This window comes from Protopterus annectens, chromosome 1.part2 (genome assembly GCF_019279795.1).
Source record: "Protopterus annectens isolate FY-2018-M chromosome 1.part2, PAN1.0, whole genome shotgun sequence".
In the NCBI taxonomy this organism is placed as follows: domain Eukaryota; kingdom Metazoa; phylum Chordata; order Ceratodontiformes; family Protopteridae; genus Protopterus; species Protopterus annectens.
Window position 1 is genome coordinate 793,897,232 of NC_056727.1, and position 72,089 is coordinate 793,969,320.

The following is a 72,089-nucleotide window of genomic DNA, read 5'->3' on the forward strand; positions in this document are numbered from 1 at the left end:
CTGACATCCGAATGATGTGTCTGAAGGGTACTCTACATACCGTGAACCATCCATATGTGGCCGCAGTCCGTATCTATATGTACATGCACATTTGCATAGGGCAAGGGGCATACTGCAACTGCTAGTGAAGGCTGGACATATGTATGTTGTTGAAGGCTGCTATGTGCACATTTGTATGTAGGATGTAGTGTGTGGCATTGCAGACAGCAAGCAGTGCTGGTATATGTCATGTGGTGATTAAACGCTGTGGGACTCAGCTACAGGCAGTGAGGCCTGCTACAGCTATACGGCCTGAGGACAGCAGAATACATTCTGCACAACATTGTGCAATAGTATTACATAACCGTATGTCTCACAACGGTTGCATAATTGACAGCCCTATCCATGACAGGTGGGCAGTATATGTGCCTATATGTGCAGCTATATGTACAGCAATGTATGATTAGATGTATGTGTATATATATATATATATATATATATATATATATATATATATATATATGTATATATATATATATATATATATATATATATATATATATATATATGTGTGTGTGTGTGTGTGTGTGTATATATATATATATATATATATATATATATATATACATAGATATATACATATATAGATATATATAGGTATATAGAATTATAGATATATAGATCTATATATAGATATATACATATATAGATAGATATAGATATATTTAGATATATATATATATAGATATATATGGATATATATGGATAAATATAGATATATATGGATATATATGGATATACATAGATATATATAGATATATATGGATATATATGGATATATATAGATATGTATAGATATGTATGTATATATATATATATAAATATATATATATATATATATATATATATAGAGAGAGAGAGAGAGAGACACGGGGTCATATGTACTGCAATAGGTGCCTGTTGACCAAGGCATGGACTGAACACCAGTGTTGATACTGTAGTGCCATACCCCATTCCAAAACACTTTACACAGTAACTACCACATAGGTGTTAGCCTGCCTAACACTGAAGGTGTCAGAAGGGAACATGAGACACAGGTGGACAGTAGGCTCCCCTTTGATAATCACAGTGCCACACTAGTCTTGTAATCTCTCTACGTGGTACGTGTCATCACAAAAGTTGTGTCATCCAGGGAAATATAGGTCAGTGTACCCCTCTACTCCTCACAATGCCCCATGTGGTATGTACCTCACATGACAACTACAGCAAGTGGAAAGGCCACAGTCATACCTAACAAAGAGTGATACTGCCCTCAAACACATGCCCTATGCAGACGGACTCACAAAACCACAGCTAGAGTGCGTTGCATACTGCCTACCCAGAGATTACCACTGCCGGACATACAGAGGTATGTCACACCCATAGCAGTTGGCCAACCACCATGACAACACCTCACAATCCCTCCGGGCTACATGACCTTGTTCCCTAATCCTTGTCACCGCACTAAATAGCACATGCTGGAGGTACAGGTTTCTATACACAAATATGCCATACTCTGGACTAAACCATCCAGCATTAACAAACAAGGCTCTACATTAGTAGATGTCATACATACCCCTGATGAATGTTATGGAGATAGGTAATATGCCCTGGGAGTAACCTCTGTGTATCCATTTGATGGGAGCAAGTGAAATCACATCACATGTGTGTCAAAGGGCAGGGGAGCATATGGCTAGGCTGCTCTAGGCCCAGGGCCAATAGTGTATTATATAACTATGACACAATGCTCACACACATGTACTCAATGCAATACTTGCTATGTGAGGTGGAATGAGTGTTACACTGACTGTGTGCAACGTCTGTAAAGGTGTGATAGCTTAGTGTGAGGTTGTGTCTGTCATGGTAGCTTGTGTCCTAGGTGTGAGGCCAGAGAAAGCTGTGTCAGTTATTGGGATGCAGACATAGTAGGATGGCATATGTTGTGACGTAGTTCCTTGTGTACGACTGTGGTGTCCCAATGTAGGCTGAAGCAATACATGTATGCTCAGTAAGTGGTACTGCTGGTGAATCCAGCTCACATATGAACTGTTGTACTACCTGAAGCTGTAATCCTAAACACCACAGTATGGTGTATGTTCACATTCCTTGGTAACACTGTCTTGTGTGTTTCCTGTAGTCTGCACAGATTACATACCTCAGGCATAGGTATCTGTAAGTAGGGGCACACAGTACTGTAAGGTACACAGGTAATGCTCATCTGTGTTGGCATACATTTGCGTGTTGTATGCATGTCTAATGTGTGTGTGTAATGATGCCTGTACCATGCCCACAATCACGTGTGTTACAGGGTATGTGTGTGTACCTAGCAACATGTATACTCTGTTACAGCAGTATGCCAGCTATATTAACAACCGTGCACATATGTTCGGTAGGGCTATGGCATCAAAGACTATGGTGGATTACTGTTAATACTGTAAATGTACATTACATTCACTGCATTGGATGACATATTTCTTCATGCATTAGCTTGATATATACCCCCAGTGCGAGGTTGTGCATTGTATCTCAAACAGTGTGCCGAGTACTGGTATATACTGGTTTGTTGTATGGAGTGTGGCAGGCACTGTCAGACAGTTGTGGGCTGAACACTGATATGTGGTATTGAACGTGTGTATCCTCTGATAGACAGACAGATGCTATGTATGGCACTTGTTAGATATTAAATATGCTGAAAGAAAAAGCTTGCTTAAATGCAGAAACAGAGTTTAGTAATATGTGATCAGCAACCATACTAAATGACTGTGGCTTAAAAAAATAAGGAACTTGCTTATAAGTGTATTACACACACATCAAGAAAGCTGAACTTCTTACAGACATGACAAGAATGTAATCTGCTTTCACTGGACAACAGGACATGCTTTTCTAAGAAAGTTTAAAAATGTGCTTTTCTAATCCACAAGGCGTTTCCTTGAAGACAGTTTACTTATCAGCATTTGGACAAGAACAGATGTGTTAGCATTTGCGTCATCAAGCCAGTATCTTTCCAAAACCAAGAGGGTGTGTGTTTAACTAAAATATGTATAAACAGTCTGTATTAAATCTAGTTATGTTAGAGGTATGGTAGGGACACAAGTCCTGAGGTAAATGTTATATCTCTCACATCATCTGTACTATATGAGAAGTAAAGTTGGAACAGTACTTTTAAGCTGCAACGTTTGTCCAGTTTGGTTTATTATAAAAAGTTATTGGTTACTGCTCTCTAAAGTTGATGCTGCAAAGTATATTCTCTCATCAGTGTATATTCTGCAAGTTTCTGTATGCGACAGACTGTGAATACAAATATAACTAGACTTTGAATTTTAGCAGAATCCAGCCAGCAAGACTGAGTGTCTTAAGAAGACTTCAAATCCCACAGCAAGAGCAAGCAGTAAGAAGCAGTAAGCAGAGAGATCTAAATATTTTTTCAATAGCGACCCAGCTGAGTGACTAGCACCATATAATTTTTCAATGGCAAGCTAGCCTGCATTTGAACCTAAAATCTGCGTTTGAACCTAATACCTGCATCTGAACCTATACTCTGCATTCAAACACAGGGGGAGTGATGGTAAGCCCTGCAGAGGGTTACTTCAGTTAAACTGCAGTAACTAACATTTGTACGTATGTGTCAATTCTGAACAGAAGTATTCCAGTTTCTGCAGCTTGCAGTAGTAAAGTTTTTTAGACGTCTACATCCGGAGTGAGACAGACGTTCCAGTCACAGTGCCATAATTTCGCTAAAGAAAAGGGGGATATCCACTAGCCCAACAGTCCACTGCCTGTTGTGCTTTCCCAGCTTCTCAAGTGACTTTGAAAAATTTCTAGCCATCAGCAACAATAGCCTGATCACCTGTTTTCTTGCTAACTGGTAAGACTTTTTTCTGTGTCACATATTTAGTGTGGATGATGTTAAACAGTTTGTATATTCTTACATAGTTTGTATATTTCTTAGACAGTTTGTATATTTTTAGACAGTTTGGATGTTTAATTAGACAGTATGGATATTTTCATGCATAATTCAAGCAAATGTAAAAAATTGCAATGTTGGTATACACAGCATATTAGTAAATGTAAAACCTTAGTAGGGCAGGTTGATAGTAAGGCATTATGCAAATGTATTACAATATTTGACTGGTATCTCAAAGAAAACCATGTGAAATATAACAAATGGTTATTGTGTGCTTCAACAAAAACTGCACTTTGTGTATTATGTCATAAAACAATAGACTGTGAAGACAGATCTCTTCATGATAAAGAACTAACTAAGGCTAAAGTGTTTTTATTATATTCAGATGTTAAACAGTTATGTCCTGTCACTGAGTCAAATCAGTTACTGATAGAACCACTAGTACATTTTGTTACAAAAAAATGTAGCAAAAGTCTAAAAAAGAGACACAATGAGTTCAGGAAGTTTAGACAAGTTATACAAACATTTTTTCAGAAGTGCATAAGAGTTTCAGATTCAGCAGAACAGGTTCCTGAGACATATCAGGCAGTCCATGAGGAGACTCTTAAACAGTTACAAGATGAAGAAAATAGATTAGCTGAACTGACAGAGACTAACTTCCTTCATACATTGGGAAAGAGTAGGAAACTACAGCTGATCTGTACAAAAGAGATATATTTTATAATATGTTTGTGTTTTGAAAATGGTTAAGCTTACATGGTAGGATGGTGAAATACAAATCATTCTCAAATGTTTAAAACTTCCATTCAATTAAAGCAAGATATTTATCAGAACTAAAGTAAAGTAAAGCATATGACTGACATTCTCATAGCATAGTCAAAAGGTAAACAAAACTGTTGTAGTGTATAAAATTAAATAAAAATAGATAATAAGAGTAAAAAGTTAAAGTCACAAAACTGACATGATTGTATAAAGATATAGAGATACAAGACAGACATGCATGTATGTTATTTTCATCTAGAGTACTTTTGTTTACAATGCACAAAAGCAAAAGGCAGACAACAGCAAATATAAATAATGTAAGTATAAACATACGTTAATTAAGCTAATATCTATTTATTTTTTTACATTTTTTTTTATAATTGTATAGTAACACCACAACAAACAGTTAAAGTTCTGAATTTTAAAAAGAAATAAAATCACGGATGGTATTAGTCAAACAGTCTTTGTAAAATGAAGTCAGAACAGTTAAATAAATAAATAAAAATACTGAAATCAAAAGTTAAAAAATATGTAAACAAATTGTAAAATAATGTTTAGTTTGCATGGTTATGCAAATCACAAATATAATATGAAGTGTTTTATAACAGCATTTTACTAACAGATGATTAAAGGAAAAATGCCAAAAGAATTAACTGTAGTTTACATAGTATGAAATGTGAGCTCAGACCTTCCTAGACTGGATGAATAGTTACAGGAAATGTTGAGCAGATAAGATAAGAAACAAGACTGCCAAACAAGTGGCTTGAGTTTTTCTAAAATGTTCACATGCAACACTATTTGGTAATTATAATAAAACATCACAATTGTGCATATATGTCACTGATAAAAAATAATAATAATAAAAAAAACCTTAGTTACATCAAGTATAGCCAACAGATGGGTTATAGTATACATACAGTTTAAATAAAGTATACAGGAGGGTACAAATAACTACTACTAGTAGAAATAGACAGCAAAGGCAACAGAAAAGATGATCATATCAGACAAAGGTCTATAGTTTAATAACCTAATAAAGCAAATTTATAACCAAAGTGTTGGGCTGACATATATTATAAAACAGATAAACAATGCTGCAGTACTACAGGGGGAGGGGTACTTTCTCAGTTTTACACTGACTGTATAAGCAGTATTGCACAAGAGTCAGAAATAAAGCTACAGACAAAAATAAACAACAAGGGTCTAAAATAAAGCTACAGAAAAAAATAAACAACAAGGGTCTAAAATAAAGCTACAGAAAAAATACAATACTCTTTTAGGGGGGAAGGAAAAAACAGGTATTAGTGTATTAGACATACTGGTAAACTGGATTAAACCTTACAGAATAAGATATTTTACAAGTTAATAGCTATCATAATGGTTATTATTGTATTGTTTAGTATTAAATTGTATTTACAACCTGTTAAACTGTAAAGTTATACAAGAGATAGTTTAAAAAAAACAAGAGATGGCTTAAAATTGATAACAGCTATACAAGAGAGAGTAAAGATATGTAAAAAAAATAAACAAGATTGGTCACTATTTCAATATGTTTTTGGCAATATTAATGCTATTAAATTTGTAAGATTAGACTAAATTTACTTTATAGTCTTTGTATGTACAAATACAGAAGAATTCAGTACAAATTAAATTAATGTCTAGCAATGAATATGTGTGAAAAACCATGTTTTAAAAAATTGGGTTCAGGATAGCTGCTAGATTGAAATGCATGAATAGCAAACAGTCTGTGTAAATACATACTGTACAGAATACATTGTAATAAGTTTAAAAGTAATTTGTCAAGTTGTAATATCACTGGTTTTACCCCAGTTAGAGGAAAATTACATTAAAATATTGTACTCATATACAGCTAATGGACTAATATGTACATAGCATTCTTTAATGAACAGTCCAGAGACAAACACGATGTTATGGTTAAAATGACATTGAAACTGTATATTTTCAGTAGTGTATAAATGCTTGCAGTAGCACATGGTTCTTGTCTCTAATAGTTAATTCAACAGTTGCAAGTTCTAAGTCATAAATTAAATTCTGTAATTGCAAAAGAATAAATTAATCAAGTTAAACTAAAGCAGACACAGCTCATAACTGATAAAATATTTTCACAGAATGGTCTGCAAAAGAAAAAGTTGTTAAATACATTCAGTTTTGGTAGTGATACTTAATATCATTGTATTAACTATGTAAAATTGCATTTTGATTTGTTGTATCAAAAGACTATATAATGTGATAAAAAAATACATATCAGTATAAAATGTTTTGAGTATGTTTAAAAACAGAGGGAATTGTTAGATATTAAATATGCTGAAAGAAAAAGCTTGCTTAAATGCAGAAACAGAGTTTAGTAATATGTGATCAACAACCATACTAAATGACTGTGGCTTAAAAAAATAAGGAACTTGCTTATAAGTGTATTACACACACATCAAGAAAGCTGAACTTCTTACAGACATGACAAGAATGTAATCTGCTTTCACTGGACAACAGGACATGCTTTTCTAAGAAAGTTTAAAATGTGCTTTTCTAATCCACAAGGCGTTTCCTTGAAGACAGTTTACTTATCAGCATTTGGACAAGAACAGATGTGTTAGCATTTGCGTCATCAAGCCAGTATCTTTCCAAAACCAAGAGGGTGTGTGTTTAACTAAAATATGTATAAAAAGTCTGTATTAAATCTAGTTATGTTAGAGGTATGGTAGGGACACAAGTTCTGAGGTAAATGTTATATCTCTCACATCATCTGTACTATATGAGAAGTAAAGTTGGAACAGTACTTTTAAGCTGCAACGTTTGTCCAGTTTGGTTTATTATAAAAAGTTATTGGTTACTGCTCTCTAAAGTTGATGCTGCAAAGTATATTCTCTCATCAGTGTATATTCTGCAAGTTTCTGTATGCGACAGACTGTGAATGCAAATATAACTAGACTTTGAATTTTAGCAGAATCCAGCCAGCAAGACTGAGTGTCTTAAGAAGACTTCAAATCCATCACACCCAAGCAAGCAGCAAGCAAGCAGTAAGCAGAGATCAAAATATTTTTTCAGCACTTAAGTGATATCTGTACCTCATAATGTTGTGTGCCACATGACTTGCTCACACATATCGTTTAATTGTCTTCCAGGGTTATGGCTCATCAATGCAATCTGGCATATACAGCTGCGGAGGAGCAGGAAATACAGGCCAGCCTGGTGCAGCACTATAACCTGCTTTTTTCCAGGGCCAACCAGCACCAGCATGAGCGTACTGCACTGTGGCAAGATCTTGTTCGCCGGGTAAATGACATAGGCATGCATAACCGGACATATGAGCAGGTACGCCATCACTGCAGTGATTTAATTAGACATGTCCAGCGGCGTGCGTCTGATATCCATAGGCAACATCTTGCCACAGGTGGTGGGTCGCCCATACACCCCCCCCTCACCAGAGTGCAGGAGCTGCTCCAAAGCATGGTGGCTCCTGGCCTACAGCAGCAACAGCATCACACATGTGTCATCATGGAGTCCGGAGCCACCCAGCAGGATGACATGGAGCGTGCAGGTAATATGCCCTAGCTGTATTGTTAGAATATGCTTATGGGAGTTGTGTACTGTGTGTTTAGCAGTTGTGCTGCCTGTCATGTGCAATACTGATATTTGGAATAGTGTCTCCACACCTGTGACTATTGACTGTTGTTCCACTGTAGATTAGCACACTCACGTTAGCAATGCCACAGTTGTGGCCACTGACAAACTGTGTCATATTCTTGTAGGTCCCTCTGGTGTGACAGCAGGGTAGACGATACATGCTGGTGAGTGTGTTAACACTTTAATATTGGTAATGAAATGTGCTTGTCATAGGTGAGGTGTAGGCCATGTACACGTAACACACCTACAAATAATGCATGCTTTCCATGTTTGCTGTGAGACATTAATCATCTCAGTAAAGTCAGTAGCTGCCTCAATCACATACAATTCACAGTGCAGCAGACACAATTGTGGCAACACTGTACTGCACCTTGGATATGCATAGTTGCTACAGCTGTACACAACAGAACACGTTTATCATATGCAGTAGACGAAAACATGCTACATTTGGCATTACCACACACCCGCTGTAAGGTCACACGTCGGTATCCCACATGTCATGCACACACACATGATGTACCTCAGGGGTAGAGGCCTATCATGGGTCTGTGCAACACTCTGCAACACATAACACAGTCATGTTAGACAATGCTCCCTAATGGGCACCTCACACACCCATGTACAAGGTGTCTGTGTAATTGTGAACGTAGCCACGGCACTGCAGTTCAGGTACAGCATGCTAGGTGGTGGTCTTGCACACATTAGTAGCTGTGAGTGACCACAGGATGCATGGTGATGATGGCACAGGGTACTACACTCCATCCAGTTACAGTGACCACAGTACTAGTCATAGCAGTCATTGCTTTGCACCTCAGTGCTGTGTGTGCAAACATATGCACCGACACACAATATGCATAGCATGTTGTGTGTGTGCTTACATATGCCGGTATACACAATATGCACAGCAGTCACCATCCAAACAAAGTGTCACATATATGTCCTGGAATGCTAGTGGGTGTATAGGTCACTTGACACACATTGGGTATGTGTGGTGTTTAATGTTGCAGTCATGTAGTATGCCATGCCATGTGTGGCACCGACATATCTGCAATATGTCCCACACTCACCATAATCACTGTACACTGGCCATATCAAGCACTGGGATACCTTCACGTCAACATGCACCTCACATCCCGTGTGTGTACATAGCATGCATGTGCTATATCCATGCCCACTATTATCTGCTATGGACACAGACACTGTACTCAGACATGGATATCTATGTGTCACACAGATAACACATGCAGCCATGGCATGTATACTTGTGAGTGATGGTGCACAGGGTATTGCAGTGCTGATAATACCTGCACAGCAATGCTGTGTCCATGTACACATTGTGTTCCAGGGTGTAACCAATCACTGAACAACTACACAGTTGCATCAAAGCCATGTATACTGCCATTACATTGGGGCATCTACACTTGCACTGTATGGTCTTGTGCAACACATATTCTGCATGCTGACACGTGTGTGATGACTGTTTACCTTGTGATACTTACACCCACCTTCACCCACTATAGAATATGTGTTGGATTGCTGGTGTGTGCGTGTATGTGCTGTAGTGAGGAGTGTATTAGTGTTCATGTGTACATGTGTTCATGTGTACATGTGTGCATGTGTGCATGAGTGCATGTGTGCATGTGTTCATGCATTCATGTGTGCATGTGTGCATGTGTTCATGTGTTCATGTGTGCATATGTGCATGTGTTCATGTGTGCATGTGTGCATGCATGCATGCGTGCATGTGTGCATGTGTGCATGTGTTGCATGTGTGCATGTGTGCATGTGTTCATGTGTGCATGTGTGCGTGTGTTCATGTGCAGACTGTAAAGTGTGTTTCCTGTCTTCCTCTCACAGGTGCTGAGTTAGGGGTGGCTCAATGCAGCAGGGAACCTGAAGCCACTGCCATGGATAGTGCTGATGATGAGACATGTATTTTGGCACAGGAAGGCTTGACAGGGTCTGTCATTGGCCCGCCAATCGACAGTACACAGCGTTCAACCCCATCTATGCGCACACTCATACTGTCAATACATCCCTCACCACCAATGGCCATAGGCAAGGGACAGCATACAGTTGGCATTGACCAGGACAGTGTGGTACCCATGGCACTTGCATCCCCTCACAGCAGCCATAGCCATATTCCTGGAACGGTACCACATAGGCGGAGGTCCAGGGGTTCTTGGGGGATCAACGCTGGTCATATTGCCCCTGGCAGGCATGCCCGCACAGGTGTTACGATGTCCAGTATGTTCCAGGCTATAATGCAGGCTCAGGCACGTATGGAATGGTACACCAGGCAGGGACTTAGGGCGCAGAGGGCACATTACACCGCTATCAATGACAGCATCCGTTACCTTGCCGGTGTCATCCGGACTTAAACCGAGGTCATTGATAGACGTTGGGGGGAGACATTAGATGCCCTCCACAATATGTCTTCCATGAGCCAGGACAGTGCTGGACGGTTGCGACCTCGACGCGGACGCATGCCAGCAACAGCAACAGATGGCAGTGGTCGCAGACGGCCCCCAGTTCACAGCCGCTCCTGTAGTGGCAGTACTGGTCTGTCCACTGACCATCCTAGTAGACCACATGCACATGGCTCTGGCCAGTCCCAGCAGGAACATGGGTCCAGTCATCCTACCTCTGCCTCTGAGGACAGTACCCAGTCAGGGTTGGTACCCGATACTGTCCATAGCACCCCTGACAGGCACAGGTACTGTGTCCGTGGCCAGAGACAGTGATCTGTACAGCCTAGCAGGTACAGTCTGTGGCTGTCCCACAAACTACTGTATATGGCAGCCACATGGTGGAGCTGTGTGCATGCAGACACACACACATTAACCAAACAACTAGGGCTCACACATACACACACACATTACATCAACATTGGCCCATGCTGTACTGTTGCCCCACACACACACACACACACACACACACACACACACACACACACACACACACACACACACACACAGACATGTTGATTGGATGGGTCAATGTAAGACTCTGGCAAACAACAAAACGCCCTGTGCATATGATGATACCTGTGTCACCTCCTGTCATCTGTAACATTGATGGAGGAACAGGCTAACATGGTGTTGATGCACAGGGTGACACTATAGCAGTGTAGCAATATTAGCAAGTTGTCAACAGGGAAGTGTAATGACATCCTTGTAGGTATATCTCAGCAGACATTATGCATCAAAGCTCGGATTGTCAATGTAGCATTGTTTACACCACTGTTAGGTCTGAGTATGTATAGTCCACCCATGTGCCACTTGGCTGAAGTGTAATGTGTTGCCAGTATGTGTTAGTGAGTGGACAGTATGTGTGTGATGTATGCAGTACAGATTAGCAAGTGTACATCTGTGAACATGGTGGGTGCGCACTGTCTGCATGTACATGCATAGTGGACACATGGGACGTGTGGCATACCCTGTTGTACACATTGTTAACATCTCATAGTATCTTCCAATGGCCAGTATGCATTCTACTACAGTTATGTACTAACATGGGTAGACATGTGTGTATGACATGGGTTGACACTATGCTGTGGGTGATACTGTTAGTATCTGTCAATGATTTGTGGTCTGGTAGTATACACAACCTCAACAGCATGACTATAAGCAAGCATTGGATGATGTCCTGACAAATGACACACAGTCGTAGGGAACTCAGTAACAAATGAATCCTTCCAGTGCTACACTATAACACTAACCAGTGGTAATGACCCCCACCCATTCCTGTGACCACACATGTTTGGCATATAGCCCCTTTAGGTACATGCAAACACACTAGGGATGTGTCCATCCAACTCTGTAAATGCATGCATTGGCCTACAATCCATTCCGTGGATGGGACGCATATCCTACACAAGGGTATCATACAGACAGATACTTGTCATCTGATACATGCTGTATAGCAGTAAGCCGACTATGGCATCGTCATCCACATGTACTATACTTACTATCCCGTCAGTACCACATAGGTGGTAGGCTGCAACCTGTATGTTGGGTACCAATGTGTACATACAGCCTCATGTTATGTCATGTGTCCCTTGGTATCCACATATCCATAGGTAGTATGGAGTCCCAAGGTGTATCACATGAGACATTAGAGGCCCGGATGCATATCCACAAGGCAGTTGTACACCTATAATGACTGTCCATTATTGGCAGTCGTTGTTGTGTATGAACATGTCTGACATATACCCCAGGCATATACCCTCACTCACACTACTCTTAAGTAACTGTCATGGGTGTGTGTGGCACAGATGACCTTGGCCATGGATCACGACAGTGGACGGCCCTGCCACATACATACATATGTGACCTACGATCTGAGAAGCAGCGGCACAACCTGTCAATGGCAACAAATGTATTCATGTAGTATGCAGGCTTCACACCTATGTACTGATTGAGGGAACATGTACACATATATTTTGCCACGCAGATTACTGATGTGTGCAATGCACTTACTGTTGTAATCATAACATGTCATACCATAGTAAAAGCAAAACTCACACCGCATTGACCAACAGTGACACACACACAGTCAGCGTTTGCAGGATTCAAACCCCTACCTAACTATGTTATGATACTAGAGAGAGATGCATTAGCACGGCATGCTATTTGCTTTACTGGGTGGTTTCCCTTCTCCTGCTGTATTTCTAGGATGGTGACATCATCAGTCTTTCCAAAGAGGAATACATCTTCTAGTGTGTTTTCATAGTCTCCAAAGGGCACTCCTTTCAAAGACAATTGCACACATACACACACCCCCCACACATACACACAGTCAGCGTTTGTAGGATTCAAACCCCTATCTAACTATGTTATGATACTAGAGAGAAATGCATTAGCACAGTGAGCTATTTGTTTTTCTGGTTGGTTTTCCTTCTCCTGCTGTATTTCTAGGATGGTGACATCATCGGTCTTTCCAAAGAGGAATGTACATCTTCTAGTGTGTTTTCCCAGTCTCCAAAAAGGGCACTCTTTCAAAGACAATTGTACACATACACACACCCCCCACACACAGTTAGCGTTTGCAGGATTCAGTCCCCTACCTAACTATGTTATGATACTAGAGAGAAATGCATTAGCACAGCATGCTATTTGCTTTATTGGGTGGTTTCCCTTCTCCTGCTGTATTTCTAGGATGGTGACATCATCAGTCTTTCCAAAGAGGAATGTACATCTTCTAGTGTGTTTTCCCAGTCTCCAAAAAGGGCACTTCTTTCAAAGACAATTGCACACATACACACACCCCCCACACACAGTCAGCATTTGCAGGATTCAAACCCCTACCTAACTATGTTATGATACTAGAGAGAGATGCATTAGCATGGCACGCTATCTGCTTTACTGGGTGGCTTCCCTTCTCCTGCTGTATTTCTAGGATGGTAACATCATCAGACTGGACATGGTAATGTGTGTACACTTTGTTTTATGCCATTCCAGGAATGGTCCATGTGGGTCGTCAGGTGTCAACAGCTTGTACAGGAACTCATAATCCTTACCTTGTGTGATCTGTCTGTGGACACGTTGACATTCCTTCATATGTCAACACATATGTATGCACAGCTTGTTGGTTTTGTGGGTACTACATGTGTCTGGGATGTTGATAAAGGGCTATTCTAAGTGTATGTGAGACATGCATAGCTGTATTCAGTGATGTATGTCCTGGGTGTCTGCCTTACAAACAGTCTAGCATGTTTGGGAACCATGATCCACACATGAACATACCACAGTTAGTAAGGTTGTGTGTATGTCAGCTTCCAATAGCTCGGTTTATGACTTCAACCATGATGGGCTCCATGGCCTTGCAGATCAGACTTCATAGGCGTACTGGACTATACTTCCCATGGTGTGTTGTGCACCAACACTTGTGTGGAGTGCCATATGTTGCTGTAACACATTCAATGGTTCCACATCCTGTGTAGGGGGGAGGCTCAGCTGACTGTTCAGGTGCAGGATCTGTTTCTTCTGTAGTTTATACATGACACATATTGGGAATCCATGTAGTCCACTTGATGCCATGCTTTTGGCATTGGGGGTAGCTGTTCATCCATTCTACATGTGATATCTCCTGGTATGATGATATGGACTATCGTCAGTGGGAGGTGGGTATGTATATATGGGCCTGTCTGTCAGGATGTCGGCATTGTCAGTCACGTACAGTTGGCCCTGACTCATGACATATATGTGTGTACATTGCTATATATGACATAGCTGTCGGAGGTGTCATGATTCAGTCTGGACTCCTTCTCAGCTACTCTTTACAGAACACCAATGAACCTGAGCACTAATCCCTGTTATACTCTTTTACACACTTAACACTGTACTGATCCTTTGGGATCTGGCTACAGAGTATGTCATCATGATATCCCGGCATGTCCAGGGGTCGGCTTCATGTGTACTCTCCAGTATAGCTGGTAAATATTGTGATGTAGACACAATCTCACATCTGCCTCATGTACACAGGCAACACTCTCCTCCTCCCAACAAACTCAGATATATGTGTGAGATGCACCTATAGAGACATACAGGGTGCTGAACTCTCTCGACCCATGACTGGCACAGTCTATCAGGTGGTGAAGGTAACCACACACACCACATATCAGTCTCACATATCCTCTGTCAACAGCACTCAAGCCACATTATCACACATACACATACTCGGATGCTATAAATGAACTCTGCCTAAGCAGCAGAGACCTCCACAGCAGGCACACAGACAACTGCTACCCCACTACAATGCCCGCATCTCACATAGTTCACAATGTCAGTGTGCCACACAGTCACTGCCCTTCGGGATACACAACACACCTAATACACTTGTGATAAGTGACACTGACGTACCACTCACCAGCCCATACAAGGGAATAGTCCCTTTGTGCTGTCTGTTGGGTGGCAGGATCTGCCACATAACACTTGCAGTCAGGTCACTCCAAAGCAAGTACGGAACTGGCACCATCATTGTCCCTGCTGGTGCGTAAAACCTCAGACATTACTCCCTGGACCACATGACATGGTACATGGAGGAACACTGTGATCATGTAGCCCAGGCCAGTATGACCCTAACCTTGTCTAGCATCTTACACCCACCAAGTATGATGTCACAGTATACAGACAAACATATCATGTTTAACAGTTGGCTAACTAATTGGTGTCATTCATAGGGGATACAGTGTCTGTCAGCCTGTGGTGACATGCTTGACATGCCACGTAGCTTCACTATGGACAGCTTGCACCTGTCTCCCTTGGACCTTCGAATGCTGGCTACGGCTCTTGCCACCACCATAGTGCATTTCTTGAGCAGGGCTCACAAGACAAACACACCACCATAGACATTACAGGTTAAATGTCACTGAGGGTAATGCTGCTCAACACCAGATGTGTTACCCTCATATTGCAGCCACTCAGGACTCTCCTCAGTATGGAGGATAGCAATATCTGTGCACTATTAGACACCTAGTTCCGGCTCACATATGCACACCAGCACTACCAGGTTATGTTTCATACCATGCTTTCTGACCACAAGACTTGGAACGGACAACACAACTAGGGGGAGTATCCATATACATCACAGATACACACACCTCCGGGTTAGTAGCACTGCACTACGCATCACAGACCATACATATACAACTACCATTGTGCAATTCTGCCTTTCACTTTGTTGCCTGCTACAGACCACCCTCCCATACTCAGGAACCACACTCGGCTTTCCTGGGAACAGTGGAGAATATGAAGGTCTCCACAAACACCATTATATTGGGTGACTTCAGATACACAAATATTGACTGGGGATACTACTCATGCCCCAACACCCTCACCCTACAGTCTCTACAATTTGTAAATTCATATGCTATGGCACAACCAGTCACCACAGCCACAAGGGGGAATACATATTGGACCTGATCATCACCAACATGGAGACTCTATGTTCCACACCAGCGATATACCCCTCATTGGTAAGGTCAGAACATACATATATCTCACTGGACATACATATACACTCCACACACCCATCCTGGGTAATCTTGGTGAACTTCTCATGAGCCAACGTCTCACTTCACCAAAGCAAGGTGGTATCCTTCAGAGACCCTGAGACAGTGGCAAATATGGCTCCGACTGCTGAATCCTTTACATTCACATTCTATGGACACCTAGTGGACTGCATGGATTGTGCTATCCCAAATAACAACAGGACTCACTCCTCCAATGGCAGGGGACCTGTCTGGCAGACTCCAGCCATAAATAAGCTGTACAACATCAGGAGGAAGCTACTACATGATAGAGCACAATCACAGATGGGGAAAGCATCTGTGATCTGTACTAGCAGACAGCTACGATCAGTCATGTACCTATGTAAGGGCTGCTTCTCATGGACAAATGCACCAGACACGTAGGACTATCACAAGGCCTTTTTCAGTTATGTCAGGAACCTGGGTGGACACTCACTGATATGCTGTGAGTTGCTGCATACTGACTAAACTTACCCTGAACCCACTGGCATAGCCAACATCCTGGCAAATAGGTTCAGTGCAGATGTCTCCCCCATCCCCCCTAGGGAGCAACTATCCATCCCAACAGAGTGTAACCTCCCTGACATCACACAGTAACAGGTGAGTGCTGCCCTCCCCAAAGCATACATTACGGCATCAATGGGACCAGATGGTGACCCGGCCTGCATTTTACACAAGCTTCATGACAGACGTAACCCTCACATTACATCACTGTGCAATATCGGAGTTACTACAGGATATGTACCCACGGAATGGCATATGGCGACAGTGGACCCACTCCACAGAGTTGGTGCCACAATGGACCACACACAATATTGCCCTATAAGCCTAACTAGCCTGTTCTGCAAAGCTATGGAGCATATTGTCATGGGACTCTTACACATAGACATCGGGAACCTACAGACACTGTGTCCTACACATTTCAGCATTGTTGTGGGCAGGTCTTGCCTCTTGAGCATGTTTGTATTCTTTAGACAGTTAACAGGTCCATTGACATAGGGACAGTTGTACACGCAGCCTACCTGAACCTTGCAAAAACCTTCCACACAATTACCCACTGGGCCATTATGCATAGGCACACCAGCATTAATATGGACACATATCTCACATGATGGATTTCTACCTGGATCAGGGATAGTGCACACATGGTCAGAATTGCAGGTGCCATGTCTGACTATAGACCAGTTACATGTGGCATCCCACACGGCTCGGTCCTGGGACATCTCTTGTTCAGTATATATTTGTCTGACTTACAGGCTAACACAGGGGGAATATGGCTGACCTTGTTCGCACTTGTCTGCAAACTGGGTACCATGATCAACTCTCCAGCTGCCACATGCATACTCCAACAGGGTCTCACAGTGATGGATGACTGGTGCCTGAGCCATGGCCTACAGCTAAATGCCATTAGTTGCATAGTCATCCCCTTTGGGGATAACAACATGCCCACACATTTACACATAGGTAGTACTCCATTACATACGGTAGGAGTTGTTAGGTGATTGGAGACATGACTTGTTTGTACTGTCGCCTTTGACATTCACGTTTGCAAGGTGGTTGGACAGACCTTCTATATAAGCCACCTTATCCCATATGGTTTCACATCTAGATCGAGTGAGGTCATTGTGCCCCTAAACTCATCACAACCATGCTTGGTTACAATGCCACCTTTGGGGTATACCTTACCCAACACCTGCAGCAACTGTACTGGCCACAGAAGTTCCTCACCAAGCAGATGTAGGAACTCACACGGATGACCTGCACAGTTCAGATGCAGTAACTCCAGCTCTACTCAGTCACTTACCACCTACTCGGATATGATGTGTGCCTGCTCATTACAGTAATACCCAACCCAGAATTACTGGACATGCTCCACCTCAGGATATCCAACTCCCTTGTACCTACACACTCCAGGGACATATACCTCAGCACAGATGTTAATAGGACATGCTGGAGGGACAGATTCTTATCCCAGGGCCTCCACTCACTCTGGATTGTGATCACAGTTACACATAGGCAGAGCCACCCGCTGACCACCTACAGGGGACATATTGATGGCTGTATGGATGATCGTATGTTTACCCCTGGGATATCTTCTGTGCCCCTGCTAGACAGAGGTAGAGTAGCCTAAACATACATGGGCTATCTTGTGTGACCTACTATTCAGTGGCACAATGTTGTAATCTGGCAGGGTTGCAAAAGCCAAACACACTCTGGCTAGGCTTGTACATGCCCTAGGGCAGATAGCCTAGTATCGACTTCTGAACCTATGCTTATGTTCAGGATGCACAATATTTATTGTTGATACTGTTTGCAGGTCTTTATCGTCTTTGCTTTCCCAGTTTCTATGAACAACTTAGGTATCTGCAGAACATGTTTGATCATGACTGGGTTCCACTATATTATATATGTGTCTGTTGTCATGTAACTGTGTGCACAGGGTGGATTGCTGGATAGTGAGAGGTTCCTGAGTTAACACATGCAACTGCCAGATATCTGTGGCCCACTGCTGTACTCAGACATGGCCTAAGTGTGTGAGCATGCCCAGTTCAGGCTTTCCATGTTTTGTTGCCTGACATATGTCTCATTTATTCAAGTGTGTGAGCATGCCCAGTGTGACCTTTCAGTATGTTGTGATCTGAAGTCCACTACATTTGTGGATGTGTGTGAACATGACCAATATTAACATTTATACTGTGTGTGTTGGAAGTCAAGTTGTGTTCTTACTGCAGGACTCACCTTTGTGTCATAACTCAACAGGGATTATGCTGTGCCTGCAGGGTTTCCATGAGATACTTTGCATAGACTTATCAACATTCCTTCATACTGGCTGACCACTGCAATACTGTCATGGTTTAGTGGTTCAGTACTTTACCTATAGTGCACAGTATCCTGGGATCGAGGGCCATCACTGCTTTATATTTTCATACTGAGCAGACCAGACTGCTTAAAAGCCAGTTAAGTAATTATGAGAATGTTGGCTTTTGTTCAGCTATGCCCTACTTAGACCAGGCTTGTCCAACATTGCTGTATATTCACCAACTTTGCTGGACATTGTCCAATATTACTCAACATTCACCACAGTTGTACTAGTTGGTGTGTGCGATTCTGTTTGCATATACTACTGGTGGTAAATGCTGTTTTGCACTGCCTTAAATTGCTTAACACATAGCAATCATGCCTCAGGTGATGCTGCAGGGCTGCCTATGTTGGATGCACATACTACACTCCCTGTACATGTTTGATTGCAGGTAGTGTCAACTGAGGCATACCTTTTACTATATGTACGAGTCAGAGAGAGGTATCATTTCCAGTGTTCCTACTGAGCCAGTGTATGTGCTATGTGTTGCCTCTTTGCCAAGGCCAAAACATACTGGGCATGCCTCCTTCTGCCTACTGGGGCAGGCTCAGCTTGTTCCTCCTCCAAGTAACGCTCTGCCTGTGATGACTTTGGCAATGGTGGGGGGCTGTTTGGCCCAGGCCTATGTTGGTCCTGCTGCAGCTGTTTTCACAGGATCATATTATGTAGCATAGCACATACCATGACAATTTGGGTACATGTAGTTGGTGAGTACTGCAAGGCTCCACCAGATGTGTCCAGGCACCGGAACCGTGACTTGAGCAGCCAAAACACACGCTCGATTACATTTCGTGTTTGTGCGTGTGCCTCATTATGGCATTCCTGTTCAGGTGTGTGTGCATTTCTGATGGGTGTCATCAGCCATGGCTCCAGTGCATAGCCAGTATCCCCCACTAGGTGACCATGTGGGATGTCACCATTGGCAAATGTCTGGTACAGCTGCGTCAGATGCCAGATATGGGAATCATGGTAGCTTCCAGGGCAGCCAGCACACACATTCAGTATTATGCCCTGGGCATCACACATGACCTGGCAGTTGATGGAGGTGAAGCCCTTGCGGTTGAAGTAGACCATACCCCGCTCACCAGCTGGTGCTTGGATGCATATGTGCGTGCAGTCTATTGCACCCACTACCTCAGGGTATTCCGCTATTTGCTGGAAGAGACACATATTGCTGGCCAATACCTCACGGGAATTGGGTAAATATACATGATCACCGACATGTGCTGACATGGCATCCAGGAACTGGTGCAGTACCCTGAATGCTGATGCCTCTGATATCCCCATCATATCACCAGTTGGTCTCTGGAAGGTACCTGTTGCTAATATTCTTAGGCCAACACATACCTTGGTTTCCACTGGGATGGGTTTCCCTCTGTTGGTTCTGTGTGTGAGGCATGGTCTGCACAGCTCAATAATTTGCTGCAGGAGGTCTATGTCCACTCTATAGTGCTCCACTATCTCCAGCTCATGTAGCCCCTGGTAGGTTACCCTGGGCCTGTACACTCTTCTCCGTCTCCTCACTGTGGGTTGTCCAGCAGCATTTCCATTGTCACCACCCTCAGCAAGTTGCATATGTCGCCTTATAACAGCAATGGCAGCCCCTAACATTTCTTTGTCTCAGTAAAGCTTTTTCAGTTTTCACTTCTATTAGTTTACTGCAGTGTCTCTTGTGAGAAACATAATGAACTGTTGTTTGCAGAGTTTTAAGTGCTAGGCTGGGCTGGGCTAGTGTATTGCCTGTGTAATTGCCTGATTCTGATTGTTTTCACCTGCTAGCTCTGCTAGTACTCCCTGGTAGCTTCCTACTATCATTTCTGCTTCCTATTCCCTTTCTGTTTCCTCGGGGGGGGGGACAACGTCGCGCACACAAGCGCAAACACGCTCACAGCAGCTCACACGCGTGCACACATGCTTACACGGACTAAAAGTTGCTTATTCGGGTTACACTACGCGCACACCAGCGCAAACGCACTTTCAACACTTTAAACTGCCTTATACATGCTTACTCCAGCTTACACGCGCGCACTCACGCTTACAAGTGCACACACTGTCTTACTCAGGTTTACAGGCGCGCACACGCGCGCATACACACTCAGCAAGAAACTTTGGTGTTATTCATGGCATACACCTTCCATTTCTTGCATTTGCCTAGCCTACCTGTTGACACACCTCTTTCAATGATGTGTAAATGACAGCTGACACATGCCACTCTGCTCCAATGAGCTTTCCTTCTTTCATACATACCCCACTTGTGATGTCACCTATCTTCTACTCTGTTACTCACCTTATCCTACTCCTACACTCCACTGACTGTGCTCATTTGTTATCTAAACCTGTGATTCACTGTCCTTATCCTCATTTGCATAGGATTGCCTACTAATGCTTGGTTACGTCTCTTAGACTGTGCTTCCCCCCTTAGCAACCTCTACTCGGTGGCCATGTTGTCTTCAGCCTGCCATTCCCTTGCATTGTAAATTAACAATTTAAATAAATTCCACATTTGTGGGTTTAAATGTTTATTTTTCTGGTTTTTAGAGCGCAGCCCATTTGCACGGCGCTGTGCTATGCTTAAGCATCGGAAATCAGAGAAAAACAATTAATTATTTTTATTTTCATATTGCATCAGGAAACATTGCCAATGGCCGTATATTTGGCCATTGGCATGCTTCCTCTACTGGATGCAACCTTTATTTGGAGCTGTCATGGCTCCGTTTTATTATTTGCAGAACGGTACTCAGTTGTCAACTGAGTACATTTCTGCAAATAACACTGCTCTTACTCGGACAGGTTTGGGTTTCATGGATCGCAAATCTACCTCATTTGCATGCCTTTTGGATGCAATTGAGGTAATTTGCATGACCTGGCCCTGTCCGTGTAAGAGCCATTTTAGGAGCTCTCTTGCACGCCCCTGCAGGCTGTTCCTGGATCGCTCGTCGGGCATCATGGCTGCATGGAGTCTTACTCTACTCTAAGACTCCGTGCAAGCCTTCGTAAATCCGGCCCTGTATCTAATTATCTCTTTTTTGTCGGCATCCACCCTTTCTCAATATTCTTATTTGTTTTTTTTGTTTTTTGTTTTTAATTTTTTGTGGTGGGTGGTTGTAATTTATTAAGAATCTGCTATTTGCATAATTTGCTGCTGAAAATTAATGATGAACAGAGAGAGGTGCAGAGATCTCTTTGGCTTGACCTGTTGTACCTCCACAGATGGTAGCAGAGAGGCCCAGCACTTCAGGGTCACAGCCTGTCAGTGTTGACTTGACAACCTCTGCCCTATCTGCTACAGGTGCATGATTTCCCCTTGATGCTGATGCAGTGGTATCCTCCAGGAGCAGTAGTAGTAGAGGTGGCAATTTTGTCACCTAGCTGGACCTAGCAGTGCTGGTGGAAGTTATAATGGAGAGAGGTCTCAGTACATGTATTGTCAGTTTGAAAAGGTCCTGCATCGCATTGAAAAGATGACCCCAAGTCCATTATTGACTCAGGGAGCTGCTACAGGAGATAGTGATGACAGTTCTGAGGATGGGAACTAGATTCTCACTGTCCTGAAGCTGGACATGGGTGTGCCAATGATGTTCCATACCTATTCCCAGTCATGGTGTCCCCCAAACGGTTGTGTCCATCACCATCCCTGTCTGTCTTGTATGGTACTGTAGATCAGTGTATGCTTTCTAACCTACCCTATCTCTCTGACCCTCTCATTTCTAAGCACATTTCACCAACATTCCTCTCTCCCCCCATCATCTTTACACAATTGAGTTGGTCCAACTGACCATACAACATTATTTTGTTGTTGTCACCCATCACTGATGTGGTGACTTTGCAAGGTCATGAAATTGTGTGTACAGTTCTACATAGATATTGTGAAGATGTGGATAGCTATGGTGCTATCCCACAACCCTCATGCAAATTTCTGTAGTATTTCCTCTGTGTCCTACCCTCTATTTGCCATCCCCATATCACCACTGTCCTATTCACCCTTTTTTCACACATTTAATCTGTTTAAAAAATAGATTTACACACAACACACATGTCCAGAAATGGCACATGGAAAAGTCTTCACTTTATGTCCTCTGCATTTGTGCAGAATTTAGCATAGCACAGCAATGCTGGTTGATACTGATGCTGAATGTTAACTTCTTATTGCAAAAGCTGAATATTTCATTTTAATCTGCAGTGATCTGGTTACATTTATGCAAATGTGCTTAAATTCAATACAGACTAAAAGCAGAGTGAAGAAAGTACTCTGGAACAGTTAATTTTATACTTCTTAGGCTACTAGCTGTATTAATGTGGGAGTTCCTATGTGGTATGTGAGAGAGTTACCCTGTTTGTAAGCTGATATGTTTGCATAGTGTCATGGTTTACAGCTGTATGTCAGTTTAGTACTTCATAACATTTCATATTCCTATCATATATTTGACTGTAAATGTCTGTATTTCTCTCCATATAATACATTACCTTAACATAACATTACAATAGTGCAGCAAAACGCCATTTTCAAAAACATTGCAGCCCCAAGAGGGAGACCTATTAAGTCAGCCTTATCCTGGTTAGGTATTCATGTTTGTTGCACTCTTCTACCCTGTATTTGTACCTATAGCAAGCAGTTTATTGTACAGAACATCACAGTTTAACAATAATAAGTAAGACTAAACACCATACAGATGTTCCTATCTGTTCCATAAAACATATTGTCGCTCTTCCTCTCTGCATATGTCTGTAACTTTCTCAGTTCACACCTTCAGCTTCATTAAGTTGTCAGTGTACTTCAATGGTGTTACTTTAATGCTGTGAAGTAATAACTCATGTGTGGCATGTTGAGCTAATGCTCACATGTGTAGTAAGAGTTTTGAATGATTTTTGAATGGTTTTAAGGGTTCTAATCTAGCCATTAGCTAAGTGTTACTGAGTGTTTTTGTTGCACTAACTTTGGTGCATATATCTGGCTACATATTGTTGTTATTCACCATTATCCTTCTTCTGTCACAATCAGTTTTATCCCTGCCTCAATGTCACCCTGCCAATGTATCTTCTCCCTTCTGTATCATTATTCTTCCACTACTACTTTTGTACAATGTCTGGGGTTGGGCAACAAATGCAACTAAGACTAAATGGAAGTGAACATATCTTTGGATTTGATTGGCTTTGTCTATGTTAATCTGTCTCACTTTGTGCTACTGTGCTAAGCTATGTTTATTCAGTTTAATGTAATTTTGAACAAAATGAATAGATGGATGAATGGATAACAGTGGTCAGCAGGGTAATGAAGAGGAATACATGCATTCATATTTGCTGAAATCTGCTGTCAAATAGAACTATCACAATTATGACTTTCTGTGTATTGTGCTAAGATAATACTCAAATATAAATGCTTTTCTTGATGGGCTTTAAATGTTTGAATACATATGGATGAAATAATGTTTCTTTATGTTTTGTATGACTAGTGTGGCTGTAAATTTTGTCTAAATTCTTACTTAGCATGGCATTATTCTGCTGCTACAATAATGTGGCTGCTGCCCATTGTGAAGCCTGTCTTGTACAGATCTTTGTGGGGAAGTCAGCAGAGAGTAACAGAGTACTGCTAATTACCACTGTAAGTTTAGCACTTCAAGATATGATTACACATGCACTAACACTTTGTCAGCAGTGGCGGTAGTGCAAATCAGCTTAGCAGTGCTGCATTCAAAGAGTACAATACAAAAAAAGAGAAAAATCAAAGAAATATAGTTTTCTGTTGTACAACATTTATATGTCTGTAATACTGTAGTCATCAGGTGTACTTGATTTCAGAATGATGTTGATTCACTTAATTCATTTGTTTAAAGTAATACAGCCTAAATTCCTACCAGACATTTACCTGTGGATCACATACTTACCACAAACATTGCATCTACTATGTCTACTCTCTCCATACACACATTAATACTAACCTGCCTTCTTATTTCCCACTGATGTCTAACCCTCCTTACAACTCTCCCTAACATAAACCCTAAAGCCACCATCACATACCTTCCATATATATCCACATATTATAGACTCATTTCACCTGAACTATATTACTCCAAACCAATCCATTATTTCAATCCCTTCATACTCTCAACTTCTCCTTCCCATCACCCCTTTCATACCATCACCTCTAAAAAAAGGCTCCCCATCAACAGCCCTTCTTCCCTATTTCCCATACATCACCTCCGTCACCTCTTCCTCAACATCTCCCTCTCTCTATCAGGCGACATTCACCCTAACCCTGGACTGAACTCAACCAGACATTTAAGCAGCAGCCCCAACAAACCCGTCAAACCCAAATCCATCCAACTAACCACCTTCAATGCGCAAAGCCTCAAAAATAAAATCCCCAACCTGCATGCCTGGCTTGCTCACTACCAACCTGATATTACAGCCATCTGAGAGACATGGCTTAAACCCCCCATCACTGATGAAGAAGTCCTTCCTCCTGGCTACGAAATCCTTCGCAATTATATAACCCAGAAAAAAGGTGGCGGTGTGGCTATTATCTACCCATCCACTCATACTCTAACTCCATACACCAACCCCATCCCTACCTTCTCCAATGCTGAAATAGTAATAGGCTACTTAAGAATTAACAGCTGTAAATCTCTATGCATCTGCTCCATCTATATCCCCCCAGGCAACAATACCAAAACATTAGAAGACATACTATCCTGGTTTAGCTTCAATATAAAACTTGAAACCTATATCCTTGGGGTTGTAAATACTAACTGGGCCTCCCTTAACTCTGACACCCCATCTCATTCTATCAATCTCTACTACTTCACCCAACTCATAAACCTTCCAATCAGAACAAACATAGATGGAACCTCTGGTACCATCATAGACTGGATACTCACTACCCACCCCCACCTTGCCTCACAAGCCAGTCTTCTACCCGATCCTCTCAGTGACTACCTACCTGCCTTCGTTGACCGTATATCCTCCAACCTACCAAAACAACACCAGTCTATCCAAACTTGCAACTTATCATCTTTCAACCCTGAGATATTCTCAGAATGCCTGAAGCACAATGACTGGTCACCCCTAAATACTCTCCCACTTGATGATGCATTAGCCTATTTTAACAATACTTTCCTAACCATCTTAAATCAACAGGCCCCCCCTTAGATCCAAACGAATCAAATAAAATCCCTGCTCCTGGCTATCTCATCAAACTAAAAATATCATGCGTCAACGTGACAGAAAATGGAAACAATACTAAAAACAAAACACCGCCAGCTCCCTCCTAGAATTTAAGCAACTCAGGAACTTAGCCAAAAAAATAATAACCAATGACTGCAAAAGCTACTACAACAAACTTCAATCCATGCACTCATCCAATCCAAAGAAATTTTGGAGCTTCATTTCCTCCGTCCTCCATCCAGGCAATAGAAGCAACCCTACTCTCAACCAATCTATAAGCTGCCACTAATTTCAACTATTTTTTCATAGATTGCATAGCAAAACTATCCTCCTCCTTCCTTGACCACTCCTCCTGCCCCCAACCTCCCTCCAGCGACTCTCCTCCTTCATCCACCTTTACCCTCCAACCCATCCCCACAAACACAATAAAAAACTTCTTCTCAAGCTAAAACCTTGTCGTAATGCACCAGACAATCTACCACCCACCTTCCTCAAACAATCTGCTAAAACCATCGCCTATCCCGTATCTATTCTCATAAACAGATCTATGCAGAAATCATACGTCCCAACCATCTGGTACCAAGCATACATCTTTCCACTTCACAAAGGTGATAAAAACATTGACACAACCAGTTTTAGACCTATAGCCATACTCTCCCCTCTCTCAAAAATACAAGAAAAAAACTATCCATGCACAAATCATGCAACATCTAAACCTGCACAAACTTCTCTCTCACACCCAACACGGCTTCCACCCCAGCCACAGTACCATCATTGCCCTACTTTCCTTTCTAGAGACTATCAACCTAGCACATGATAAAGGCAAATATGTATCAACACTATTTTTAGACCTCTCAAAAGCATTCAACACCATCTTCCACTCCTTACCTTTATCCCAGCTCCCATCCTTACATCCCTCTCCCTCTACCATTGCCTGGTCACCAGCTACCTATCCAACCACCAACAAGCTGTCCAGTGGAAAGAATCTACCTCTCCTTTCCTACACATGCCCACCGGGGTTCCCCAAGGTTCAGTTCTAGGCCATCTGCTCTTTAACATATTTATCAACAACTTCCACCTCTCCATCCCTGAAGCCTCCATCATCCAATATGCAGATGACTCCATCATCTCCTCAGCCTCCTCCCCCTCTGAACTACTAATAAAAACACAAATTGCCTTTATTATTGCTGAATCCTGGATGAAAGCCAATCGCCTTGCCCTAAATGCCACGAAAACTAAACTAATGATCTTTACCCCTACTGGAAATTCCACATTAGACAGAAACCATTTCTGCATTACAAGCCAAAATAAAACTCCTTTAGAAATAATCCCTTCAACCAAACTGCTAGGTATCATTATTGATGAAATCCTAAAGTTTGACTCCCACATATACTCTGCTATCAAGAAAACTCATCAAAAGTTTGGTCTGCTATACAGGCACAATCGCTATCTCAGCCCCTCCACCCGACAAACTCTTGCAACAACCTTCCTCCTCCCATCTTTTATGTACAACACTCCCCTATTTACCAACCTCCAACAAGGCCTGCACTCCAAACTGGAAGTCTGCTACCACAAAATTGCAAATTTGCTACCAACTCCAAAAGTTTATCTCACCGCTGCCACTCACTGCTCACCTTCAAATGGCTAGAGCTCCCTAACTACCTTAGATATCTGCAACTAACCACTACTCACAAGCCCATCTTCAAACCATCAAACTGTCCATCCCTAATCAAAGCTCTTACACCCTACACTCCCTCCCACTCCCTAAGATCCGAGAACCAAAATCTGCTTCAAGTACATAAATCCTCTTATCCCCCAGGCCAGCTGCTACTATCCTGCACAATAGCCAAACTCTGGAACTCTCTCCCCCCTCATCTATGTAATTTACCTAATCATAATAACTTCAAAACTCAGCTCTTCTCACATTTATCCTCCAAATGGGAATGTCCCTCTCATGTTCCTACCTAAACTACCTCCTTCATTTTTGTTCCTACTCTCCTCTTTTTCCTGTTCTACTAACATTACCTAATACATTGGAATGAATATTGTTCTATTAATAGTAATGTAATGTAACCCTACATATATGTAAATGCAATTCAATGTAAATTTAATGCAATGCAATGTAACTATTCTTGTGGAGCTTTTCTCCCCAGGCCTCCACTGAAAATGTGCCGACTTGGCCCAGTGAACTATCCTGGTCAACAAATGCAAATAAAATAAATAAATAAAATAAATATGTCTGCTATACAGTGTTTAAATTTGCACTGTGTTACCAGCTTGGTTACTGTATTCTTACATAATCCATCACTGTCATTCTACAGTGCAATCCCCTATGTATGACTTGCATGTTTGTCTTGCCAATGAACATAGTGCAACTATTAAACAACATAAGTGTGCAATCATCCGAACATGATAGGTTGATAATCCTTTGGTGTGCAACAGTCAATATGTATGTCATCCCATTATGTAGAACATGTCAGTATCCCTCACAGTAAGACAATGGACAGTTAGGACAGTATTTACATTTTGTTATAAAAGTATGTCATTACATATGACAATAATAGTTATGTTACATTGTCCTGTGCATACATATGCATTTTGTTCCACAACTTGTGATGCAGAGTAACATCTCTTCCAAACATTGCTTTTTTACAAATATTCCAGTGTCTGGTTTCACAGAGGTATTGTCTAACTTCTCCTGTGGCACTTGCAACTAATACAGAGCTCTTTAAAATGTATAACCTAAATAGGTAGGAAGTTCATTGTCCAACATGAAAAACGTTTGTGAGAGACTGTGTGTAACACATGGTGGTGTATCCACTTCTACTGAGAATAATACATTTAACTGTTCTCACAACTCCAATATTACAATTTTTGTAGTAACATCCTGTATGACACATACTAATGAGGTCACCCTGACAAAAGTGCACTGTCTAACCTTAAGGGTTAGACTTCTTCTGTGGAACTTGTGACTAGTGCATTTCTTTCTAGATTGCGTAACCTAAATAGGTAGGAGGTTTGATACCCACCGTGAAAGACTTGTGTGTGTGTATTTCAGTGTGGTTGTGTGTGAGACTCTGCATAGCCATTGGTGATGTATCCAGTTCTGAGAATAATATGGTTAATTGTTCTCACAACTCTCTTATTCCAGTTTTTATAGTAGCATCCTGTATGAGACACACTGATAAGGTCATCATGAGAAAGGTTCACTGTCTCCCCTTAACAATCATACTTCTCATGTAGCTCTTGCAATGATTACATTGCTTGCTAGATTAGGCAACCTAGACAGGTAGCAGGTCAATACCCAACATAGAAGACGTTTGTGTCTCTGGGTGTGCATGCATAACAGTTGGTGTTGTATGCACTTCACCTGAGAATAATTCACTTAAATGTATTCACATCTATGTTATCCCTATTTTTGCAGAAACATCCTGTATGAAATACACTGTTGAGGTCTGCCTGACAAAAGTGCACTCTTTCCCTTTAAGAGTCAGACTTCTCTTGTGGCACTTGCAACTGGTACAGTGCTATCTAGACTGTGTAACTAGATAGGTAGCCAGTTCAATGACCAGCAAGGAAGACATGAGTGTGTGTTTTTGTAATGTTTTTTGCTGCCTCTACTTCCACTGAAAAAATGCCTTTAAATGTGCACACTGCTCCCTTATACCAATTTGTACAGTAACATCCTGTATGAGACTCACTGATCAGGTCATCCTGTCAAAGCTACACTCTCTCTGCTTGTGTTTAGTACAATAGTTTACAGATTGTATAACTAAATACACAGGAGATTCGATACCCACCATGGAAAATGTGTGTGTGTGTGTGTGTGTGTGTGTGTGTGTGTGTGTGTGTGTGTGTGTGTGTGTGTGTGTGTGTGTGTGTGTGTGTGTGTGTGTGTGTGTGTGTGTGCGTGTGTGTGTGTATGTGTAAAATGATTGCTGCTGTCTCCATGTCCCCTAAAGAAAATGCATTTAAATGTGCAGACACCTTTCTTATATCAATTTGTACAGAAACATCCTGTATGAAACACACTGCTCAGGTTATCCTAACAAAAGATCACTTTCTACTCTTAAGAGTCAGACTTTTCCTTTAGTGCTTGTATCTTATGCAGTGTTTTCTAGACTGTGCAACTAGATAGGAAATGGTTTTATTATTCACCATGGAAGCTTTGTATGTGTGTAATGCCTGTTACTGCCTCAACGTCCCCTGAATAGGATGCATTTAAATTTGCACACAGTTCCCTTATACAATTTTTTATGGAAACATCCTGTATAAAACACACCAGTCAGATCACCTGGACAAAAGAGTCAGATATCTCCTATGATGTTTGTGACTAGACGGTGATTTCTAGACTACGTAATCTAGATAAGTAGGAGGTTTGATACTCATCATGGAAAACTTGTATGTGTGTTTGTGTAATGCTTGTCGCTATCTCCCTTCCCCTGAAGACAATGCACTTATACCATTCTTTTTACAGAAACATCCTGTATGAAGCGCACACATCATGTCATTCTGACAAAAGTGCACTCTCTCCCCTTGAGGGTCAAATCTCTCCTGTGGCACTTCCAACTAGTGCTTTACTCCCTTGATTGTATACCTAGAAATGTAGTAAGTTTGATGCGCAACATGGAAGACCAGTGTGCATGTGTGTGTGTGTGTGTGTGTGTGTGTGTGTGTGTGTGTGTGTGTGTGTGTGTGTGTGTGTGTGTGTGTGTGTGTGTGTGCATACGTGTGTGTACTGGTGCTTACAGTTAAGTGATCATTTGCTCAATCAGCCTCTACTCTGGATAAATGTTTGTAAATGACATTTGACTACACCATCCCTGAAGCCCACACTAATCCCTAATTCAAGCTTTCACATCCACAACTTCTTTGCAAAACAAGGAGGTAGCTATGTATATTATTTGCATTGTATTGATTACTATTTTATATGTATTCCGTAAAGAAAAAAATGATTTATTAGGCAATACTTTGTCCACAAATTTGTAAATTAATGCTTCAAATAACAGTGTCATGGGCTAGAAAATATCCATTTAATATTTTTATAGGGAAAGTGATGCAAACATTTAAGTGAGGTGGGGGAGAACATTTCTGTTCTTCAAATGACACATGTTTTGTCTGGCATCAATAAGAACACACGATTACATTATATTATCTGCCTACACCTCTGGTTCAACACACTCATGAGGTCATTGTTTTGCAAATGAATTGAAGCTATGCAAATGACAGGCTTCCCCTGTGGTGGTTGCATATCTTACACTATTCTTTATAATATATAACTAGATAGGTAGGATGTTCAAATACAGTAGTGCTTAACTTCTATAAGTGTGACTGCTAATGGAGTCATGACTGTTTTACACACATTTGTAGTGGTAACTTTTACAACCCCTGATTAGTTGTAAAAAATAATATTACCAGATACATCTCAATGGCAATACACTGTTGATTCATAGATTCATAGATTAGCACTAAGCTAACTGCCCTTGCGAGCCATTTTAAGCCTAGCCAATTATCCCTTGTGAGACTCAAAAACTGCACCTTGTGTTTGTAAGGCAAACACCTTAGCCATTATGCTACCCTCCCAACCCCACAATGCTACTGTATGTCTCAATTGTAGTCATTATTTTCCTGTGATTCTGGCTGGTGATAATGTGCTGTAAAGATGGTGTAAATGGATAGGTAGGTGGTTTGATTCCATTACTGCTTCAGTACTGACAGTGATTACTGTCATATACCACTGACCACCTCACAACCACCTTTATGTATCCTTGTAGTTATGAAATTGCAGTGGTGACAATAGCAGATCCTATAATCATCAGAGAAAATAAATATTTGTACACACAATGATTTCATACTGATAACATACCTGCAGTATGTCTAATTTGGAGTGAGAATCCTTCTGTGTTGCATGCTTTGATAGTGTGCTTTGTACATTGTGTAACTACATATGTAGGATGATTGAGTCCAGCTGTGAGTGTGTCTTTCGTCCTCATACTGTGTATACTTTTCTGCAAATACATATAGGATGTGTAGCTATGCAGTGTTATTGTGCACTTCAAACATTTTTAGAATAAACATCCCGCTAATAAACAGTGGTGATGTCATCCAATTAACTGTACACTGTCTCAGTTGTACCTCAACCTGGTCATGTGGTGCTTGTGAGTCAGGCAATAATGTTTAGCTTGGGATCTTGTAGAGTTATTATTACTGTTCAGACTATGTTGTGTTAGTGTTACTATGACTGTGCATGTCACTAATACTGCTGTCAAGCACATTTGCCTTATACACAACTAAATGTTGATTTCTGTTACTAAATGATAGGACAATTTGTCACATAGCAATGCTTTTCTTCAGAGAAATGATGACACTTGCAGGAATTGTTATTCTCTGGCATGCGGAAATGAGACAACATGCTGTCTGTTGATGATGTACTACAGTAATCACAGGCACACATATTTCTTGCAGGAAGTACATGATGTCATACATTCACATAGCCACATATGTCACAATTGTAGTGCCATTTCTACCCTGGTGCATTCATCTTGGGAAATATCATGTATTCTCTGTTGTCAAATGGTCATGTGTTCAACATTCACATTCAGCGCCTGTTAACATTATTGTGCCTTGCACTGTAGTGCATGAATGATGTACCACAGTTATAATGTGCCTATTTACAGTGCAAAAGTCTTCCACTATCCCTTTCATGTCATAGATTGTTCACCAGACATAAACATGATGTAATAAGTTAGCACAGGTGGATTGTCATAGTAGTTGAAAAACTTCCACTGTGGTGTTTGTGTTTCATCCAGAGGTCATTAGTCAGTAGGTTCACAAGGTTTGCTGTTTAATTCCTGAAAGAGGCAGCATTATACTGTATGAATGTAGTGATGTTAAAGAAACACCATTGTATGCAGTTATTCATATACATTTTTATGTTGGGTAATGATATCTCATCACATGTTGTGAGTGCATGGCAGTGAAATGGTTATTTGGGGCATGTTGTGCTGTGAGTGCTCCTGTGGCATATGCACTGAGTACTGGCTTTTATAGTATACTTACAAAGATACACTGTGGCTCAGTTCTGGGACAGTATGTGTGCCCTACATGGTGGAAACAGCTTCTTTGTCAAAGAAGCTTGCATATTGTGATGTTAAATGTTGTGTGGACCATAACATGTGTAGCTCCTTTCCAGCAATGTGAATAAATCTGAGTATTCATATTATATTCATACCTCTTGTGTTAATGCACACATTCAGTTCTGTTATTTGTGCAACCTCAGTTGCAACCTGATGTGGCATATGCAGTCTGTAAAGAACCTTGTATAACAGGCAAGCATTTGAATCTGTTTACATCTGTCTGTCAGACAAGAGTGGCTTACACATAATCAAAGGGCCATCTTCATACCTCTCAAGTGTACCTCATTACGTGGAACGTACCTCATTTGGGGTCTTAAGAAGTTCATGCTCCTCGAAGTTCCTCAAAGTTCCACATTGAAAGCGTCTGTCACACATTCAGTGTTAGTAATATTTTTAAGTGAAATCCATGGTAAATAGAAATTAATCATATTAATTCATTAAAGGATCTTCCTTATAAGTAAAACCAGCATATTTTAACCATCCTATGACCTTCCTAGTTGAAGTTGTTAGCAAGCCATTAGTATGTGTTCCACATTTTGCCCATTTGTTCCACATTATGAAGGCGAGTGTTCCTGATTTTGGAGATGGAAGGTTAAGAGCTATGGCCACCTTTTTCAGGTATTTTCCTACCAGGGAGATCATCAATACACTTTATATGGTATGAAATTGCTATATGCCCTATAAAGGTGCTCTTCTTTACATGACCGATATGTGTATGACTGTGCTGATCATGATTGTTACGCATTTCTCTGATATCTGTTCTGGCAAATGTTTTTTAGGTCATTCCTTGCATTACCTATTCACAAGATAATTATGCTTTGTGTTGCAAATCTTCCTCCAGACATTTTTAGCACTGAAGTTTTTTCATCACACTATATAGCTTAATGGCAGATGAGTGATTCCATAAATGTTTCTTACTATATGGAATGCAGTGAGACCCTCAGGAAATGTGATTGGTCCCCTGTTACAACACTATTGTATTGTTGCTGTTGAATTGCTGCTCTGTTACTGTTTCCTGTAATTACATGTGAGCATGCCCAGTATTACTATATCAGACCATTTTGGAAATCAACAATGGTAAAACTGGGCTCCTGACATGTCATCTGCTCTCTCTTGTCATTTGTCACTTATGTATGTTGTTTCTTATTTGGCATGTAGAATATACATAACCATACAACACTCGCTTGTCTATTATATGCTCGTAGGTGATGAACACCTTTGCTACTTGAGCCACTGTCATTTCTTTGCAAAAACATTTCCATTTCTGATTTATCTGAGAGTACAACTGTAAGGTCATTTTATTTTTGTGTATAGATGGTGAGATAGATAATAAAGTGATGCTGTCAGCTTGCAGACATAAAATCTCTGTGTATACATCTTATATGCAATAACTGTATTCTGTGCATTCATCCCTTAAAGTATCTTCTGCCTTTGCTATTATCTCAAATCAGTATTTAATTAACATGTACGGTATATCACAGTTTCACTCCCCTTTGTTACACTGCAGCATTATGTCCCTATCACATCTTTTATTATCATGCCCATTTTATTTATTTTTGTAACTGTGGGATTGTCATTGACATTAATTGTCATTACATCAATATTACAGAATTTATGTCAGAAACGCTTTTTATACACTTTTGTCACAATTGCATGTGGGATATGAGTACACTTTAAGCACTTCCTCTCTTTAATATTACTTATTCATTATTAACAAAATGTAATGTAACAGTTCACCATTTCACTTTTCCTTGTTTTGTATTGTTTTCCTGTACTTGCCTGTAATATGTCTGGATTACAACATGTGATTGTATGTGAGCATTGCCTATATAGAAGACATTTTGTTTACATTGTGTGGTCATGACTGCAAGTATCTTTCCATAGCCATGAACACTATTGCTGGCCACAAAAAGGTGATTGCAAAAAGTTTAGGCACGGTGAGCAGCATACATATTCGATTAGTGCTACTGCTCATCACAGTAACATGCTTCCATCGTGTAGGTATAGTGTGGCACCTACACAACTGTTAATGTCTTTACACTTTAAGCTACTTTTACCATTTTACCCAAACTGCAGAGGATAACATTGCTTTATGAATTTGAATTCAGATTCAGATTTAAGTATGTATTTCTCATGTACTGGACAATTAAACGTAGCTAAAACATTTAATATATGACTGACTAAGCACATTGCACACAATGACTAAACAAATGATAACCAGCTAAGAGCCAGTCACACTTTTTCCATGAACACCAAATAATCTGGGTAACTGTTAAGTCTATATTAAAGGTAAACATCAAGAAGTGGGCATTAATGTGCTTCAGAACAAAAACAAGGTACTCAGAACTTTTGTTTGTGTGTGTGTGTGTGTGTGTGTGTGTGTGTGTGTGTGTGTGTGTGTGTGTGTGTGTGTGTGTGTGTGTGTGTGTGTGTGTGTGTGTGTGTGTGTGTGTGTGTGTGTGAGTGTGTGTGTGTGCGTTTGTGTTTGTGTGTGTATGTGTGTCTATCCAGCTATAAATATATCTATCCACCTATAAATGGAGATAGAAAGATAGAGATATATGACTGCTGTTCAAGATATTGTTGGACAACAGTGGTGGCAAGATCTTCCTGGACCTACTTCAGTTCCATCACATTTATTCTAACTCTAAGGGTAGCAGCTACAAGTCATGGAAATTGAAATCCACAGCCTCAGGAACCTCTCACAAATGCATGTTTTAACATAAGAGGTGAGATTTGTCATATCTGTTAGATTTTATAAACTATATGTCAGTGACTCTGTGGTGGACAGGTTGTCATTTTGCCAAGCATGGCGCTCATGCAGTATACGTGTGGAGATATTCAGAAATAACAGTACATTGACTCTGTAGTTCAAATCCATCAAGCTGTACAATATTGCAGATGAGTTCATCTGTCAGTTACTTTGAAACTGCAGAGAAATAATGCACATAATGATCATTTGGATGAAGTAAAGTCAGCCAAAGATGTATATCATCTTTTCTGAGCTGGCCTTGACAATAGAAGATAACAAGGAATAGTTGTGCTTTACTTCAATAAAAACATTTTACATGGTAATGGAAATGTAATATTGTAAACTTGTACTGGTCCCTTTCAAAAAATGTTATGGTACTCAGAACCCTTTCAGAGATTTTAGCATCATTCATAACTTGTGAATCTGTCAACAAGGAGAGGTTAAAGTTACTGCTCTTGTCATAACAAATCAAATTCGCTTTCCTATAAATTCAACAGTTGCACAGTGGAATGACTGCAATGATGACTTCCCCCCATATTCAATTACTTCTTACAGGAAGGTATTGAAATGTCTTATAATGACAGTGCTAATCATCATCCTTTTATGAATAATGTAGTGTGATGAACATCTATCATACTGCCCTTAGGGGTTGATTAACGTGAACATTATTTTACACTCCAAGAATATCATATTACTATGATTATAACAGGTTTGTTTTCAGTTTGCTAGACTTTAAAATATCATATGTAGTAATATTCAGTACTAACATAAGCATGTCTGTATAAAAAGCATCTAGCTAACTGATATATCTTGATGACTCACATAAAAGATTGCAGGTCAACTTATTTTTAATGTGACAAGGAATAGTGACTGTGATCTGGACTTTAAGAATTTGTTTCCTTTAATTAAAACTTTTTCTGATATGTGTTTATTTTATTTGAATGTTTTGTTTGCTATATGTTTAAATAGTATGCAGTTGTATTGGTCTGTAATAATTTGATTTTTATGTTACCTCATTTACCAAAATTACCATAAATTGTGGTGCTTTTAATGTTTATACTGTGTTAATAATAATGGACAAGAGGTACGTGTGTGTGTGTGTGTGTGTGTGTGTGTGTGTGTGTGTGTGTGTGTGTGTGTGTGTGTGCTTCAGTATTTTTGCAGTACAGCAGAGCTTCAATCTATCTTTCTCAAAAGCCCTTTAAAACATTATAACAGTTTATGGGATAAGTTTCTTAATCTCTGAATTACTGGGTGATGGGCTATTCAGAAACAAATAGTACACTGCATTAAACAAAATAGTGAGGTGAGTGTTGATGAGCAGGGAAGGGTTGATTCAGAGGCCCACTTAGGGTGGCCGCACAAGCAGAAAAATAACATGATAAGCATGACATGCAAATGACTCCATAATGATATGTAAATGAGTGTTGGAGAACCATCACATATTTAACTGACAAATTCAAACATGGTAGCATGATTCAGAATCATATAAAAGTAGTGCAATGAGCCATGGTAATCAGGAATTCATAATACTATCATATCTCAGTGTACAACTGCATCACTCATGCTAGGATAACATATACTTTAGCTGGTCAGCATGTGTTAGTGGCCACCTTGTGAGATAGTATATGAGATGATGCATGTCACTGCCCTTAATGTCTCAGAAGACTCCATCAGTGGCTGACAAACTATCAACCCAATGACTAGGACAAAGTCAACTTCTACAGTGTGGACAAAGATATCATACAAGAGCTAGTAGACATGTGCTGCCCCCACATTGCAGCAAGTGGGATGTGTGGACTGCCTGTGCAAGTGGACTCAAAGCTTTATGTAGTTTTAGCCATCCTTCCTACAGAGACCTCTCAGTATCGGGGACATTTTAGGAGTTTTGCAAGTGTTGGCCTTACAAATCCTACACCATTTCCTTGATGTATTGCTGCAGCATGTGGAGAAGTGTATTTGGCTTATGTGAACAACAGAGGAGAGAACCACCACCCTGTAGGCAATCTATAACATATCTTATTCTCCAAAGGTCCTGGGGACCACTGACTGCACCCTCATTGCTGTCAAAGCCGCAGCCACTCAACATGCTGTCCAGTGTAGCAATCAGCAGACCTTCTACCACATCAACTGCCGGCTGGTATGCAATGCACAGGGTATTAAATAAAATGTGTGTATTTGCCATCCAGGCAGTTCTCATGATTCTCACATTTGACACACATGTGACCAATATCAGTACTTTCTGAAAGTGACTTTTCACAAGGCCAATTGCCACCCATAGAGGCCACAATTGTCTGGTTCCATGACTTTAGATAGTACTTGTGTGTTGCAGGTGATGCTGAATATTCCTTATATCCATGTGATGACCTCTCTCTGCAGCCCCCGACTTTGCTGGAGATGAAATACAGCACTGCACTGTCTCAGATGCCTAATATTATTGAACGTGTTCAGACTGCTGTTGGCCCTTTTTTGCTGCCTGCACACATATGGTGGTGCATTGGTGTATACTTCTGAGACCTGCAGCAACACATTTGTAGTCTGTGCCATGCTGCATATCATGGTGCTCCATACACTGCTACAACAAGGGGAGCCTGCATCACTGCCTGACATACCTGTGCCAGCAGCAGAGGAGGAGCTGGGTGAGGAGTCATCCGAGGGTTGGCTGTAGTGAGCATTCCTGTGAGTCAAGGATGGGGGCAATATATAGTGGCACTGGAGAAGAGTCTGTTTCTGGTTCACAGTGATTGGCAGTGACAACTCAAACACAAAATTAAAACTGATGTATGCAGTAACACACCCAGGCTATGCAGTAAAGTATGTTGACTGTCCACACTGTGCATGAGATATTGACATACCTATATAAGCTAGAGTGTGAGCAAGACACAGTAATCATCATTTATAAAGGAGGGGATGGTGAAGTGACAAGGGAAAGCCCACTGGTATAGACTGTATATGTGGCATAGGTGGTGTGGTAATTTGTAGTATACAGTCACCATGCATATGAGTAGGAGGTTGGGGAGTAAAGGATCACTTCTTCTAGTGATATGGTGGAGCTTCCATGGGCACAATCTTGAGTAAGTATGTACATTGTGGCCCTACAATGTCAGGACGGGAGGCATTTTGTCCAGGAAGCAGCCTGGCAGTGTGTGTGTGTGTGTGTGTGTGTGTGTGTGTGTGTGTGTGTGTGTGTGTGTGTGTGTGTGTGTGTGTGTGTGTGTGTGTGTTTGTGTGCAAGTGTACGTGTGTGCGTGTGTGTTTTTGTGTGTGTATGTGTGTGTGCGTGTTTGTGTGTGTGTGTGTGCATGTGTGCGAGTGTACGTGTGTGTGTGTGTGTGTGTGTGTGTGTGTGTGTGTGTGAGCATGTCTGTGTGAATATTACTGCTGTGGCCCCCTCTGTGGTCATCTGGCAACATGATGCATCCCATCCATGACCATGTGAGTAATCATGGGTAAATGTTACTTGAGATAAGGCTACAGGCAAGCATGTTAACATTAAAGTGTGGGAAACTTGAGTGGCTTGTCCTATGGGATGTGACAACAGTGGAACAGGAAGAACATCAGCCATGTCTATGAAAGCATTCATGGCTGGGGTGGAGGCAGCCATAGACAAAGTGGATGAAGCAGCCACCTCTGGAATGGTGTGCACCATCTGACTCAGACTGATGTGAGATCTTGCTGTATACAAATATCCTCCAGCATGATCATAGTGAGTGGTCACTGTCTGCAGCAACAGATGATAACTAGGCCATTACTGCTGTCAACAGACATGTTGCACCAATAACTTTATGTTATATCACTTTGCATGTGTTCTAGAATGTCCCATAGTCACTGCAATGATTGTAGGTCCTTACATAGGCCACATGACATACTACATATCTCTGATATGGGCTGATTAGTGGATGATTCTGTTTGGATCTCTGACCTGCAATTTGTTGGTTGATACCAGCAGAAATATTCAGGTCATTGATCAGTCTTGAGTCATGGTGGTGATGCTGTGGGGCACACCTCAGGGGGAGTTTGGCCCTCTGATGTTGTCTGTTCTGGTTAACCTTCATCTTTCATTCTGGACCATAGGCACATCAGCTATGCGAGATGTGATTATGCCATCCACTGTGAATGGTGCCATCATCACCAGCCTCCAAGGATGTGTTAACATCATGCCTGTGCCTCCCCATTGTGCTGAATTCTTTGCTATTTAAATGGACAAATGCATTCAAATGACACATATCTGTGGCAATGCTGGTACAAAATTATAACTCCTGCCAACATGTTGCACAGATTGCTACATGCAAATCCTATATATATCCTAAGGTCATTTGCATACTTTGTGGTGCAGATTATCTCTGATATAGCACCGATGATCCTCATATCATAAAATTCAGATATGCTTGTCCGAGTAAACCAAAAAGAGATGCAAGTGAATGTCCTGCAGGAATGACATGTACCACTACTCATATAGGGCATCCCCTACAGACACCTGCTCAATCATTACCACTCCAACTCCCATATCAGTCTGATATCAGGTATGAGGGCTCTGTCACTTCTCCACTGAGGGATACCATGGTTTTCACCATCTGTGTGCAGTGCATTTCTTCTGGTAGTCCAGCCCTATTGGTTAACCTGTTCATGACAATTTCCTATACCTTGGTATTGACATGCAGTGACATATCAGTAACCCTGTCACATATCTGTGGCATCATCCTTTTATGCCCACCCACTGCATTGATGTCCCACAACAGTCCCTGCTACACCTGTCCTGGAAGGCCTTTTTTGCTTTGTCCTTCTCAAGGAGACCCTTGCCATTTGCATAGGGGCTCTAGTAACACATCTGTCACCTATATGGTGAATTTCTCCAGACAGTGTTATTTGTTTGGACCCATGCCAGGATATGTACACTTACATATGTAACCTGTGAGTTACACTTTGTGGATCAGTATGTATATGCATGATAGTCTATGGCAACACGCTCTCACCTCTGAACTAACTGCAGCTTTCATGTAGTGGCCATAGCACTGTGTGCTGTTATACAGTAAATGGTCTAACACTGTGCCAAATAATGGCTTCTGTAGGCACATGAGCTATTCTTGCTGTCCCTCCAACTTTTGCCAGTAGCAAAGTTTGTGTCTGGTGTACTGCAGCATCACTATCCCTTGTAACCTGTCATGCTAAATGTGTGCATATGGGACAATGTACAGATGCTTACACTGAATGACTGTGATAGACCCTGCTTGTGTTCCCTGTGCCATGTCTTGATGACCCGCCCAAAGAACTGAAACCGCTTGTATATATTCGCATTGCATTGGTTAGATTAACCTCCCTCATGGGACCGTAACCTGTACTGCCAGTTCTCTGTGCTCTGTCTGTGTGAACACTCCCAGAACTGTAAACAGCTATGTGTGTTAGTTATGTTTTGCCAGGGTGAGCCTCTCATCGTGTTAGTCCCCTGTCAGAGCCTGTGCAATGTCACCACACACATTGCACAGCTGTGTGGCAGAATCTGCTGCTAACATGCTCTCTTAAATATTGACTGCAGTTCTAAGGCCCTTTAACAGTTATTCTACCTGCATTCAGTTTTCCTATATGGCAGTACACTCTGGTATTCGCTTCATTCTGGCTCTCTGCTTTGCCTGTTCTGACATAGTTGTCAGTAAGATTCTGGCCAGTTTTTTACCTCATTAAATTAGGGTTGTTAGCATTGACATTATGGTAATGAGTTTATTTAGACTGATCATCTTTGAAGAGCATCAATAACCTGACATGTTATCACCTCATTTCCATACTACAGGATCTAGTCTTCCTTTTACATAGGCTGGGAAGTCAAATGGTTTGTGCATACATGGGAATCCTTGACATGCTAATTACAACTTGCATCACGGCCCTAACCATGGTCATCACACAACCCTAAAGCTCGTAATACTTGTGCATGGGTTTTGAAGTCTCACAGAGTATGTGCACCAGTAAAGCCTGACAGTGCTAATGTCTCCCTTCATCTTGCTATTGACCACATGTGTTGTGCTACTGTTGATAAGAACTGCTTTACCCAGCTGCCTCTGATTATGTGTCATGTAGTGCACTTGATGTGCAGCTCTACACCTTGACTACTATTTAACTCCTGGACTTAACCTGATGAGTTGACATGGCTTCAGCAGGATTTGAATTCATCAGGGTTCCTGCATGGAGCAGCACTAGCAGGAACTAGAAGATCTTTTCACACCTGATGCACATGTGTCATAGGGAATGCATGCTGGGAAATAAAGAAAACATTCTGTATAAAGGTGGTGCCTGGCATAAGCTTGCCAATGAGGTTAGTGATGCTGCTGGCATCAACTGCTGTGGTGAGCAGTGCTGGCACAAGTGAAGTGACATGAGGAGGCACAACATGCACGTTCTCTCCCAGGGAGATGAAGAAGAAGTTTTGGAGAGACACAGTTGCTATATTATTGTAAGCAGTCTGCTTTTTCAATGTCATTGTATAGTACATCTGACATCAGTTACCTAATTGCCTATTGCTGTCAGGTATATGTTATGCTCATTATGTCAGCAGATCAAGGAAAACAGGATAGCCTGCCAGATCATAAAGGCTAGGCTGTCCATGCAGTAGGGTAAATGGACTGTCTTGCTGGCTTCACTGTATTACTGTTATGAAACTGTGTACCACAACAATGAGTAGTTGTACATCTGATTTTTTTCCTTATATATCCATTTCTTACTTGTCCATTGGAGTTGTAGATGGTTTTACTCCAATTACTATACTACTGTTATAAATGGTTCTTCTTCTTCTTCTTTCGGCTATTCCTGGTTAGGGGTTGCCACAGCAGATCACCGTCCGCTCATGATTGGTAGTGGAGTTTTACGGTGTTGAGTTGCCAGCCCAACCTTCCACAGAAGGCACACACATGCATGTACTCACACCTAGGGTCAATTTAGTGTGTCCAGTCCACCTACTGTTATAAATGGTAAGCATTTGAAATATCAGGACCTGCTAGCAGAGTTCCAAAACACAGAGACTGAATGGCCAAAAAAAAAAAAAAAAAACTTAGACATACCAAGTCTGTGATGGCCATTTCCTGGAATATTCCCTTTTTCTAAGGTATGGTGATCTCATAGTTGTTATATATAAGTTTGGGGGTCTGCAGCAGGGGAAGAGTTTAAAGGAAAAAAGCGATTGTTGAGATTTGTTGTTTTCCTGGATTTTCGATCTTTTGTTTTTTTGGGCTATTGGTACTCAGCATTACAAGTGAAATATTTTAATAAGGAACCATTCTAAGCTGTACTACTTATACCTGAAATGGGGTACTCGTATGTTCAGCATCCCATTGCCATTGTAATATGCTGCTTTGTTGGCTTGTTTCTCTCAGTTTCATGTCCTGCGTTAACAAACTGTATCACGTATGACTGATCATTTGTATTTGTGTCCTGTTTTTTCTTCTCATTTTCCATGGCTGTTTTATTATGTTGTTATTTTGTATTTTCTTCTCTTACTTTCATTTACTGCAAGATTGGCCTTGGAGTAGGAAGAGGTAGAGCAGCAGTCATCACACTCTGCATTAGCCACTGTGTTACCTGCTTAGTCCTTAGCAGTCCTCAGCCCTACACCTCTGTATGATGAGGGAGATCATCTTGTGGAGGACAACTGAGACAGCTTCTGGATAACCCCCACTGCTATTTCTTCAATTGGTGTGTAGGCTGTTTATCAAGAAGTGCTTTGGATAGGCCCTCCTGCGTCACCTGGTGTGAGGTTCAGTGGCTGTTGAGAACCAAGGTTGATTAGAGGCTAGATGCCAGCATTGTCACCCTGTAACATCTTCTCACATGGTTGGTAGAGCCACGTTGCCTTTGTCAACCTGCAACACCTTTTCACATGGCTGGTAGAGTCATGTTGCCAGCCAGTCCACACCACTGGGGATTATAACTGGAGTTCACCCATGATGTTTTCCACAAGAGGTGATTTTCTGGGTGGGATCCCATCTTGGATGGCTTTGTAGGCCTTCCTCACCTCACCCTATCCCCTATCATTGTATTCACCTTCCTTGTCTGCCACCCCATCCACTGCTTGTAATGCAGTCTTCATCTTCACAGTTTCCCACCCTCTCCATCAATCTGTGTTTAAAATTTGTTGTCCCCTTTGTGTAGTCTTGTCTGCAGTATATGTTTATTTTTCAGCCCCTGCTACCATCCTAATACCTTGTATCTTACCTTCTCCTTTTTTTAGTATACCTTCGCCCCTCAATCCTTCATCAAAAAAAGTGAGGAACCGACCCCACAAAACTATATAAACCCTTCTTCCCCCACCACTCTACCTTTCCGATTGTCTTTCTACACATTCTTCTGCTTGCTTTTCTCCATTTATGACTGTTGTATCAGCCCATTTCCTCACATTTATATAATAACATCAGTTGGCATGTTGATGAGGATCTCCTTTATTGACTTTCAGCTGTGCCTGTATAGTAGGTACAGGACAGTGTGATGTGCATTTGAATTTAGATAGTGTTGGGCATGCAACCATTATGCTGATGTCCCTGGGCCACATGATCAGTCCTGTCTTCATAACTGCAACAATTCATTATGCAGCAGGGTCCTTGGCATGATCATGTTATGTCATTATGTATGCATGCATATCTAAGCCCCATCGAACCACATCATGCTATCTTCAAAGCGCTATTTAACACAAAGCGATACATGGCATATGCCTTTCTGAATACCACCCATGTGTTTTATTTCTCTGATTGTCTTAGTTTTCTTTTCACTAGGTTACATTTTCTATCTTCTGCATGATGTTTGATTTTTGTACTTAAAAGGTGAAAATAATATGACTTTAATGCAATGAAGGTTTCATTTCCAACAATGTGTCATTTCCAACAATGTGTGTTGCACTTTTTACAAGGATGTAGTAAACCCTCTAAACTACTGCTGTGTTTGACTTCAGGAGCAGAAATATAGGGATTATTACAGGTAAGTAGATACATTTAGAAACAATGTGGTTACACTTCATTATAGCAGAAGGCAGGTGATTTTTGGACTATGGAAAATACATAGCTAGATATTTAATTGTCATTTTTTTTAATTTTCTGTTTCTTGTTTAGAGGTTTATTTTGTGCAAGGAATGTGATTATACAGTGCAAATGCCGATAAAAATAACTGCTGTGGTTGTGATGCCTGTTCTAGAACAGTTTTAGGCAAGTGAGCTGTTTATTTCCTTTTGCAACCATTGCTTGCTGTACATTGGTATGGAAGGAAATGTTGCCATAGAATACACAAATATAATATTCTGTTTAGTTCAACTAAGAGAATTAGTTCTATCATTATGTGAAGAGTAGAAGAAATAACCTATTATACAACAAAAAGCTTTTAGTCCCGTTGAAATGCATTGAATTCCATTTGGGGTAAAATACATTATATATCTCATCAATTAGTTCAAAACCTGTAAGGAAACAGAGATCATTGTGGTTAGCAAACCATTTAAAAATTGTGGGTGCAATTTTTTGTCACCCTCATTTGGTGAAACGTATATTCTTTAGAATCCCATGTACAGCTTTGTAATTAACTTTTCTATACCTAGAGTCTTAATTGTTTAATTATGAAGAGATGAAAGAAGATAGTCATCTGATAAAAACAGCAATGCACTAGGATGATGTTCAAAACACTCTGAGGAAAGTTTTGTATTAAAAAACATTTTAAGTGTTAGCAGAGTGTGGTAAGCACGAAAACACATTTTTATTTTTTTTGGTTTTTAATCTTTCATGTAAAAAGTTTCCAGTTAAAGAAAGGCCTTGTTTCCCATGTTAACAGCTATGTCTGGCATACATGATTATTTCTGTTACAATGTGACTGTGAGTGTATTGATTAGATTCTGCAAACATGCTAATGTGTAAAAGAATGTAAGACAGACCAAATGTTGACAAATAAAGACATAGCACATCTTTTGATATGCATAAAATACTTTATTTTAATCACTGTTTTGATACCAAAAGTAAACAGAAGACATGACATTATCAATAAGAGAAACAGACACATGATGTGGTTTATCACTTTATTGGGATTTACATTATGCTGTCTAGAAGTTTTATTGAAGAATTGAAACAGTTTCCCAAAGATGAGTATGTTTAATAACAGCCAGTGAAGCAATATCTCTGCTTAAGTACTGAATTTTATTTATGAGCAAGGACTGCAATGCATAAAATCAAAAGTGCACAGTGTGGCTCATATTTTGATGTGCATTCCTGTAACCGTTAACAGAAAGAAATAGATGTGTGAGCACTTTGAACAACACCAAGGCTGTTTCCATAAAATAATATTGCAGGACTGAGTGAATGGCTTGATTATACTGTCCACTGGGGTCTCACAGCAAAGGACATGCTATTACTCAGAAATAATTGACATATCTCCCATCATAATTACATATTCAGTAAATCTGCTGAATATCTTTTGATATATGATGTTATTAAAACTTCTTGAATTTGCCTCTTTTCAGAATTGAAAGCATAAATACATTTACATAAAATATTTTTTAAAGTATGTTTCTACCTTTGGCTGGAAATGTTCCCTAGGTCCATATTATTGTTTTTTCCCTAACCCATGGGCACATTGCCATACATTTAAAATACACATTGGGCTAATATTCTTTTTGTAACTTGCTTAGAATTTTGTGAGTGGATGTTTTGCATATTCAGTGACATCTTTATAATAACTGCTGTTTTACTAACAAAGCTATTTTACAGGATGCAAATGTACTTGCACTATGCATTTTATGCCTATGTGTGGTTGATCAGCCAAGGTTAGCTTTTGCATGCATGAAGTCTAAAGCTTGATAATTATAAGGTTACTGTTTGTAATAGCCTTTTACCACAATCATTGCAGCCACAGAGTTAGAATAATGTGCTGTGGTGAGGCAAGCTGACATGGAGCTTTCTGCCTGAGAAAGCATTGCTTGTACTATTTTATTTTTCCTGTTGTTATTCAGTCTTCCAGGAAATCAGCTTCCATTTTTACTATGCACGAGTTATTGTTTTGCCCATCAGCTATATGTGTGAAAACATTTTACATGTTTAATTCAGAGCATCATTTTATAACTTATATGAAATAAAGCATCCTGAAAAAAAATAATTTTGCTGGGAAACAATCTCTCATGGTTGCTCTTGGGATTCTGTCAGACAGGAATTTTCCAGCTTTTTCTGCCAGATTGTTCTTCACATTGAAATGGTCTCTATTCTTCATCTCTTCTGGACACAATACTCCCTATAGCAATGACAAGCTTTTCTCTGCCTAGCCCTCACACTTTTGTATTATCTCCAAATACACATCCAACAAAGCTAAACAAAACACATATTGCATTTAAAGAAAACCACTCTGTACTTATACATTTGTGCATCACAAACATGATGTATACCTTTATGTGCTCATTTTTTGTCACAAACATTATTTCCAACATTACCTGGATTTATCTATATCCCTTATATTATTCTAAATGGTAAAACCATCACATTATGCTACAGAGACCTCCCACCTTAAAACCTTTAATTTTGTGCTGAGTAGATTAAGTATCAACCCTCAATATGTCATCCACATGCAGTGAATTGACCAAGGTTATTATTTTACATGGAACCTAAAAGGCTGATATGGGAGGATCTACTGACAAAGTTTAATGTTACTGTCTTAATGCCTGTGAATCAACATGAGGCTGTAATGATCAGATACCAAAGAAATGGTGTTTAAGTGAAAAGAGTGTCCATTTTATTGTTAAACACTTCATCTTAGTTGTGGAGTAAATATATCAGCTTGCACTAAAGATGGTTTACTAAAGTCTGGGGATGGCAGTATCAGGAATAAGGATAGCCTCTCTCTTTTAGGTTTTTAAAGCATTATCTGCATCTTTAACCTGTTTTATTTTTTGTGTCCTTTTCCCTTTTGTGATCTCAGTTAAGGGGCTGGCTATGGTTGGAAATTGAGTCACAAACCTTTTTTTTATCCAGCCAACCCTCAGAACATGATTACTTGTAACTGTATCTTAATACTTGGGATAGGCGATCTTCTCCATTTAGGTCAGACCATTCCTTGGCCAATAAAATATCTCAAGTATCTCATTTCAGTCATATTTGGTTTGGGCTTAGATGAATTAACAGTTAACTTAGCTTCTCCTAATGCAGCCAGGACAGTCTATATCTTAGCTAAACGGGAATCACATTTATCAGAGTGAATTACAACAACATTAAAATGACCAGCAGCATATTAACTATGGGTATTAAAACTTGACCCATGGGTCACCGACATTTTGCAGGGGCACAATGCAATCCAAAAGGCAATAATAATACACAGGTGGAAAAGGCTGCTTTCTCTTTAGCTTCAGCCATTAAGGAAATTTGCTGATACTGTTTAATCAAATCTAGTTCAGACAATAATATTGGGCAGGATTCAGTACACCCTACACAGGTCAATGAAACTGTGTGTGGATTGATTTGTATTCAGTAAGCAGCTCTACGTGATGTGTACAGCTGCACAAACATGGTAAACATTGTGGTATACCAATTACTGCATATGCAACTGTATTGTATGCTAATCAACCAATCCAAGATGGGAGAGATATTCAACAAACTGTAAAGCAATCATGTACACTTAGTGTAGCCTTTTGCCTTATATTCCCAAACCTATTGGAATGCAACCACAGAAACTAAACAGCAAAGAAGGAATGTTAGGGGCTGCTGTTGCTCTTCTGCATGTGAATTTGCAACAGGCTCAAGTCTATGCTGCTGTTGCTGCAAGACCTTGGGCAAGGAGAATTGTATTTAGACCTTGTTTAACTTTTCATGGTCTGCATGAGGTGGAAATAGTAGAGTGCTACAGGGTGGATAGAGACATACTCCAGGAATTCTACAACCTCTATTTTTCTAACCTGAGTGCAAGGGCAAACTGAGGGGAGCCAATACCTGTGGATACCAAGGTATATGTAGCACTTAGAGTTTTAGCTAGAGGAACCTTTCAGTGACCTATGGGGGACATGCTGTGGGTGTCACAGGCATCAGCATCCACAAGCCTATACCAGTTCCTGAATGCTATGCTACATCATGCCAGTGACTATATATATCCCCGATACCCTGAGTACAGAAATAGAACTATGTAGGAGTTCTACCCTGTAGCACACTTTCCTGAAGTCTTGGGTGCCATACATTGCATGCACATTGTGATCAAAGCACCACCCAGGGAACAGGGAAGGATTTATATTAACAGAATGGGTTCTACTCCATTAGCTGCCAGGTCATGTGTAATACTAGGGGAATTATTGTGAATCATACCCCTCAACCATACCGAATCACTCTGTTATTTCCAGGTTTTGAGGTCCAAATAATGGGATGCCACGATTCCCGAGTGGCACCCCTTAATTTCCGAATTTCACAGCCTTTTTTTTATTTTTCTTCCGTGTTTTTTTAAGGACTGACGTCATCATGCATTGGTGTGGGCAGTGACATCAGCTTTGTGAGCAGCCTTCCAGCCTGTTAGAATTCAGCCGAGGCTGATGAATCCTTCCTGTTTTACTTCTGTGTATATACTGTTTATATATATATATATATATATATATATATATATATATATATATATATATATATATATATATATATCTTCCATTCCCTTCCCACACAGCTCTGTTTGGCAAGTTCAACATTTCTCTCACTATTTAAGAAGTTTGTTCTTTTATTCTGTAGTACTTAAGTGTTTCGCCATTTTCAAACACCTATCCCCAACCCCATGATCATACCCATTTCCTGGGGAAGATTTCCCGTCCCCTCTTTCATTTGTTGTTTAAAAATAACTTGTCTTTTGGTTGCATACATTTATTCGCCCATTTCGCAACACCTCATTATATGTCATTTATTTATTTATTTGAAAATTAAGAGACCGTGACCTCTAGGTAATCTATTGTAATCCAGTGAGCTGTGCTCCCCTGTTTTGGGGTACCTAATGGATAGTGGAGCTAACATTCATTCATTCATTGTTCCCTGCATTCATTCATTAATGCAATGCGTGATGCATCCAGTATTCATGAGTACAAGACACTGTAATCTGCGATTTGTTTTTAGGTTGGTCTAATTTCCAGGAAATGGAATGAGGCATAATGCAAAAGTAAATTAAATTGGTGGAAAAGGCATCAGAACATATAAGTTAAAAGTATGAAAGATAAATAAAGGTGGAAGCTATTAGTTGACTGAGGATGGAGGTGGAGGCATGGAGCATGTGTAGAGAGAAATACTGCAGCAACAAATGCAGCAAACACCATGTAGCACATACTACACAATCATAAACCAACCAAGATCTACTCCAGCAAAACATTCTAAATCCAATTCTCCAAAATACATTCAATGGTGATGTTTCTGATGTTGGAATGGATGGACAATTCCTTATGCCTTTCCTTTTTTTTTTTAACATAAGTATGCACATCGGCACATGTATTTATTTTTTTCATTCATTTTTCAATTTGTTAACCAGCCAAAAACCAGGTAGACCAGCTGGTCCAAAGATCGTTTTCAATCAAGACCTGTCCTGAGCTCACTAAGAGGTTCAATAAATAGTAAAAGCAGACAACAGTATATTTTTCAACAGGATCCAATCTATAGTCAAACAGAAGACAACATAAATGCAAACTTAGAAGATGTGGTGTTGTAAACCAGATATACCACTAGATATTTTGCAGACTTATTTAGGTGTGCATGCCTGTCGTGCCAGCCTGAGTGAGTGAGAGATGAGTCCGAAGAGTTTGTTTACATTTACACTAGCAGTGCACCTGCTGGTCTCATCCTCACTCAAGTATCTAGCACACCTGTCTGTGGTAGGGAATAAAGAGAGAGAGGGGCGGGACAGAGTCAGATGCAGAACAGTTTGAAAAACCGAGGGAATGGGAAGTGGAAAAACAGACTCAGAGCTGTGTGGCTGTCAGAGAGATAGTAGCAGCAGGCAGGTTTTTTTTAAATTTAAAATAAGTGTCTGTGTGACCCTGATTCACCTGAAGTTCCTTTTGAACCAACCTGGACCCCCCCCCCCCCCGGCACGGCAGCAGTCAGAGAGGCTCAGAGGCAGAGCAGCAAAACAAAAACACAACACAATGGACATGGAGCTGTGCGGCGGTGATCAATCATAAAAAAATTTATTTCTTCTACTGCTGCTTCTTCCCCCGGCTCTTCCACCACCAGCAGGTAAAAAAAAAAAAAAAAAAAAAAAAGAGTAAAATAATAATATAAAAAGCTGAAAAAGAGGATACTGCAACAATTATTGGCACAAGAAGGTTCTTTTTTACAAAATGTTTCTTTTATTTTCATCTACAAATGCAGCCAAAATTACAGTTCTGTTACTGTATGTTATTAACATGCCGCATTCTAGGCTGCTAACATGTAATTACATTCTACATTTTCCAGTGATAAAAATGCTCATATCTTGAATCCAGTGGTTAAGGTACTGAAGTATTATTTTTTCCTAATGCTGAGGCAATATTTATGAAAATATCATGACTTTTTTGTGATGTTCATTATGCAGTTTCTGCAGTTAGTGTGTATTTGTGGCACTTCAAGGCCATAGCAGTTACTAGCCTTTGATTTGGTTTGTGGTATATACCATTCATAAAACTAACAAATGCATATCAATTGTTATGGCTCTCAGACTTTAACTATTATTGCAGTCATTTTATTAAGTGTTTGTTGCCTGGTAAAGGCCCACTGAGCTAAACATTGTTTACAGAGAAGGCTAGGGGTGGAGCTCCAAATTAAAAATAAATTACACTAGATAATAATTCACCACAATCTTTGAAACAGAAGATAAAAATATGTACAGGTTTGTAAAATATAACTAATATGTCAATTGGGCATTAGAAGGGGAACAGACTGTAAAATGCAAAGGAATTAACAGAGGCATAGCATTGTTGAGTAAATAAAGCTCATAATGCAATTATGTACATAATGTACAGTGAGGAGGCAGAAGCTAGAAGCAGAAGCCTTTGCTATATTGTAGATATTACTACATTCATTCAGTGTAACAAGCACCTATCATATTTTTCTAACATACTTTTTAACACGTCAACATGAGCATGTAACGGTCTACACTCAGACACCTTATTGACTGGAAACTTGGTTAGTATGTTGTAAAAATATAACCATTCAGAATCATATAATCTGTAACACAGGACAGTAAGAATCTGTTTGCTATGATCAATTAATGGATGCTGATATCCAAATTAGGCTTTGGAGAAGAGATAGATACCACGACATATGTACAATGTGCAGAAGGTAGAAAGAGAGAGGTAGTAAGTGTAGACTGTAAAAAGAAAAGAGCATCAAATAATGCAGAAACTGACTGCATTAAAAGCAGAATAGATGGCAGGTGAGGAAAGGCTACAACACACCAAACAGCCAGTACTTTTCTTCTCCTTTAATGTAAAATGATCTGGTACCTCGGCAATTTGCCTTCAAGGATCACAGTTAATTGCTACACAATGGCAGCTTTTATAGTAAATATTCAAACAATCAATTATTCAATTTACTAATAAATTTCACAAAAGGAGAAACATTTATACTTTTTAAAGTGACCTTATTGATTATAATAAATATCCATAAATATGTACATATTTTTATATGTTTTTATATTATAAATTATTCATAACAATAAATTTGTGTACAAAATGAATACAAAACTCATAAATTATTTCAAAAAATATTAATAAAATAAATTAATTAAACTCCATCAAATGCCCAATTCTAAATTCAAACCAAAAGGTTTCAAAGTGTTGAACTTCAGAATCATCCTAGTTTCCAGCTCTAGTAGCTTCTCAGAAACATTATCACCACTACTAGTGAAGGGCTTCCCCAAAACTCCATATTTTAAACTATCAATTTTCCCCTCATGAGTTTCAAAAAAATGTTTAGCTACAGGACTAAGTAAATTTAAGTTTCGAATGTCCCTTAAATGTTCCAAAATCCTAACTCTGACCATTCTCTTCGTTTGTCCAATATACCAAACACTATTACAGCTACAAGTGAGTGCATACACAACCCCAATAGATTTACAATTAAAGGAATGCCTTATTATTGATAGAATTATTGTTAATTATTCTATCACAAAGACTACAAGAACCACATCTAAATGTTGGAACTTTTTATTAGAACAATTATTATTTAATATCTTCTTTAGATTTTTTCCTTTTTTAAACGAAAATGTAATATGGTATGGAAAAAATTCACCTATACCTTCATCCTCACTGACCAAGTACCAAAACCTCTTGATTAAAGAGACAAATTTTTCAGAAAAAGTTGTGTACTTGGTCACGAAAAATATATCCTCCACATCTCTTTCCTTCTTTAAAGGATCAAAAACAACCAATTTGGACTTAATAGGATGTCTACCCTTATTCTTATTCATCACTTTATCCATACCATCCAACAACTGCTTTTTATCATACCCTCTTTCCATTAGTCTCAAATAAACCTCATTTAACTCATAACCCAACTCACACTCCATGCTAGTATGTGAATATATTCTTTTGAACTCCCCAAAAGGTAGAGCTTTCAACAAGTGAGGGGGATGCATGCTAGTAGCATGCAAAAACATGTTAACTGACGTGCTCTTTCTGAAAGGTCTGAACTCAACAACATTATTTCTTTCGAATAAAGTTAGATCCAAGTAATTTATTTCATTTCTATTCATTTCATAAGAAAATGAAAGATTATGTTCATTGTCATTCAGAAGTTCAAAAAAGTCACAAAATTCAGACATGTCCCCCTTACAAATGAAAATTAAATCATCAATGAAGCGCTTATATAAAACCACCTTATGCTTAAAAAAATCAGTGGGGTATAGAAATCTTTTTTCAAAAGAATCCATATATAAAACAGCGAGCATAAGCAGCTCCCATTGCTGTTCCCTTGGTTTGTAAAAAATATTCATTATTAAACATGAAATAGTTATGGGTTAAGCAAAATTCTAATAGTGTGATCAGAAAGTTAGTCCTAGGACCTTCACCTAACATGTTGTAAATGGCCTCAAGTCCCCACCTCTTATCAATGTTTGTATACAAAGGCTACAGTCTGGATGGGGGGGGGGGGGTTGGGCCATATTTTGGTTGTCTGTTCTTCAGTTTGTGTTTAAAAGTTGGTATCCCACAATTCCATTGGAGTGGGCAGGGTTACATAATTATGCATGCAAATTTTATGTTAACCAGTGTACAGATTTGTACCTATTTTTCATGGGCCTTTGTCCAGATTTTTGACGTTTTCAGGTTGAGAGGTACGTTGTGAATGTGTGTGCTGGTAACCCTGGCAGTTACTGTGACTCCCATACTTGGCATACCTCACAGCTCTATCAGAGGTTTTCCAGGGATGATGTCCCACATAACCCCTTACTGGTGGATGCAGGGGATGTGCCATGGCTAATGATGCTCATCAGAAATGCACACATAACCACAGATGAACACTATAATGAGGCACACGCCCAAACAAGAAATATCATAGAGCAAGTATTTGGGCTATTGATGTCAGGGTTTCAGTGCCTAGGTACATCAGGGGAGCTCTGCAGTATGATTCCAGTACTTGTGCTGAAATTATCATAGTCTGTCCTATCCTACACAATATCATCCTGTGAAAATAGCTGCAGCAGAAACACTAAGGGCTAGGAGCAAACATTCCAATACCAGTCGCATGGTCATCACATCCATACACAAACAGGTGGGGAGTCAGAGGGGTAACCCCCAGCTGCTGTGGGTGTAGGTAGACATGGGCATTCATAATATGCCCTCACCCTGGCCAAGAAGCAATGGACAGTGGACATGCTGATCACCTAAGGGGTACACCTTTCATCCTATGCATATATGTAGAGTAAAATTGATTCCAGTCAATGTACACAACCTTTATTATCCATGTAATGGCTGTGTACTGTGAGCATTAGACAGAATCAGCCCTGAATGACAATAGTTGTAACTGCAGGACTATCAAGGTAAGTGTTGAACATGTAATAGAAAAACAAATGGGTAAGAACATGAATGAATGGCAAATACCTGCATAACTGGTACTTGTAAATGTAGCTAAGTAGAATGTGTGTGAGTCATCCACCAGTGCCATCAGTATCTGACTTTACTGACATCTGTAATATATACTTATGCAATTTACCAAATAGCCTGTCCCATGCAACTAAAATACCCACTATAGAAAAAGCAGTCCAAAAAGTCTACTTATCCTTACAGTCTCACAAGTGGAGCAATATGCCAAGTTCCCCAGCTTCATGGTTACATTTAGTGTAGATTCAGCCCTCTGAGCACTTTGAACATGCTAATGAGGTGTGAACTCATTAGAATTGCTAAATACCAAGCTTCTGACTTCATGTAGCAGACATAAACATACTGGAGCCTCTACACCATTGTCAGGTGTTAATCACTAGCAACTGTAAATGATTACTCTGAGACTCTGAGTGAAGGAAAACACAGCAGCAATTAAGACACCCTTTGCAGTGGGTATGTCAATGAGGATACACTTACAAAGTGTGAAACTAACTACAGTGTGCTTTTAAATAAAATGAAACACCACACATGTATATTTTTTGTCCATAATAGCGCAAAGTGTCCAGCCTTTCCTGAAAACAGTTTGCTACTAATGTATTTGTATCACACATTGAAAGAGGAATAATAGGAAATGTACTACAAATTAAATGTCTGATAATACAGCAGAAATAAGGGAAAAATGACCAGAATACAAAGAGAAGACAGAGCTGCATTTTAGCAAACAAATTCATAAATAATTGTGTGATTACTCATTGCACTAAATATGTTAGGTGCACTTGTACAACCAACTGAGAATGTCCAACTGTAATAACTGTTAATACTGGATATGAAATGTGAATTGCTTGCATGCACATGATATAAGTGGCATGTCAAAGCTGTGTCTGTGGCAAAGAGAGATAACCCACAACAACTGTGTTGTGTAAGTGCAATAGTCTGATGGTTCAAAGTTTTTAACATTTGTTTCCTTTTTTGTCCATGTGTGTGTGGTGCATGGCATAGCACAAACATGGCTAGCATCTTAAAAAGTGAAAATTTAATTTCAGTTGCCTTACAGAACACAACCATGCTTAGCAGTATTGCACAGTGATCAGCATCATGGATGATAATGACTGTACAAACTCCCTTATTACCAGACTATTTGTGTGGGACAAGGTGTAAATACATTGAACTAAAATAAGAGAACAGAGGTAAAGCAAGGTTAGAGTTTCACTGTAGATATTTTTAGTGAGGAGCCATCATAATATATTCACACAAGTAATATATGTTTGCTATTGCCTTTTCATTTGTGCATTGTCTACATATGCATAAACTTACTACCTAAGGAAAAATGGATACATTTAATTTGGTTCCCCTTCTTTCACACACACAATCTCATTGGTGATATGTAGCTATCAGCACTCTGGAGAATACTGAGTGTGGAAAATACAGTGGCTGCCTAGCTTTTTCCTGTGGCACCAGGTGTAAGTGCAGTAAGTTCATTCCACTGTAATTTTTATCAAAACTTTAATTATAAAGGTAATAATTACAAAAGTATGTATAGCTGCAGCTACAGCTTTAGGCTTCTTCAAGGGAACTATACGGGGTCGCAGTACAAGACTGACGGGGTCGCAGTACAAGACTGAGAGATGAAACAGCCTAGTAAGGCTGTCTCTAGTGCAAATGGCATACTACACACTGTGGAGAAATGTGGTTACCACTACAGTGACATGAAGTAGCACAAGCAGGCACAGCTCGACCAGTGGTTGGATGAGTTTCGAATTGCTAACATCCCCCCAGTTGTGTGAGAATATAGATCAAGCAACTTAAAAAATATATAATGCCGAAGATAACCCAAGACTGGTATGCATAATGCTTTCATGTCTCTTCTTCTCTTATTCTCTATTTTACAGATGCAGAGGAAATCTCAGTGAATAGAGAGGCACATGCTGAGAGGTTGTAGGCCTCAAAGAGACAAGGGATATGTCTGCAGCACCACTGATCCTGATTGTACTAAATATGTTGTGATTTCATCACTCAGTATCGATTTCAGCTTCCATATATTAACTGTAGCAGCAAGCATGCATACTTTCTTCTGTAGCTCTTGGTAATTGTATTACACAAGTGTATTATTATGTATGTTCAGTTCCCACAGATATCCTATAGATTCACATTCAACAAGTATCAGTTTTGCATTTGAAATACAACAATATTGGCTTTAATGACACATTGTTATGTTAATCTATAGTACCTTTAAAAGCATATATGGAATATATGCCTTTTCCAAGTATTACTTGTAACAATTCACAATCATTTTTTTTGGATTTTGAAAACTCTATAGCTATTTTAACCAAGAAAATGATATTTATCATAGTGAAGCATGCCTGTGATATTTCATGGTTCTAATATTCTGTTTTCCTTTTTGTATAACCTCACTCCTTTTCTGTTGTTTTTTTTTTTTTGTGGGTTACCAGGAATTACACTATCCTGATGTCATACCTTTCTGCCAGCAAACCAGATGCATTTTAGCACAGGAAGGTGAGACAACCACTACAGCTCAGCCTGCCAACCCACTACCTGCTGCCGCTCCAACAACCAGAAACTCTGGGATGCAACCAGGCAGTACAACCTCCACAACCCCTGCCTTACCTGGTCCATCCTCATCAAGTAGCATGGCTCTAGCTGGTGGTACAGTGGTCCCCTCCAGGAATACTGGCGGAGGCAGTGATTATGCCACCTACTAAGAGTTGCCAGGGATGTTACATGATCTAACAGACACTGACCTTAGTACCCGCATCAATTGCCTGGAGAGGTTGCTCATTAAAATAGAAAAGAGACTCTCACATCAAGCAGTCCCTCAGGGAACTGAAGAAGGGGACAGTGATGACAGTTCTTAGGGTGAGGAAAAGATTCTCACTGTTTCCATGCTTGATGGGTATGTGCCTCTGATGTCTCCTACTTATCCCCAATGATGGTGTCCATCAACCTTTTGTTCCATCACCATCCCTGTGTTTGTCTATGTCTCTTCCCAACATTTCTCTTTTTTGGAAAGCAAAAAAAATGGGTACCTGTCCCACAAAAAATAACTAAATAAATAAAAATAAATAAATACAATAAAACAATTGTCCCTTTTGTAGCTCTCCAGTTTGCATATTTGTCTTTTTAACAGACTTGATTTGGTCCAATTGACTATATAACATCATTTTATTGTTGTCACCAATCTGTGTTGTGCTGACAGTCCAAATTCATCAATTTTTGTCTACCTGTACACATTACTTTGTTGAATATGTGGATACCTATGGCTCTTTCCTAATTCCCCTCCTGCAAATTCCTTTACTGCTTACCCTTTGACCCCCCCCCCCATTTCACCACTTTTCTATCAACCCCATTTTCACACGTTTAATTTAGTCAACAAAACTAGAATCACCCACAACACACATGCCCAGAAATGGCCCCTAAAAAAGCCTTCAGTTTTTATCCTCTGCATTTGTGTGGAGTTTGGCATCCTGCACCACTGCAAAATGGTGGTGAATGGCAGTTCATGTCCTATTGCAAAACCTAGTCAGTTTTTACCATCAGCCACACTAGTGCAGTTATCATCACTAAAGGTGCTTAAACATGCTTTTCTATACTAATACAGAGCTAAGTCAGAATAAAGGCAACACTTTGAAACACTCACTCTGACAGTTGTCTACACTGCTGGAAGTAGCAACATGCAATTTTCTGTGTGAAGTGTTGACATAAATCACTTGATTGAATTTTTTGTGCACATCATCAAGGGTTTGATTCTAGATGCATCTCACATCATTTATAAGTGTGATGTTGTATGTCTATGATATGCTTAATCACCCAAATATTAACATTTGCCGCAGTTATGAGTTCTAGTGAGATATATTGAATACTGGCAAAAAAAAAAATTGGATTGACATCCATCACCACAGCTATGAGATATTTATCCAACCTTGTTCTGCTTGTCATAAGCCTGTTGTCCCTCTCCTAACCCTTCTGTACCCCAATGTCAGTCACTTCATGCTACAGAGCATGGCAGCTTAATAGTGAGAACAGACCAAAAATATGTCCATGAATATTACATTATACAAAACATTAACATCACACAAATGGCGATGGCAGTGCCAACAGTTATTTATGTAATATAACTATGGACCCAACATTTCAAAGATAAATTACAGCATGAACATCATACTAGCTGCCAGCATTTTCTCCAGTAACATATCTTGAAAGACTGACACATGACACATTAACAAACAAACACATGCATTTTGCAGTTAACCCCAATCAGGTCAGTTACTGTATGTCCCTATTTGTGCACAGTTTGGAAATGAGCACTAGTGGACACTGCTACTTCACAAGACCAAGATGAATTCTTGAAAATCAAACTATCATCTGCACAAATCAGCTTCTTGGTGATGTGCTTTGTGAAGTGGTGTATAGCATGTCTAACTCTGGTCACTGGGCTGTAATTCTCCAATACATGGAAATACATTCATAAACAAAAGAGAAGGGCAGTGACATGTATGCTTCACTGAACACATACTTTCTGTTATTCATGTGTACCACTTGCAAATGTTGTATTATGACTTGGGACATTGTCAAACAGACTCCAGAATTACACAGCATACCTGCATTGTTACATTTGGTATGGTTGGACAGTGACACTGGATATTGGTCATCCATGTTCATAATCCACTATTTTCAGTAACTTGTATTAATGTGGGCATACCTTCATCTGAATATGAAGACACATAACTCCATCACTCCACCATTGTCTCCAAAGTGTATGTTTTGTATGTGTGTGTGTGTGTGTGTGTGTGTGTGTGTGTGTGTGTGTGTGTGTGTGTGTGTGTGTGTGTGTGTGTGTTTGTGTCTCATCTTCACAACACCTTGAGAAACAGGTACATCTGTCTCACTTCTACAGTATGCATTCATGACAACTTACTTCACCTAGGTTACCAGGATGTATTTATATGCAGTTTTGCAAATTACACTCACACAATCATATCACAAGTCCTGGCTTTGGAAACAAGTTTCATAAAAGTAAATGTTACTTGCAACATTATAATGATATAATCCTCTATAAAGTACACTTTGACAGTGTTAAAGTCAGACTTCTGTGGTGGCGTGAGCATTAAGTACTGTAGTCTTTAGCTTATGTAATTAGATAGGTGGGGGCTCTAATCTCAGAGCAGTCAACTTGTGTGTGTGTGTGTGTGTGTGTGTGTGTGTGTGTGTGTGTGTGTGTGTGTGTGTGTGTGTGTGTGTGTCTATGGCTCAGTGTGTGTAAAGAAGAGCATGAGTCCAGGTCCTGCCACCCTCATGCATTCAGAAGATATTAAACTGCTACATAAGTCCAGAGCAATTTCATACAGCCCTCCCAATATCCTCTTCTAAACATACACTGATGATGTCATCCCCTGTGTCTAATCTCACAGTAATCAACTTGATTGGGTGTGTGTGTGTCTCTCTCTTTATTCAGCTATCAGTCTGATGACAAATTTACCTCAAGATATGAGTCCATATCTGCGTCAAACACTCATGCCAACATGTTCTACTCTGCATATACTGCTGATGTCATCCTCTTTAAAGTGGACTCTGGCAGTGCTAATAGTGGCACTAGGGTTGACCACTGTGCTTTGCAGATTGTCTAAGTAGATTGCTAGGGGTTCTAATCTCACAGTAGGCAATCTGTGTGTGTCTTTATTCAGCTATCAGACTGGAGATATTTTTACATCTAGATGTGCCTCCACTGCTAAGTAAGGCACTCCAACCCAAACATTTTCTTCTCAGCATACACTGACGGTGTCATCTCCTATAATGTGCACTCTAACATTGTTAAAGTCAGACATCTGTGATAGTGCTAGTCTTGTGTTGTATGGATTGCAGCATCTATACTTACACAAGTGTGGTGTTCAGATATGACCTCATTCAACTGGAGTGTGTGGTTGGTGGTATATTACAGTTTTGAATCCTTTTTCATTTGACTCCCACTCAGGATAATATTTTACATAGCCCTCTGAGCCCAACGCCTTTTGTTCCCTCTGTCCACATGACATTTATTCCACAGAACACTGAAGATGTAACCATCTCAAAAATGCATACACACATTATGAGGCAAAGCTCCTCCATAACCCTTTGTAAACCATCTCCAGACTGATGAATATGTGATTGCTAATTCTGTCATGGGGTGGTGCACATATCAGATATGGACAGAGGCAGTCTGTATTAAATTGAACACATACACAAATACACACATACACACAAACCCTTACTATCTTCCATCACAGATATAGCAGTTTGGGTTTAAATTGTATAATAATGGCTAAGATTTGTATGTGTTCGTTTTTGTTAGCCTAGTAATGTTCTATGATCATGTGAACATTGCATATGTCAATTTTGTTGCTGTCCACATGTGCCTTGTTGAGGTGTGGATGTACTGCAGCCCAACAACAATGTATTCCAATCTGTAATGTGAGCTACTTTATTGATGCCTGCTGCTTCCATTAGGCTACATGTTCCATCCATAATAGCTGTAGTAATATGTCTCCTGAGGACTGTGGACATGAGATGATGCTATACATATTGTTGCCTTACTAAGGCATTTGTTTAGTAGTGAAGTATATCAACATTCTACACAGTTGTCATGCAACCATCACAGTGACAGCTGGAGTATGACACAGATGTGCATGTGTATACATAGCATCTGGAAATGTTATCTGACATATAGCAATATTACATTATAATGATTACACGGGCACATATGCCTGGGTTCATCAACATGTAATGTTGTTATATACACACACATATGACATGTTCAGATTTACTTGCAACTTTGGTGAATTCATTGTATGCACTATTGTGTTGCTATTCACAAGGATTATACAGGTGTTCCCCAGCAGCTTTGAGTGATTGTCAGCATTTGTGTCATTAATGCTCTGCATGAACCGCATCCACCTCAGTTGTAATGTGTCCACATATGGTATAAGGGCCCTCACTCACACATTTCCACTGATAAACATACAGGCATATGATATACAACTGATGTAATGACATGTAATAGGTAGAGTTGTATGACTGTGTTAACAGTTCCACTGTGCTGCATGTGATTCCTACCCAAGGTTTTATTTGGAGGTGAGGTACAGCCTGTAGTCCAGCTGTAGTATAGGTACACATATAGTGCATCTGTACTGCATCATGTATGAACCACTAAATCACAGCAGTATTACCACTTGATAGTTTGCATAAACACATATGGATGTATGTCAGGATTTCATGGCAGTATAACATTTTCACTGGCAATGTGAGGGGGACAGTGATCATGTGGCGCATGTGCCGAGTTTTGACATCTACTAATAGAGGATGACCCATGTATTGTTTGATATGTGTACAATATCACAGTGGCAGCTTCCTCAATCATTGACACTAGACTTTGCATTGCTGTACATTCTTTGCACATCAGCATAGATGATGCATTGACACAAGTCTCACATACTGCTGCACCATTCATTATAACAGATCACTTCTTACTTCACACATCCATTGCTGTTACATGTAGCAGATGCATGAAATATCCAGCTGTGTGTAGGGAATCCACTCATAATAGTGTGTTGTTTGTAGGTGTTCTTATCCATATTGTTGACATCTATGACACCTGGGGACCAGGGATGCTTTAGTGAAGCATATCACATTTGGCAGAGTGAAATCCCACACATCTTGTCAGTCATACAAAAATATTTTATGGAATGCATACCCATTAGGATGTGAGAGTGCAGACTTCCCCTCAATGTGTTCTACTTGATGCTTGTGTGGTACATCTTTCTGTGTTGCACCCAGTTAAAACACAGCTCAGTGACAACACTGATGGAATGGATTTAAGTCTTGTAGGTGGATTTAAGTCTTGCAGGGGTGGATTGTGGCTTATGTGTCATTTAGACCTCTCAACTAGGTAGGATTACATCTGAATTCAACTGCAGGTTTAACACTGTCCCTCTTAACCCCTCCAAAAAGTGGTAATTTCTTGGGAAGAGGTGGTGAATTCCTCTTATTGAATACTGACAATCATTACCATTATACAGGTCTGCTCTTGCCAGAACATGTATATTAAGTTGTACTCACATATTCTGAAATGTGGCATATTAATGGCCATGATATTTTAAAAGTATGCATTTATGCAAGTATTTTAAATATGCATTCATGACAACTTATTTCACCTAGGTTACCAGGATATATTTATATGCAGTTTTGCAAATTACACTCACACAATCATATCACAAGTTCTGGCTTTGCAAACAAGTTTCATAACAGTAAATGTTACTTGCAACATTATAATGATATCATCCTCTGTAAAGTACACTTTGACAGTGTTAAAGTCAGATTTTTGTGGTGGCGTGAGCATTAAGTACTGTAGTCTTTAGCTTATGTAATTAGATAGGTGGGGGCTCTAATCTCAGAGCAGTCAACTTGTGTGTGTGTGTGTGTGTGTGTGTGTGTGTGTGTGTGTGTGTGTGTGTGTGTGTGTGTGTGTGTGTGTGTGTCTATGGCTCAGTGTGTGTAAAGAAGAGCATGAGTCCAGGTCATCCCACCCTCATGCATTCAGAAGATATTAAACTGCTACATAAGTCCAGAGCAATTTCATACAGCCCTCCCAATATCCTCTTCTAAACATACACTTTTGATGTCATCCCCTGTGTCTAATCTCACAATAATCAACTTGGTTGGGTGTGTGAGTGTGTCTCTTTATTCAGCTATCAGTCTGATGACAACTTTACACCAGGATATGAGTCCATATCTGCGTCAAACACTCATGCCAACATGTTCTACTCTGCATATACTGATGATGTCATCCTCTATAAAGTGAACTCTGGCAGTGCTAATAGTGGCACTAGGGTTGACCACCTTGCTTTGCAGTTTGTCTAAGTAGATTGCTAGGGGTTCTAAACTCACAGTAGGCAATCTGTGTGTGTCTTTATTCAACTATCAGTCTGGAGATATTTTTACATCTAGATGTGCCTCCACTGCTAAGTAAGGCACTCCTACCCAAACATTTTCTTCTCTGCATACACTGACGGTGTCAACTCCTATAAAGTGCACTGTAACATTGTTAAAGTCAGACATCTGTGATAGTGCTAGTCTTGTGTTGTATGGAGTGCAGCATCTATACTTACACAAGTGTGGTGTTCAGATATGACCTCATTCAACTGGAGTGTGTGGTTGGTGGTATATTACAGTTTTGAATCCTTTTTCATTTTACTCCCACTCACAATAACTTTTTACCTAGCCCTCTGAGTCCAATGCCTTTTGTTTCCTCTGTCCACATGACATTCATTCCACAGAACACTGAAGATGTAACCATCTCAATGATGCATACACACATTATGAAGCAAAGCTCCTCCATAACCCTCTGTAAACCATCTCCAGACTGATGAATATTTGATTGCTAATTCTGTCATGGGGTGGTGCACATATCAGATATGGACAGAGGCAGTCTGTATTAAATTGAACACATACACAAATACACACATACACACAAACCCTTACTATCTTCCATCACAGATATAGCAGTTTGGGTTTAAATTGTATAATAATGGCAATGATTTGTATGTGTTCGTTTTTGTTAGCCTAGTAATGTTCTATGATCATGTGAACATTGCATATGTCAATTTTGTTGTTGTCCACATGTGCCTTGTTGAGGTGTGGATGTACTGCAGCCCAACAACAATGTATTCCAATCTGTAATGTGAGCTACTTTATTGATGCCTGCTGCTTCCATTAGGCTACATGTTCCATCCATAATAGCTGTAGTAATATGTCTCCTGAGGACTGTGGACATGAGATGATGCTATACATATTGTTGCCTTACTAAGGCATTTGTTTAGTAGTGAAGTATATCAACATTCTACACAGTTGTCATGCAACCATCACAGTGACAGCTGGAGTATGACACAGATGTGCATGTGTATACATAGCATCTGGAAATGTTATCTGACATATAGCAATATTACATTATAATGATTACACGGGCACATATGCCTGGGTTCATCAACATGTAATGTTGTTATATACACACACATATGACATGTTCAGATTTACTTGCAACTTTGGTGAATTCATTGTATGCACTATTGTGTTGCTATTCACAAGGATTATACAGGTGTTCCCCAGCAGCTTTGAGTGATTGTCAGCATTTGTGTAATTAATGTTCTGCATGAACCGCATCCGCCTCAGTTGTAATGTGTCCACATATGGTATAAGGGCCCTCACTCACACATTTCCACTGATAAAAATACAGGCATATGATGTACAACTGATGTAATGACATGTAATAGGTAGAGTTGTATGACTGCGTTAACAGTTCCACTGTGCCGCATGTGATTCCTACCCAATATTTTATTTGGAGGTGAGGTACAGCCTGTAGTCCAACTGTAGTATAGGTACACATATAGTGCATCTGAACTGCATCATGTATGAACCACTAAATCACAGCAGTATTACCACTTGATAGTTTGCATAAACACATATGGATGTATGTCAGGATTTCATGGCAGTATAACATTTTCACTGGCAATGTGAGGGGGACAGTGATCATGTGGCGCATGTGCCGAGTTTTCACATCTACTAATAGAGGATGACCCATGTATTGTTTGATATGTGTACAATATCACAGTGGCAGCTTCCTCAATCATTGAGACTAGACTTTGCATTGCTGTACATTCTTTGCACATCAGCATAGATGATGCATTGACACAAGTCTCACATACTGCTGCACCATTCATTATAACAGATCACTTCTTACTTCACACATCCATTGCTGTTACATGTAGCAGATGCATGAAATATCCAGCTGTGTGTAGGGAATCCACTCATAATAGTGTGTTGTTTGTAAGTGTTCTTATCCATATTGTTGACATCTATGACACCTGGGGACCAGGGATGCTTTAGTGAAGCATATCACATTTGGCAGAGTGAGCTCCCACATATCTTGTCAGTCATACAAAAATATTTTATGGAATGCATACCCATTAGGATGTGAGAGTGCAGACTTCCCCTCAATGTGTTCTACTTGATGCTTGTGTGGTACATCTTTCTGTGTTGCACCCAGTTAATACACAGCTCAGTGACAACACTGATGGAATGGATTTAAGTCTTGTAGGTGGATTTAAGTCTTGCAGTTGTGGATTGTGGCTTATGTGTCATTTAGACCTCTCAACTAGCTAGGATTACCTCTGAATTCAACTGCAGGTTTAACACTGTCCCTCTTAACCCCTCCAAAAAGTGGTAATTTCTTGGGAAGAGGTGGTGAATTCCTCTTATAGAATACTGACAATCATTACCATTATACAGGTCTGCTCTTGCCAGAACATGTATATTAAGTTGCACTCACATATTCTGAAATGTGGCAGATTAATGGCCATGATATTTTAAAAGTATGCATTTATGCAAGTATTTTAAATATGCATTCATGACAACTTATTTCACCTAGGTTACCAGGATATATTTATATGCAGTTTTGCAAATTACACTCACACAATCATATCACAAGTTCTGGCTTTGCAAACAAGTTTCATAACAGTAAATGTTACTTGCAACATTATAATGATATCATCCTCTGTATAGTACACTTTGACAGTGTTAAAGTCAGACTTCTGTGGTGGCGTGAGCATTAAGTACTGTAGTCTTTAGCTTATGTAATTAGATAGGTGGGGGCTCTAATCTCAGAGCAGTCAACTTGTGTGTGTGTGTGTGTGTGTGTGTGTGTGTGTGTGTGTGTGTGTGTGTGTGTGTGTGTGTGTGTGTGTGTGTGTGTGTCTATGGCTCAGTGTGTGTAAAGAAGAGCGTGAGTCCAGGTCATCCCACCCTCATGCATTCAGAAGATATTAAACTGCTACATAAGTCCAGAGCAATTTCATACAGCCCTCCCAATATCCTCTTCTAAACATACACTTTTGATGTCATCCCCTGTGTCTAATCTCACAATAATCAACTTGATTGTGTGTGTGTGTGTGTGTGTGTCTCTTTATTCAGCTATCAGTCTGATGACAACTTTGCACCAGGATATGAGTCCATATCTGCGTCAAACACTTATGCCATCATGTTCTACTCTGCATATACTGATGATGTCATCCTCTATAAAGTGAACTCTGGCAGTGCTAATAGTGGCACTAGGGTTGACCACCGTGCTTTGCAGTTTGTCTAAGTAGATTGCTAGGGGTTCTAATCTCACAGTAGGCAATCTGTGTGTGTCTTTATTCAACTATCAGTCTGGAGATATTTTTACATCTAGATGTGCCTCCACTGCTAAGTAAGGCACTCCTACCCAAACATTTTCTTCTCAGCATACACTGACGGTGTCAACTCCTATAAAGTGCACTGTAACATTGTTAAAGTCAGACATCTGTGATAGTGCTAGTCTTGGGTTGTATGGAGTGCAGCATCTATACTTACACAAGTGTGGTGTTCAGATATGACCTCATTCAACTGGAGTGTGTGGTTGGTGGTATATTACAGTTTTGAATCCTTTTTCATTTGACTCCCACACACGATAACTTTTTACCTAGCCCTCTGAGTCCAATGCCTTTTGTTTCCTCTGTCCACATGACATTCATTCCACAGAACACTGAATATGTAACCATCTCAATGATGCATACACACATTATGAAGCAAAGCTCCTCCATAACCCTCTGTAAACCATCTCCAGACTGATGAATATTTGATTGCTAATTCTGTCATGGGGTGGTGCGCATATCAGATATGGACAGAGGCAGTCTGTATTAAATTGAACACATACACAAATACACACATACACACATACCCTTACTATCTTCCATCACAGATATAGCAGTTTGGGTTTAAATTGTATAATAATGGCTAAGATTTTTATGTGCTCTTTTTTGTTAGCCTAGTAATGTCCTATGATCATGTGAACATTGCACATGTCAATTTTGTTGTCGTCCACATGTGTCTTGTTGAGGTGTGGATGTACTGCAGCCCAACAACAATGTATTCCAATCTGTAATGTGAGCTACTTTATTGATGCCTGTGCTTCCATTAAGCTACATATTCCATCCATAATAGCTGTAGTAATTTGTCTCCTGAGTACTGTGGACATGGGATGATGCTATATATATTGTTGCCTTACTAAGGCATCTGTTTAGTAGTGGAGTATATCAACATTCTACACAGTTGTCATGCAACTATCACAGTGACAGCTGGAGTATGACACAGATGTGCATGTGTATACATAGCATCTGGAAATGTTATCTGAAATATAGCAATATTACATTATAATGATTACATGGGCACATATGCCTGGGTTCATCAACATGTAATGTTGTTATATACACACACATATGACATGTTTAGATTTACTTGCAACATTGGTGAATTCATTGTATGCACTATTGTGTTGCTATTCACAAGGATTATGCAGGTGTTCCCCAGCAGCTTTGAGTGATTGTCAGCATTTGTGTCATTAATGCTCTGCATGAACCGCATCCACCTCAGTTGTAATGTGTCCACATATGGTACAAGGGCCCTCACTCACACATTTCCGCTGATAAACATACAGGCATATGATATACAACTGATGTAATGACATGTAATAGGTAGAGTTGTACGACTGTGTTAACAGTTACACTGTGCCGCATGTGATTCCTACCCAAGTTTTTATTTGGAGGTGAGGTACAGCCTGTAGTCCAACTGTAGCATAGGTACACCTATAGTGTGTCTGTACTGCATCATGTATGAACCATTAAATCACAGCAGTATTACCACTTGATAGTTGGCATAAACACATATGGATGTATGTCAGGATTTCATGGCAGTATAACATTTTCACTGGCAATATCAGGGGAACAGTGATTATGTGGCGCATGTGCTGAGTTTTGACATCTACTTATAGAGGATGACCCATGTATTGTTTGATATGTGCACAATATCACAGTGACAGCTTCCTCAATTATTGACACTAGACTTTGCACTGCTGTACATTCTTTGCACATCAGCATAGATGATGCATTGTCACAAGTCTCACATACTGCTGCACCATTCATTATAACAGATCACTTCTTACTTCACACATCCATTGCTGTTACATGTAGCAGATGTGTGAAATATCCAGCTGTGTGTAGGAAATCCACTCATAATAGTGTGTTGTTTGTAAGTGTTCTTATCCATATGGCTGACATCTATGACAACCGGGGACCAGGGATGCTTTAGCGAAGTGTATCACATTTGGCAGAGTGAGCTCCCATACATCTTGTCAATCATACAAAAATATTTTATGGAATGCATACCCATTAGGATGTGACAGTGCAGACTTCCCCTCAATGTGTTCTACTTGATGCTTGTGTGATACATCTTTCTGTGTTGCACCCAGTAAATACACAGCTCCGTGACAACACTGATGGAATGGATTTAAGTCTAGTAGGTGGATTTAAGTCTTGCAGGTGTGGATTGTGGCTTATGTGTCATCTAGACCTCTCAACTAGCTAGGATTACCTCTGAATTCAACTGCAGGTTTAACACTGTCCCTCTTAACCCCTCCAAAAAGTGGTAATTTCTTGGGAAGAGGTGGTGAATTCCTCTTATAGAATACTGACAATCATTGCCATTATACAGGTCTGCTCTTGCCAGAACATGTATATTAAGTTGCACTCACATATTCTGAAATGTGGCGGATTAATGGCCATGATGTTTTAAAAGTGTCCATGATTCTTCCTGTTTCTGTCTACTTTTGTCCAGGAGTCTTTTGCATTCTGTCCATAATTGGTTGAGAGGTATGGTGATATGTCAGCCATATTTAAGCAAGTGTTTTTGCAGATCTTTAGACAATAAGTATACCCCTACTGGATATACAATCCTTGATAAAGTTTCTCTCCACTGGGCATGTCACTGATGTTTATATCACAACCTTTCACCTCCATTGACATGTATCTTGCATGATCATCACATATGTACTATCACATGTGATGATGTAATATACTCAGACAGGAGGTGTAAACAGCAATACGTACTGTGCCATCTAATGATGTGCTTAATGTTATACATATATATAAATACATATATATAATGTATATATATCTACAACAGACCCCCAAGGATGGCTTTAAGTTCCTTGATGGCTCCAGCATAAGTTTTGACATTGGACTGGGGTGAATGGGAGAGCCAGTAGAGTAGATCCAGTGTAGCATGTGGAGCAGTGGATCAGTGGTCAGAATGTTATGCAACTTTAAATTATAGTGCCTGGACATTTATACTATAACTTCACTTGCTCAGTACATTGAATTCAATCCATGTATTCCAATACAATGGACATCACTAATTTCAACTTGTTTTGTAAGTTGGTATAGCATTCTAAGACGCTTTTAAATGGGATTTTATCTTCTTCCCAAGTTTCTTTGGCAATATCTAATTATCCCCAATGGGTTCTGCCTTATAATAATCCAAAAGGCTTAAATCCAGTTAAGGCTTGTAACCCTTATCTAAAGGCAGATAGGAGGTATAATATTAACTGGTCTCAGCTTTTGCCATCCTCCTCAGTAGCCTTTTTTAGCATGGACTTTAGCAGTGAGTTAATACTTCCCCCCCTCAATACACCCATTTGGGGATAGTACATTGAGAGTTTTAGTTGCTTGACTTTAAAGCACTGGCACAGCTGGTTCATTATTCTGGACATAGAGAAAGTTCCTTGCGCAGTACTTTCTCAGGTAAACATATTCTGGAGAAAATAAGACTATTTCCTAGTTCACTGGCTATAGATTTCTTGTTGAATTTATATACTGGGAAGGCTTCAGTATATTTAATTGCATAGTCCAAGATGCTTAAAATATATTGGAATACATTACTGGATTTTACTAATGACCCCATAATGCAGTGTTTATATGTCAATTCTATGACAGACATTGGAATTAAAGGATTTTAAAAGTTTGGTTGAGGGTCTATCTTCTGACACGCCATGCATCTAGCAAAACATTTCCAGTTCCTTTCAATATTCTTCACCAGTGCAGTTTTGCAAAGATATTGTGCTTGGTCTTGTCTGCTCCTAGATGTCACTGCAGGACTTAGTTTTGTGCTAATGTCAACACTACATTTATAGAAATCTTGTGCACCAGTAGTTGGTGCACTGTGTCCTTTCTATCCTTCCTCTGTATAACATTTTGTAGCTCAAAATATGAGTAAGAAGTAGGGACTTCTTAATCAGTTTCTTCCCCTACAGCACTAGATATATTATTCCTTCCTTTTTTCAAAGCATTATCTTCCCACTGTGCCTTTTTTAAAATTCAACTGGCTTACCAGAAGATCATATAACTTTTGGGTTCTCCTAGAGTTAGTTGGTTATTATGTAGAAGGCATTGTTTCCTCCCCAACCAGTACAGGCAATGCGGTCTCAAAGTCTAACTGTTCTTCTAGGAAAAAGCAACTCATAACAGTATTCTTTAGTATCAGCTGTTAGCAGTTGCCTTATTTATTTTTTCTTGCTCAACCAGATTTATTAGAACTCATTTCCATTTGCTTAGAGTTCCTGAATTTTGACACATCAAGAATTTTGTTATGTCTCTTTTCAAGATTATATTGTCCCTTAGTAGACACCACCTTCTCCTTTTTCTTGTCTTCTCTATGTAGCTCATTCTCTGTCCCAGAGTGACTGAACACCACCATCCCAATCCCTTTCTCTTCTCTTGGTTTCTGTCCCTCTACAAAGGATGCATCTTCAGTTTATATGATCTGCTTCAGCTAGGAGGTTATCAGATCCTGGATTCATGTAATCTTGGGGTATTCCTTAAAACTAAAATGGAGAAGGGGAATGGGGAAACAC